The sequence below is a fragment of the Zea mays genome, chromosome 1, assembly GCF_902167145.1.
Source record: "Zea mays cultivar B73 chromosome 1, Zm-B73-REFERENCE-NAM-5.0, whole genome shotgun sequence".
In the NCBI taxonomy this organism is placed as follows: domain Eukaryota; kingdom Viridiplantae; phylum Streptophyta; class Magnoliopsida; order Poales; family Poaceae; genus Zea; species Zea mays.
The window spans coordinates 277061968-277134056 of NC_050096.1; the positions used below are offsets into that span (position 1 = coordinate 277061968).

Genomic DNA, 72089 nt, shown 5'->3' on the forward strand with positions numbered 1-72089 from the left:
AAAATTCAGCTAGAGCAATTTGACTTGGACTCCCTGGTAACATGTTGCACGGGGGTTGGGTCTCTCCGAAGATCAATTCCAACGGACTCTGGACCAACTTATCTTCATCTTTGTCAACCCTCACGTAGAACCACTCAGATTTCCATCCAGCTGGCCATTTGCTTCGGTAACTGATCACTGGGAACTTTGTAGTCTTACGGTAAGCAAAGTTGTAGCAGCCAAAATTTTCATGAAGACCATCTCCTCTAGCCTTGGTCTGGTAGTGCAGTTCGTGCACTCGGCAGAAACCTTCAGCAAATGGTTCCACACCCTGGCTTCGGAGAGCCCAGATATAAACATTTAGCCTAACGATAGCGTTAGGGGTTAGCTGATGAAGGTAGATCCCAAATTTTTTCAGCACTTCAGCAATCATCTTGTTCAAAGGGAATCTTAGACCAGCTTTAAAAAGGCTTTTGAAAACCACTACTTCATTCTTTCCCGGCTTCGGGATGGTTTCTTTTCCACCAAAACGAATCAACTCCTTCTTCGCTTCATTAAGATAGCCCAACTTCATCATCTTAGGAAAATCAGCTTCGGAGATGGTGGATTTTCCGAAGTCCAGGTGGCTGGGTTTGCTCGGCACTGCACTGCTATAATCATCTTCGGAATCAGTTTCTTCAGCATCAACTTGTCCTGCTTCGGCGGCAGGAATATCCTCCGATGTTACCAGCCCAGACCGCCTCATTGGTTCGGAAATTGGAACAGTTCCAGTAGCTTCGGCTTCATCTCCTTCACGGTCAATCCTGGAAGTAGAACGCAATCTCGCCATCTGATTATGATTTTTTTGATTTTTTTTGAAGTTGTTGACTTTCTCAATTTCTCCGAAGTTCTTTCTCTTGTGACGAAGCAGAAACGAAAGCAGTGCTTCGCTTGAGCACAATGATCAAGCTTCGGCTATGGTTAAATTTTTGACAGCACAACAGTACAATAGCAATGAATGCTGTGGTAACTTCACACCTACCCGTCTATTTATATAGTGCCGTAGGTGGGAAGGTAAATCGCCAAGGTCTTCCGCACCAGAAAAACAGCCACCCACACTCATTGATCGGTGGGCCACAAGGTTCGCAAAGGTGAATCGCCAGGGCGCGCGCAATTGCTGCAAGATGGGGCCATCTCGCGCACGGATTATTTTAATCGTTTCTCGTCAACGAGCTCAGGGAAGGTGTTTTTTCGGATCTTCGGCATCCCGAAGCCTAGAAGATTTTTCATGGATCAAGCTCATTACGAAAAACGATCTAGCACCGCAAAGGGGCTACTGTTGGGGGTATGCTTCGTAGCCAAAGATCCTAAAAGAGGAAAACACCTTCGGCAAGATCCTTTCAAAAACAGCGCCGAAGTTACTACCGATAGAGCTTCGGCATAGTGACAAGTCTCAAGACGAAGGGGGCGAACCGACTTAAAGATCAAATGACTCAAAGACCCATGATGTTTTGTGTCAGTATTGTAATTGATTATAAAGGGGATAAATGTAATTTCACATAGGCTGTGTCCTGTGCCTATAAATAGATGAACAGTGCCCATGTACTGTTCACGCAATCTTGTAATTGTTGACGCATCATACTGGAATTATTGTATTCCATCAAGGAGAAGGTATAAACGTACTCAAATGTCATGTTTTAATATTCAAATCGATATAATGAAATATAAGAATAATGTTATCTGCTCCTGACATATGTTTTATACGTTATGCTTCATTTTACATTGTTCTATAAACCTGATCACGAAGGTATGACCTTCGTGGCATTTAACCTGTGACCTTCGTCCGAAGTTCATTAAATCCTTGGGGAGATAATGCTTCAGCGGACGAAGGGCATTAACATTTAACATTTTTATGTTGCCTTGTTCTTAATTCATAGCATTTGAGAGCAAGTCCCCAACAGGGGTGAATAGGTGATCCTGTAAAATCAAACACTAAATAGCCACAAGACTTAGTTATTAAAAATGTTAGTGTGACTAAGTAGCTTTGAGGCAAGTTCTTATGAACAACAAAATCACAGAGAAAGCAACACAAGAGACACGCGATTTTATCCCGTGGTTCGGCCAAGTAACACTTGCCTACTTCCACATTGTGGTGTCCCAATGGACGAGGGTTGCACTCAACCCCTTTCAAGTGATCCGATGATCAACTTGAATACCACAGTCTTTTCCTTTAGAGTCTTATCCCGTTTGCGAGGAATCTCCACAACTTGGAGTCTCTTGCCCTTACAATAGAGATCACAAAGAAAACATAGAGTAATGTTGGGAGAAGCAACACATGTAAGACTCAAATACGCAGCACAACCACGCACACAAGTGACGACTTGAGCTTGAAACACAACACACAGAGTTCACAACTCAAATGGAGCTCAAATCACTAAAACAATGAAGCGAATGCGCGAGAGCGGAGTCTGGATGCTTTTGAGTACTTAGAGAATGCTTGGTGTGCTCCTTCATGCACCTAGGGGTCCCTTTTATAGCCCCAAGGCAGCTAGGAGCCGTTAGAGACCAACTTGGAAGGCCAATCTTGCCTTCTGTCGAGTGGCGCACCGGACAGTCTGGTGCGCCACTAGACAGGTCCTGTAGACTGTCCGGTGCACGATCTCCTTCCAAATTTGGCATATCCGATCGTTGCTCCTCTGGGCTAATTGGCACACCAGACACTGTCTGGTGCACACCGGACAGTCCGGTGCACCAGCTTACCGTTGGAGCAGTGCACGTGTCGCACGAAGATTACGCGGCCGACCGTTGGCACAGGCGACCATTGGCTCACCGGACAGTCCGGTGCACCACCGGACATTCCGGTGAATTTTAGCTGTACGCCGCTGATTCTTTTCCCGAGAGCGACGAGTTCGCCACGGATGCTCACTGGACAGTCCGGTGCACCACCGGACAGTCCGATGAATTATAGCCGTACACCGCCGTCGATTCCCGAGAGCAGCATTTTCACCGGAGACCATCCTGGCGCACCAGACACTGTCCGGTGCACCACCGGATAGTCCGGTGTGCCAGGCTGAGCTGGACTTTGGCTGCACACAACCAATTCTTTTGCAATTCGATCCTCTTCTTCTCAGCACTGTTTCTAGCACTTAGATAACCATATTAGTATTCAAAAACAATGTACTAAGTCTAGAAACATACCTCATGCCTTGATTTGCACTTTTCCCACATTTAGCACACAAGAAGCCAATCAAGATGTGTTGGACATTTAATCACCAAAATACTTAAAGAAAATGCCTAAGGGCATATTTCCCTTTCAATCTCCCCCTTTTGGTGATTTATGCCAACACATCAAAAAGCAACTAAAAAAGTGCAACATCAAAACAATTGAAGGCCAATTTGTTTTAGCTTATGATTTGGCATATTTGGATCACTCTTTACCACCACTTGGTTTGTTTTGCAAATCAAATTCTTTTTCCTATCTCTAAGTCAAACACACTTGTTTGGGCAAATAGAGAGATATTCCAAGAGTAAAATTGATTAAGTGCCAAAAACTCCCCTTTTTCCCATAATCAAACCCATAATTAAAATTCTCCCCCATAAGAGACCAAATTTTGCAATAAGAGTGTTTTGGACAAATCAAAAATTCTAACTCTATTATTTTTGAAATTCACAAGTGGTAGCTGATCCATTTGCTTTGGCCTTAATTTCTCCCTCTTTGGCATTAAGCACCAAAATGGGATCATTTTTGGCCCTTGAACCCCATTGCCTCACCAAAAATGTCAATTAAGAGCAAAAGGCAAAGAGATTGCAAGTATGAACTTGAAAGTACGTACACCAATACCGGAGTGCAGTGGAAGTCTTTTCATTGTCCAAGTTCACTTTTCCCTTTCAATGCACCTTTGAGACTTCATCAATTGTACTCAAACAAACAGGTTAGTCTCAATAGGTCAAGTTGTAGCACATCTCCCCCTTAATATGTGCATCATTCGCATATGGACTTGTGAGGTCCGGGGATCACTTGTACAACTTGAGCTCCATAAATAACAATAATTGATTGAAATGCATAAAGTAACATGATCAAAGGCATAGAACACATGTATGCTATAGATCAATCCAAGTTACCGAATCTAAGACATTTAGCTCACTACACAATCTGCAAAACCTTTGCTCATCTAAAGGCTTAGTGAAGATATCGGCTAGCTGGTTCTCGGTGCTAATATGGTACACCTTGATATCTCCCTTTTGCTGGTGGCCTCTCAGGAAGTGATGCCGGATGTCTATGTGCTTAGTGCGGCTGTGTTCAACAGGATTATCCGCCATGCGGATTGCACTCTCATTGTCATATAGGAGTGGGACTTTGCTCAGATTGTAGCTAAAGTCCCGGAGGGTTTGCCTCATCCAAAGTAGTTGCACGCAACATTGTACTACGGCTACATACTCGGCTTCAGCGGTGGATAGGGTAACAGATGTCTGTTTCTTTGAACTCCAGGACACTAGGGACCTTCCTAGAAATTGGCACGTCCCCGATGTGCTCTTCCTATCAACCTTGCACCTGGCATAATCGGAGTCTGAGTATCCAATTAAGTCAAAGGTAGACCCCTTTGGATACCAGATCCCGAAGCAAGGCGTAGAAACTAAATATCTAAGAATTCACTTAACGGCCACAAGGTGACATTCCTTGTGGTCGGATTGATATCTAGCACACATGCATACACTTAGCATAATGTCCGGTCTACTAGCACATAAATAAAGCAATGAACCTATCATGGACCGGTATGCCTTTTGATCAATGAACTTACCTCCTTTGTTGAGGTCAGCATGCCCGTCGGTTCCCATAGGTGTCTTCGCAGGCTTGGCGTCCTTCATCCCAAACCGCTTGAGAAGATCTTGTGTGTACTTTGTTTTGGAGATGAAGCTGCCGTCCTTGAGTTGTTTCACTTGGAACCCAAGGAAGTAGGTCAACTCGCCCAGCAGCGACATCTCGAACTTTTGTGTCATCACCCTGCTAAACTCCTCACAACACTTTTGATTAGTAGAACCAAATATTATGTCGTCAACATAAATTTGGCACACGAAGAGATCACCATTGCATGTCTTTGTGAAAAGAGTGGGATCAGCTTTCCCAACCTTGAAAGCATTAGAAATTAAGAAATCTCTAAGGCATTCATACCATGCAATGCGGTATGGATGGGCATCATGCTAGGGAGTGCTTCAAATCTTTGTGGTGCGAGATCTGTCACAAGGAAACGCATAATACCGCTCGGTGCGTTCTCCCCAAACAAAACAAGCCTTGCATGCCTATTATTGGGATGGCGGCGGATGAATTAGGGTTTTACTCTTCCCATTTCTCCAAACCGCTGTCGAATAAACTGAAGCGCAGTTTTATTGGTTTGGTTAAAATTGTTGAGGGTTTGATCTCAGCTGAGGATCTTGAGAAGGATTTTGGTTTTCATTTCCCCTGGGGCCATACTTGGAAAGCCACCAAGTGTCACTCTGGTTTCCTGATGCAATTTCCTTCTCAAGAGAGGCTTGATGAGATGATTAATTTCCCTGAACTGAATATGAAATTGTCTGGTGCAAAAATCTATGTATCTTCTTGGAGTTCTCAGGCTAAGCCAAAATCCAAACTCCACTCTATTTGGATCGTGGCTGAAAATGTGCCTGGAGAACTTCAGAATTACTAGGCTATCTGTGAATTGGGCTCTACAATTGGGGCTGTGGAGGAAGTGGACATTTTATCTTTAAACTCTAAAGATATTGTAAGATTTAAAGTTCATGTTAAGAGTGTGGCCATGATTCCCCCTATCATTGAAGTTAGTGTCAAACCTTTTCTATATGACATCTTCTTTAAAATTGATAATATTACTGACGAAGGGTGGAATGATGAATCTATAAATCTAGGCAAGAGGGCTTCTGTTGATAGACAAGGATTTGGTGACCTCTCTTTTGAGAAATCTGTTAAAAAAGCCAAAAGTGGTGATGAAGAATCTGGCATGGTTGATAAGGGAAAATCCCCCTTAAAGGTTTCTTCAGTTCATGTTAATGTAGCTGGGTCTCAGTCTGAACATTCTGATAGTATGAAGATTGGGAAAAGTTCTGAAGGAGCCAAAGGATACCTTGACAGTCAGGGTAATGAAGATGATGATTACAATGAAAGTGAGGATGATTTGTTGGATTCCCAAGATCTGAAGGAATTCATCAAGGATGAAGAACTTATTCCTTCTCCTCCTCAAGAGAAAAGAAAAATGAATACAAATGTTTCTGTTTCTGAAGATGTTGGTAAGAATGTTGGAGTTAAGAAAGGAGGATCCATGGAAGGGGAACTTGCAGAAGGAGTTAGGAGGAGCAGCAGGTTGGAGTCTAATGATGAAAGGAAGATTGCAGATAAGGCAGCAGCAAGAGTAATGGCTAAAGATGCATTCATTAACAAAGGTACGTCGTACAATCCATTTTTTGTTCTTAATACTGATAATGCTGTTCTTATGGATGTTGCGCATAAAATAGGGGTTGAATTAGGTTCTTCTTTTAATGATGCTGTGGAAAATTTAAACCTGATTAAATCCTTAGAGCTTTCTAGAAAGAATTTGATTGTTCAATCTGTTAAGTTTAATGTTGATAATTCCAAGGCAGGTATTCTTGATTCTGATATGGATAATAATAGCCATAATGAAAGTGTGGATAATGCTTTGACTGATCTTGATGATGTTATGGTTCTCAGAAAAGGTTGTAAAATTCGTCACAGGAAAAAACTGTGAGGAAGAAAAAAAGGATAGTAAATCTCCCAATAATAGGAACATTCCTATTAAGTGGAGAGGTCAGAATGAGGGGCATACCCAAAATTGTTCAGAATGATAGGTTTAATTTGGAACTGTCAGGGTCTGGGTAAAGAAGTGAAAAGTGAGTTCCTTCGAGATATTATTAGGAGAGAGAGAATTGATTTTATTGGTTTGCAAGAAACCAACAAGAAAAACTTTGATGACTCTTGGTTGAACTTCATTGGTGGTAACAGAAATTTTGTTTGGGTCTGGTCTCCCCCTAATGGTAGGTCTGGAGGCTTATTGGTAGGGTTTGATGCTGACATCTTTGATGTTAGAGAGAAAGAATTGGGAGAATTTATGATTCGTATTCTGGTGATTCAAAAGGAATCAGGATTTATTTGGAATTTTATTAATGTTTATGGGGCTGCTCAAAATGATCAAAAACATAAATTCCTGAGTGAGTTATCTACTATTTGCTCCAAATGCTCTCATCCAATGTTGATTGGTGGCGACTTTAACATTCTTAGAAAAGAATCAGATAAAAACAAACCTGGTGGCACCAATAAGTGGAGTTCCTTATTTAAATCTATTATTGATGTACATGATCTGATTGAATTGGAGCTTAGTGGTAGGCTTTTTACCTGGTCTAATAATAGAAATCCCCCCACTTATGAAAAGTTGGACAGATTTCTTGTTAGTCTGGAGTGGGATCTACATTTTAATAATGTGAATGTTTCTAGTCTTAGTAGATCTTTTTTTGATCATGTGCCTTTATGTCTCAAAACTGATTTTACTCCCTCTACTGTGAGAGATTTTAGATATGAGTTGTGTTGGAGGCTTAGACCTGATTTTAGGAATATGGTTGAAAGAAATTGGGCTCTACATGTTAGAGGTAAAAAGAGTATTGAGATTTGGAAAGAAAAAACAAAGTGTCTCAAGAAATTGTTGAAAGGTTGGAATATTAATGTTGAAGGTAGATATTTGAAATTAAAAAAAGAGCTGATGAATAAAATTGACATTTTAGATAAAAAATGTGAAGTTATGGGTATTTCGGATGCTGAAAGAATCGAAAAACTCGATTTGGAGTGGAATTTGAAAAAAAATCATGGAAGAAGAAAGTTGCAAAAAAAACAAACTACGAGAGAGAAATTCATCAACGAGGGTGATAAAAATACTAAATTCTTTCACCTTATAGCGAAAGGTCGGAAGCGACGTGTTAAAATCCCCTTTTTGTGTCATGACAGTGTTTCGGTGAATGATTCTGAAGGTATCAATAAGATTGCGTCTTCTTATTATAAAGATCTTTTTAGCCCTTCTGTCCTATCTAGTATTAATATTTCTAATCTCAATATGAAGCAGTTGTCTAACACTGACAGATCATTTCTAACGGCTCCTTTTACCATTAATGAGATTAAAAAAGTGGTTTTCGAGATGAAACATAATAGTGCTCCTGGTCCGGATGGTTTTCCTGTGGAATTCTTTCAAAACTTTTGGGATTTGATCCAACTGGATGTTTGGAACTTATTCAAGGATTTTTATGTTGGAAATCTTGATATTGAAAGGTTGAATTATGGGATGGTTACTTTGTTACCAAAGTTGATAATGCGGTTGACATGAAGAACTTCAGACCTATTTGTCTTTTGAATATGTGTTATAAAATTATCACCAAAGTTTTGAATAACAGGCTAGCGAGTTGTATCACAAAGGTGATAAGTGACTCATAATACGGCTTCATTAAAAACAGATACATTATGGATGGGGTCGTCTCTCTTAATGAAATTCTTCATGAGGTTAAGAGGAAAAATCAAAGCGGTGTGGTCCTTAAAATTGATTTTGAAAAAGCCTATGACAAAGTGAATTGGCATTTCCTCTATACCATGATGGAAAAAAGGTTTTGGGAGTACTTGGTGTGATTGGGTTATGAGAATTGTGCGAGGTGGCAAAGTAGCCATTAAAACTAATGATATGTTAGGGCCTTACTTCACCACTCATAAAGGGGTTAGACAAGGGGATCCTTTTTCTCCCCTTTTGTTCAATTTGGTTGCCGATGGCTTGGCGTGCATGATTCATAAAGCTCAAGTTGAGGGTCTGTGATTGAGGGTTTTATTCCTCATATCATCCAAAACGGATGTTGCTGCCTACAATATGCTGATGATACCATTTTCCTTATCCAAGATTATTTAGAAGGTGCCAGAAATCTTAAATTCATTTTGTGTTTGTTTGAAAGCATGTCGGGGTTGAAAATAAACTTTCACAAAAGTGAAATTTTGTGTTTTGGAAAAGCTAAGGAAATTGACTATTTGTATGCTGGTATCTTCACCTGTCCTATTGCTTGTCTCCCTATGAAATATCTTGGTGTGCCAATTGATAATAAGAAGATAAATAAAAGTCTATGGGTTCCCATGATTGAAAAATTGTAAAAAAGGCTCGCTGGGTGGCAGGGTAGATTTTTGAGTCTAGGTGGTAGGATAACTCTTTTAAACAGCTGCTTATCCAATGTTCCGTTATACAAGCTTTCGATTTATCCTGCCCCTAAGTCAGTTATCAGAAAGGTTGATATTCTTAGGAGGCGTCTTCTTTGGCAAGGGGGACGCCAGTCCAAAAAATTTCATTTAGTTGATTGGTTGTCTGTGTGCTCTCCCAAAAGTCAGGGAGGTCTGGGTGTTCTGAATCTTGATTTTATTAATGATTCCTTACTGACTAAATGGCTTTGGAATATTGAAACTTCAAATGGCTTATGACAAAAAATTATTGCCAGTAAATATATTAAAGGAAAACCCCTTATTTCGATCAAGCAAAGACAAGGTGATTCGCACTTCTGGAAAAAATACTGAGTCTGTGTGATAATTTTTACAAATTTTGCAAATCTGTGGTGGGAAATGGTTTGAAGACTAGCTTTTGGAAGAGTATCTAGATAGGAAATCTGCCCCTGTCTATTCAGTTTCCTGTTTTATTTGACTTGGCTTATGACAAAGGCATTACGGTTAATGATGTCTTGGCTTCTAATTTTGAGGTTCTTACATTTAGAAGAAGGATTATTGGTAATCTGAGGGTTCTAATGGATGAGATGATGAGTTGTTGCAATCATGTGTTCTTGTCTGATCAGGAGGACAGAATTATGTGGAGTATAGGGAGAAAAGGCTTTTCTGTTAATTCTGTTTACAAAAAGAAAATGATAGACAAAGTTTCGATTTCATATAAGTTCTTGTGGAAATCCAAGTTGCCACAGAAAATCAAGATTTTCATGTCGTTGGTGGTGAGAAATAAAATTCTTACTAAAGACAATCTGAAGAAAAGGAACTGGAATGGTTCTTTGGAATGTTGCTTTTGTGGCGTGGATGAATCCATTGATCATTTATTCTTTCATTGTCCCATTGCGAGATATATGTGGAGAGTAATTCAAGTGGCCTTGAATCTGAGGATGATTTCGAGTAGTATTAGTAACCTTTATGACAACTGGTTATGTAGACCAAAAGGCAAGATCGCTAATCTGGTTTTGTTTGGCTGTAGAGCTATGTTCTGGGCAATTTGGCGCACTAGAAATGATTGGTGCTTTGGGAATAAAACTATGCTTGATCCCTCTAACATCATTTTTCTTTGCTGCTTCTGGCTGGATTCCTGGGCTATTCGACAGAGAAAGAAGGAGCAAAAAATGGTGGTCCAAGGAAGCAAGCTAATCCGAAACAAAGCAAGTGAAGCGTTTGGCCAGGCGTTTGGGTGGTGCCCGATGGACAGGCGAATTTCTGGATGATCATAAACTAGAACTTGAATTATGGTGCTAGAGCTATCCTTTCTTTTGGTGGTTGTCTTGGTTCAGTATCTTTTGTTGCGCCTACCTGTCATGTTATGGTTGTAAATAAGAAAGTCTTATGATGCTAGTCGTAGGTCAAACTTTATCTGCTATCCTAGGCCCTCCACTGATCTAGTTTGATAGTGTTAGGAGTCTAGATAGAGATCTGACCTTGTTCGATCCTTTTGGATTGTTGGTTCGCGTGGGTGTCGTTGTTACAAACTTTCCTATTTCCTAATGAAATAGGGGGCTTCGCCCCTTTGTCAAAAAATTCATACCATGCTCTTGGGGCTTGCTTAAGTCCATAGAGCGCCTTAGAGAGCTTATACACGTGGTCAGGAAACCTGTCATCCTCAAAGCCAGTGGTTGTTCTACGTATATCTCCTCCTTGATTGGCCCGTTGAGGAAAGCACTCTTTACATCCATTTGAAACAACCTGAAAGAGTGGTGAACGGCATAGGCTAATAAAATTCGAATAGACTCTAGCCTAGCCACAGGAGCAAAAGTCTCCTCGAAATCCAAACCTACGAATTGGGCATAACCTTTTGCCATAAGTCGAGCCTTGTTTCTAGTCACCACCCCGTGCTCGTCTTGCATATTGCGGAACACCCACTTGGTTCCCACAATATTTTGCTTTGGACGTGGCACCAGGCTCCAAACTTCATTTCTCTTGAAGTTGTTGAGCTCTTCCTGCATGGCCAACACCTAATCCGGATCCTGCAAGGCCTCTTCTACCCTGAAAAGCTCAATAGAAGAGACAAACAAGTAATGCTCACAAAAGGTAGCTCATCTTGAGCGAGTAGTTACTCCCTTGCTGATGTCACCCAGAATTTGGTCGACGGGGTGATGTCGTTGGATCGTTGCTCGGACTTGAGTTGGAGGGACCCGTGGTGCTTCTTCCTCCATCACTTGATCTTCTTGTGCTCCCCCTTGATCATGCCCTTCTTCTTGAGGTACCTGTTCATCATCTTGAGTTGAAGGATGCACCATTGTGGAGGAAGATGGCTGATCTTGCTCCTGTTGTTCCTGTGGTCGCACATCACCGATCGCCATTGTGCGTATTGCAGCCGTCGAAACATCAGCTATAGTTGACTTAATAATGATTGAAACCCCCTCAAGATAAGTTTGTTGATATGTAATGTATTTTGATTTATCTGAGCATATTCTTTTGAGAAGTTCTAGATTGATCCATACTTGAGTGATCAGTCTATAGTTGTTTGAGCTCCTGAATTGTAGTGAAATCTACTTCCACTTAATATAACGGATAGACAAATAAGGTAGCACAGATTTGTTGGAGTACTCCCTCCAATTATAATTTATAACAGCGCATCAGTGTGGACATTGACATGGTCAGGAACATACTATTTTGGCTGCTAATTACTAGTACGACATAATGGATAGACAAACATGTTGTGTGATGACTCCATATAATTCATCATGCTATCAGGGTCTCAGTGGGAATCTCTGTTGGTTGTGATATAAGAACTCCACATGGTCTCTACCACTGTTCGAACCGGTTTTGAGCCGGCGGACAGTCTGGCCCTGAGGCCGGACGGTCCGCGGTCCGGACGGTCCGCGCCTGTGGGCCGGACGGTCCGCGCGTGCGCAGAACAGATTAGGGTTCCGAGTTTTGTGCTACGGTTGTTAGCTATATTCGCGGGATTAGCTCGGAATCAGTTGTGTAAAGGGTCCAGCCCCCCTCCTCTATAAATAGAGAGGTCTACGGCCGATTTGTAATCATCAACAATCGAATCAATACAACTTTTATTCGCATTTTATCCTAGGAGTAGTTCTAGTCTAGTTTAGGTTTAGCTATCCAATCCCCAAATTCTTCGTCTCTCTTCGGCTCTACGTCGATTAGAGGAGTCTAGGTCGGCCAGCCCGAGCCTAGACACCACCTAGGATCTCTACTCCCCGACGGGGTCCCTCCCGGGAGCGAGATCCAGGCGCCGTCGGCGATCTTCCGCCGTCCCTGCGTACGTGCGGACCGTCCGGCCCCAGGGCGCGGACCGTCCGGCCGTCAGGCAGAAGCCCCAGCCGCGCACCAGGCCGCGGACCGTCCGGCCCCAGGCCGCGGACCGTCCGCCCCTGTGCAGAGGGCACCGCCACGGTTCTTCTTGAGTATTTGGCGCTCCGAAAAGGCGTCAACATACTTTTTGGCGACTCCGCTGGGGAAGACATATCTAAGCTCATCAAATCGGCCCTCAATGGCCGGTTCAAGGGATAGCTCTGATATTTCTCCAAGCAACATCATAGAGCCGACTTGGGAAACCTTGCCGGCTGACGAGCAGCTCCAGTTCGAGGAGCACAAGGAGCGGATGATCCAGGAGGCGAAAGCAAAGTTCTTGGCCAACTTCAAAGTGGACAGGAACAACAAGGTCGTCCGACATCGGGCGACGGATCCGGCTTCGCTCGAACCCACGCCAGATATCCCCAATGTAAGTAATACCAACGATCTGCAATATCTTAGAAATTATGTAGAAGATCAGCGTGAACAAATGCATAACATCATAGGGGGTATGCAAAGCGATCTTAAGAGACTAGTACGTGCATTTGATAAATCTAGTACCGCAAATTTTCCTTCGCACGAGGTTGAGTTAGGAGATAACGCGTGTAACACATCGGCTACAGGTTGTCACGACCAGTCACAACCCCTTTATGGGATGCCGATGGACACATACCCTAAGCAACCACAAATCGGCAGCAAACCAGCCGATCTGCACATGCCCGGACCGTCCGCACGTGAGCACGGACCGTCCGGGCCAGCAACAGTCGGGCCTATTTTTAATGAGTTACCTAGATATGCGCCCGAGCCACCACATACGGCACAGAACCCAAACTACCCAGTCGGACAGTCCGCATACAACGACGGACGGTCCGCATATAACCACGGACGGTCCGGGTACGTATCCGGACAGTCCGCGCATGAGTCTTTTGAGGAAGATTACATGAACCCTCGCCCGTCCCAGCAACACTTCCCATCACACTATGCAATGCACCAGCCCATTAATTCAGGATCCAGAGCCCAGGAAAGCTTTCCGGCCCCACCTAGAAGGCCGGAAAGAAACGATCAAACCTATGAGCCATATAGGGCAAATGGAAATGCACCACGTAGCTCAAACCAGTGGGAGGAACGACAACATACCAACATGCAACCAACCCCACCTATGTTTGACCAGAGAGCCGGTGGTCTCGCACCGGCTGCCATTGATATAGTAAGGGAAGAAATAGCCGGGGCGTTCCGAGATAAGCTCGGAGTAAGCATGGTCCCTGGGGGGCAATCATATCGGAAACCTTATGACAGCCGATTTGATCACCACCCATACCCACAGGGAACCAGGATACCCGAATTCACAAAATTTTCGGGTGATCAAGGAAAGAACACACGTGAACACATAGGCCAATTTTTAGCACAATTAGGAGAGTTGGCCGACACAGAGGCGTTTCGCGTACGTTTATTCTCATTATCTTTAACAGGAACTGCGTTTGCATGGTACGCCACTTTACCTCCTAATTCCATTTCATCATGGGGGGATTTAGAACAAAAATTTCATGATCATTTTTTCTCCGGTGACTATGAGTTGGATTTGGTAGATTTAGCGTCGTTGCGACAGACAAAAGATGAATCGGTTAATGATTACATCCGGAGATTCCGAGATACAAGAAACCGATGCTTTCAAATTCATTTAGCAGAGAAACAGCTAGTAGGATTAGCCTTTAATGGTCTGCGATATTATTTAAAAGAAAGATTAGAAGGCATCCAATTTTTTACACTAGCACAGTTACACCAGAGAGCTTTGGCTTGCGAAAGCCGGAGCAAAGAAACTGCTAAAACAATGTGTCACAACGTACACATAGTAGAATGCGACCAAAGTAGCTCAGATGACGAATCAGCAGAAGTGTACGCTGCTGAAATGGTTTGGCCAAAGCAGGCTAAATCTTCGGCTTGTGCTTCCTTACAGCCGGTTCAAAAGAAACGGCAAGAGGAGGTAAAGTTTACATTTAATGTTGGTAAATGTGATAAAATATTTGATGAGTTACTTAAAAATGGCAATATTAAAATAAATCACACTGTTCCATCCGCCGACGAGCTAAAACGTCGTGCGTACTGCAAGTGGCATAACTCATTTTCTCATGCCACTAATGATTGTAATGTATTTCGGCGACAGATTCAATCGGCCATTAACGAAGGACGATTGAAATTTCAGGAAATGTAGGTGGATACAGAGCCCTTTCCGATGAACATGATTGACTTCGAGGGCAAGAAAGTCTTGGTTCGGCCAAATACAGCCGATAAAGGCAAAGGCAAGGAAACAATCATCGGCAATGCTAAAAGGGCCGATGGAGATTGTAAAGTTGCTTGCAGGAAGGTGGTGGCCGAGAAGACTCCCGATGGAGGGGAGACACTGAAGGTGACCATCACAGCCTCTAACACTGGGGGGCAAGCGCAGACAGGGAGACAGTTGCAGGAACCCGTGCTGCGCATCACGGACAGTCCGCCATCCCGACGCGGACGGTCCGACGCTTCCCCGGACGGTCCGGACGACTCTGGCGGACGGTCCGGCCATGCTCAGGACTCGCAGCGACCACGTACCTTCAAACCACGACGACCAGAGATAGGTACGTGGAAAACAAATACATTTAAAGCAGCTGGTCGGCTGATCAAGCCTGGCCCGACTTTCGATCAATTGTTGTCTAAATATGTGAAAAAGAAGGCCGGCCCCAGTGACCGGCCACCGAAGCGACCCCGCTCACCCATTCATGAGCAACGTCAGGTCAGGCCGATTGGACCACCTCACCAATCGGAAGAAATGAAAGGTCCTATTGTACAATTGAGACCTAACATGCCGACATGGACCCCTCCACCCCCTTATCCATCTATGCCATATCCATACACATACTTACCTCCACCATATGTCCCAAATCAAATGTGGGGCATGCCACCATATCCATTTGGGATGTCACAGTACCCCGCCTGGGGGGCACCCCAAACATCCGTTTTTGATAGGTTGGCGCCGCCAGTGCAAGACCGATTGAGCGCTGCTGAATCTGGTCACCAGGCACAGGCCCAACAAGATTGCCGGACTACTCGGCCTCCTAGGCCGACCAATCCGGCAGGGGGGCATATGCCTGCAACAAAAAAGGACATCATCAAAATAGGCACTGCAGATGTTGTCATACAAGAAGATAATAAAGGGCCGATGATTTTCGGCAAATCGGCCAACACAACCGAAAAAGATACGGCTACCATCAAAACAGTCGATCCAAAATACTCCATGCCTCGATGGTGCCCAGCGGGATTGACACGATCCCAAAAGAGAAAATTACAGCGCCTAAGAGCAAAGGAGAGCCAGGAGAAGGAGGCGGAAAAGACATTTAATGACACACATCCACTATACCCGCCACCGCAAAAGAAATGGAGACCGAAGGCCGTTGAGAAAAACCAAACGGCCACAGAAATAGAAAGTCAATCTGCACCAGGCGCGGACCGTCCGGCCCCTGCGCACGGACCGTCCGCCGTTCACCAGGAAGTCTCTGGACGATCTGCACCAGGCGCGGACCGTCCGGCCCCCGCACGCGGACCGTCCGCCGTTCACCAGGAAGCCTCCAACGACACGACAACATCAATGGAAGAGGACGATCTGCTGGGAGAAGACCTGGTCGACTACGAGGCTTCTCCAGAACGCCCAGGTATGGATGTAAATATTATTACATTTTCTGCCGATTGTACTATTATCGGCGACGATGAACCTGTTGTTGCCCAGTTTGATTTTGGTCCTAAAGAAGCCGCCTTTACTAAACCAAAAGAATCGGTAAATCATTTAAAGCCGCTCTTCGTGCGCGGCCACATTGATGGGATACCGATTGCTAAGATGTTGGTAGATGGAGGGGCGGCTGTAAATCTGATGCCTTATTCATTATACAGAAAATTAGGTAAACAAGATGACGAACTTGTCAAGACCAACATGACCCTCAGCGGTGTTGGAACTGATAGTTCGATCAAAGCCAGGGGAGTCACGTCCGTTGAATTAACCATCGGGACTAAGACCCTTGCTGCTGCATTCTTCGTCGCTGATGTAGAAGGAAATTACAGTTTAATCCTAGGCAGAGATTGGATTCACGCCAATCAATGTATACCTTCTACATTACATCAAATGCTGATACAATGGGTAGGCGATGACATAGAACAAGTACATGCTGATGTATCGGCCTGCATCGCTGTGGCCGATGCCCCTGTACTCTGGACTTATGAGACTGCTACATGTCTCACAGGAGTAGACTTTTCTGATTATCAATTCATAAGTATAGATAAGAAAGGTTTCATTCCTGTAATGCTAGAGCCGATGGAGAATCGGCTAAATCCTAAATAAAGTTAAAATGATGAATACACACAAAGTTCATGAGTCTTTGGTCACAGACAGTTCGGCCGCCAAGGCCGGATGGTCTGGTCTTTCACAAAAGAGTTCGGACTTTAAGACCGAGCATCTACCACAGCGAAAAGACAGTATTACGGATGACCCGGTCCCCGAGACCGGAAATTCCGCCATCACACAAAGATCATCTGATTCCTCTGTAGGAGACATGATAGAGGAATTCAGAGATCTTGATAAACTAGGACAGGGGTTTACATCGGTCGATCCTTTGGAGGAGATTGACATAGGAGATGGTAAAACTCCAAGGCCGACTTTTGTAAACAAGACCCTGGAGACCGATTCTAGAAATGAGATGATCGGTCTATTGAAGGAATATTCAGATTGTTTTGCTTGGAATTACACTGAAATGCCTGGACTAAGCCGAGAAATTGTCGAACATCGGCTGCCTATTAAGCCTGGTTTCAGACCTTTCAAGCAGAAAGCTAGAACATTTCGTCCAGATCTTCTCCCACGAATCAAGGACGAAATCCACCGGCTGCTAGAAGCTAATTTTATTAGACCTTGCAGATACGCAGAGTGGGTCTCCAATATTGTGCCGGTGGAGAAGAAGGAGTCAGGTAAGCTTAGAGTATGCATTGATTTTCGTAATTTAAATAAAGCAACTCCTAAGGATGAATATCCCATGCCCATAGCCGATACATTAATCAATAATGCATCAGGAAATAGGATTATTAGCTTCCTTGATGGTAATGCCGGATATAATCAGATTTTCATGGCCGAAGAAGATGCGTCTAAAACGGCCTTTATATGTCCAGGCTTCATTGGTTTATTTGAATGGGTTGTCATGACATTCGGTCTTAAAAATGCTGGTGCTACTTATCAGAGGGCTATGAATCTGATCTTCCATGAGTTGTTAGGAAACACTGTGGAAGTCTACATTGATGATATTGTAGTCAAATCGGCTGAGTTTAGTTCTCATATAGCTGATTTGCGCAAAGCCTTTGATAAAATGCGTTGGTATGGTTTAAAAATGAACCCACGTAAATGTGCTTTTGGAGTGTCGGCTGGTAAGTTTTTAGGATTTGTCATCCATGAACATGGTATAGAAATAGACCCTGACCGAATCAAGTCTATTCGGAATGTGGGGCCTCCGACGTGTAAGGTCGAAGTGCAGAGGTTTCTTGGCAAGGTGAATTATTTACGAAGGTTTATTTCTAACTTAGCCGGGAAGATTGATGCCTTCACCCCTGTCCTTCGGCTTAAGAATGATGCTGAATTCACTTGGGGGGCAGAGCAGCAGAAAGCATTTGATCTCATTAAAAATACTTGTCTTCGGCTCCCGTGTTAAAAGCACCACAAGTAGGAGCACCATTCAGATTATACATTGCAGCTGAAGACAAGGTTATTGGGGCTGTTCTGACACAAGAAACTGAGGGGAAGGAGCATGTGGTGACATATCTAAGCCGAAGGTTGGTGGATGCTGAAACAAGGTACACTTTTATTGAAAAGTTATGCTTATGCTTGTTTTATGCATGCACCAAATGTAGATGTTATTTACTGTCTAGTCGTTGCACTGTTTCTGGTCAAGCCGATGTAATCAAGTACATGTTGCATAACCCAATTATGAGTGGTAGAATTGGTAAGTGGGCTTATGCACTTATAGAATATGACTTGGCTTATGAACCATTGAAATCTATGAAAGGCCAAGTCATAGCAGATTTTATTGTAGAACATCGGGTTAATGATATTCATGAACTAGACATATCATACCTCACTATTACTCCTTGGACTTTATATTTTGATGGATCGGTTTGCAATGAAGGGCAAGGAATTGGCATTGTGCTTGTTTCACCAAGTAATGTCTCCTTTGACTTCTCTAGCCGATTGGAAACGTATTGCACTAATAATCAAGCTGAATATGAGGCCCTCCTATTCGGTTTAGAACTGTTAAATGGTATGGGAGTAAAACATGTGAAGGTATTTGGTGATTCTCAGCTGGTTGTCCAACAAGTGTTAGAAGAATATCAATGTCTTGATGGTACTCTAAATAGTTATCTTGAGAAATGTTGGAGCATAATCCATTCTTTTGATGAATTCAGTATTCAGCATATCTCTAGAGTTGAGAATCATAGAGCTAACAACTTGGCACAAGATGCATCGGGTTATCGGATAAAGAGAGGGAAATTTCACAAAACTGAAAATCTGATAACTAGTGCAGAGCCAAATTCCCAGGCCGCGGACCGTCCGCGTGTTGACGCCGGACCGTCCGCGGTTACCAGAAAGGTTCTCTTAATCGATTCGGCTGACAATGAAGCCGATACAAATGATTGGAGGACACCTATACTTAATTATTTGCAAAATCCCAATATCAGGACAGATAAGAACATTCGGCGAACAGCTTTCAAGTATGTTTTGATGAGTGATGAACTTTACCGCCGAACGGTTAATGATGTCCTGCTTAAGTGCTTGGGCCCAGATGATGCTATATTAGCCATGGCCGAGGTACATGAAGGGATTTGTGGTACCCATCAATCAGCTCCAAAGATGAAGTGGTTGTTGCGAAGGTCTGGTTTTTATTGGCCTAGTATGACAGCTGATTGTTTCAAGTACTACAAGGGGTGCCAAGTGTGTCAAAAATTTGGCGACCTACAGTTGGTCCCTACAGCCGAATTACATCCTATCATCAAGCCTTGGCCATTCAGAGGATGGGGATTAGACTTTATTGGAGAAATTCATCCTTCATCATCAAAGGGGCATCGGTTTGTGTTAGTTGCCACTGACTATTTCACCAAATGGACTGAAGTCGTTGCTCTAAAGAACATGACGCACAAGGAGGTAATTGAGTTCATAACTGAGCATATTATTCATAGATTCGGCATTCTCCAGACCTTGACTACAGATCAAGGTACTTCTTTTATGTCAAAGGAGGTACGTGAATTTGCTGAATTATACAGAATTAAGCTGCTTAATTCGTCTCCATATTATGCTCAGGCCAATGGACAGGCCGAGTCTAGTAATAGGACGTTGATTAATTTGATAAAGAAAAAGGTATCTGATAATCCTAGACATTGGCATAAGATTTTGTCTGAAGCTTTATGGGCTCATAGAATATCTAAGCATAGTGCTACTAAAGTATCTCCTTTTGAGCTTGTCTATGGGCAGGAAGCAGTGTTACCTGTGGAAATAAGTTTGAATGATGTCAGGTTTGCCAGACAAAATGATCTAACTACTACTGATTATTATAATTCAATGATGGATAATATTGATGAGGTGACCGACAAGAGGATGATAGCTTTGGGAGCAATAGAAAAGGACAAGATCATGATAGCTAGGGCCTACAACAAGAAGGTCAAAGCAAAATCATTCCAAGTAGGAGACTTGGTGTGGAAGACCATTCTGCCTCTAAGGAATAAAGACCGAAAGTTCGGGAAATGGTCGCCAAGCTGGGAGGGTCCTTATAAAGTGAAACAGGTGATGTTTGGTAACGCTTATTTACTACAAACATTACAAGGCAAGGATTTACCTAAGGCTTTAAATGGGCGTTTCCTCAAACAGTACCATCCTAGTATGTGGCAAGATGCCTAAGAAAACCGATGTGATCACATCGAGTTAGTTGCTTTTGGTTCGCCCAGCTCCACCAAAAGGCAGGGGGGCATATGTTCGAACCGGTTTTGAGCCGGCGGACAGTCCGGCCCTGAGGCCGGACGGTCCGCGGTCCGGACGGTCCGCGCCTGTGGGCCGGACGGTCCGCGCGTGCGCAGAACAGATTAGGGTTCCGAGTTTTGTGCTACGGTTGTTAGCTATATTCGCGGGATTAGCTCGGAATCAGTTGTGTAAAGGGTCCAGCCCCCCTCCTCTATAAATAGAGAGGTCTACGGCCGATTTGTAATCATCAACAATCGAATCAATACAACTTTTATTCGCATTTTATCCTAGGAGTAGTTCTAGTCTAGTTTAGGTTTAGCTATCCAATCCCCAAATTCTTCGTCTCTCTTCGGCTCTACGTCGATTAGAGGAGTCTAGGTCGGCCAGCCCGAGCCTAGACACCACCTAGGATCTCTACTCCCCGACGGGGTCCCTCCCGGGAGCGAGATCCAGGCGCCGTCGGCGATCTTCCGCCGTCCCTGCGTACGTGCGGACCGTCCGGCCCCAGGGCGCGGACCGTCCGGCCGTCAGGCAGAAGCCCCAGCCGCGCACCAGGCCGCGGACCGTCCGGCCCCAGGCCGCGGACCGTCCGGCCCCAGGCCGCGGACCGTCCGCCCCTATGCAGAGGGCACCGCCACGGTTCTTCTTGAGTATTTGGCGCTCCGAAAAGGCGTCAACAACCACATTGTTTGGTAATTAGGATTTGTAGTGTTGATACCTAAATCAGATTTTTCTGAGGTGTTTGGTAGTGTATCAAATAAAAAAAACTCGATCTGCGAGGGTAAGACAACCCAGGTCGTTACATTAAGAAGAACTCACGCAGGTCGAAAAAACCCTCGAACCATTGCCCCACCCATACACAGTAGCACTGTAGCCCATGTGAGAACGACCGTGACCAGGGCCAGATCTTAGACCTGTGCTTTGGCGTGGGACAAATGATGGGATTTTTTAACTCTAGACCGAAATTCATTCCCACGGGAAGTCGAACTTAGGATGTGAGGAGTGCTACTTAGGCCATATAATCAACTCAACTAGTGGTCCTTTTGTGGTAGTGTATCAATCACAGAGCAAAACTGCCTTTTATGAGTATATATTGCCATATCGATTAGCTTGTGCCTTATTTATGTGCATTAATCAGATTAATAGGCTGTGAACAATATTAATCAGTGACAGGTTGGACTGATGAAAGAGTTAATTCTTAAAGAGTGATCTATGTTTGACGTGAGTTTGAGTGCTAAGCTAAGAGCTGATTTCAGAGATAAGAAGGTCAGAATTGTTGAATACTTTAATAATTTATTGCTTTACTTAAGGAATCTTATGAGAAAAACAAGCCAATTATATTTGGTTCAGTAGAGTTGGTCTAAAAACATTTGGTCACATTGTGGGCTAACTATTAAAGGTTAGGCCTGATACAGCGGTGATAGCTGTCTCATTGAGTCATCAGGTCATGGGTTAGAAGCAGCCTCTTCGCATTTGTGGATAAAGGCTTGTCTTGGTTTATCCCTTTTCTAGACCTCACTCATGTGGGAGCCTCTGGCACTAGGTCTGCCCTTTTGTGTTATGGCGTGGCTGAGTGTCTAGGGCTGGTAGCAGTGGTGGCGCGCCCAAAGCTGCGCAGGGCGTAGCCGCTGGTAGAGGCGAGGCGAGGTTTTTCCCCTCGGCTCCCTATGTTGTTGGTAGAGAAAAGGAATAGGAGTAAGGGTGGTAATGGATTGTGATCCATATGGTTCTTCACAAAATGTCAAGGCCCTAAATAAATTATAGTTCAAAAATGACTAGAAATAAAGCCCGATCCTAATCCGACTTGACCCTTAAATCTTATAGTGCAAAATTTACAGCCCATTGTCAGCCCTAAATAGGAGATAGTTGAATTACTGCTTGATTCCATTACATACGCCATGCGGCTTATATAGTCCTTAATCTAACAAACTTTCCTAAAAACTCTCCTTGATCTAACAAACTTTTCTAAAATCTCTTCTAAAAACTCTCCTTATCTTATTTGCTAACAATTATATCCTTATCTATTTGCTAAAAACTCTCAACGAACTCGATTTGGCCGATTACATCTTGACCACGCCCCCTATTTTGGCGCTGGTCTGGCTGGCATCGTGCAAACGTCCGGCCCACATGACATTTTGTGAGCCAACTATTAGTGCTTTCTTGTGTGAGCCCTTGGTCACCTTGTCTGCTCATTCGCCTCTTATTCAATTGCTTATTCTAAAAATGTGAGGTTGGTTAATCTTTTTTATTCTCCTTTTGGAGTTCCCTATGTTTCTACTAATAGAAATAGTTCAGACCTTGCTCATACAATCCTCGGGACTGCTGTTGCTTAATCTTTGTCCTTCCTAGAGAAAGTAAACAAGACGATACAACTGAATAAAATCGGGCTGAATATTTTTGCTAGGTTGGCCAAACAAACTAAAACACTCAGATTTGCTTTCAGATTTGTCTGCAAGGCTACATCACTGCCAATCTTTAAAATGAAACTCCACCACTGTCTTTGTCGTCATAAAACCTAATCGTTGCATGAAGGCCCCAAACAAATTATATCCAACGACATGCTTGCTTTCTAATTTTTAAGCAACTTGATGGTCTTTCCCAACAAAATGTTTTCCCATAATTATGCACTCTTCAATTCTACATCATATGTGCCAGTAAACGAAACGTTATGTACCTGCAGGTTATAGTGTTTAGTTTGATGAAGAGGCTACTCATAGGTTTCTTCAGAAAATGCTCATTATACGCTTTGTTAACATTGCAGAGTTTGTAATTGGTTTTCAGGAAGGCACATAATCTTTCTTTATGAATAACTAAGGAGTCTCTGATTACTGTTACTAGTACTATATGCTAAAGGTGACAGTTCAGATTGTCAAACTGTATCTTGATGTATTTGGCACTTCGTGCTCCAGTAAGTAGCCTCCTGCCTGTGGATTGTTTATTTGTTTCGGTGAAGCACAAGTCTTTCAATTGGCTACATGACTACATCCCTGTTTCTTGTGCTATTATCATGCACATGCACTGATGATCATTTGTTTCCTTCGCTCGTTCATCCACTCTTTATGGTTGTCTCTGTGGGCCTTTTGGTCCTGGCGTAAATGTTGGAATGCCTCTAAAGCTGAAGCTCTGATACGCTTTATGTGGTATATATAGGTCTCATGGTTCGCTGAATCTATACTGTTTATACTTAATAGAAAATTCTCTTTCCAGTTCTCGTTCCGTCTGTGCATCTGCGGTTTATGTATCTACCGATCGGTGTTTCCTTTGAGCAATGCGGCAGGCTTGTACTTTGGTATCATATTTGTTGACGCTTTTTTGGAGCGCCAAATACTCAAGAAGAACCGGCGGCGGTGCTCTCTGGTCAGGCGCGGACGGTCCGCGGCCTGGGGCCAGACGGTCCGCGACCTGGCGCAGGGGCTAGGTTTTCCTGCCTGACGGCCGGACGGTCCGCGCCCTGGGGCCGGACGGTCCGCGCGTGTGCAGGGGCGGCGGAAGATCGCCGGCGGCGCCTGGATCTCGCTCCCGGGAGGGACCCCGTCGGGGAGGAGAGATCCTAGGGGTTGTCTAGGCTCGGGCCGGCCGACCTAGACTCCTCTAATCGACGTAGAGTCGAGGAGAGGCAGAGAATTTGGGGATTGGAATACTAAACTAGGGCTAAACTAGAACTAGACTAGAACTACTCCTAATTGTGCTGAAAATAAATGCGAGATAGAAGTTGTATTGGTTTGATTGTTGGGGGTTCAATCGGCCGTAGCCCTTCATCTATATAAAGGGGGAGGTCTGGATCCGTTTCCAACTGTTTCCCGAGTTAATCCCGCGGTTTTAGGTAACAAATCCCGCGAGAAACTAGGAACCCTAACTGACTCTGCGCGCGCGCGGACCGTCCGCGCCACCACCGCGGACAGTCCGGACCGCGGACCGTCCGGCCTCAGGGCCGGACCGTCCGCCAGGCTCATTTTAGCCTCCAACATATGCCCCCCTGCCTTTTGGTGCAGTTTGACGAACCAAAAGCATATGAACTAAACCTGATGTAAGTCATCGGCTTTTCAAAATAGAGATCATTCAATAAAGCACCAATGTATAAAGGCCGTTTTGGATTGTATCTTTCTCGGCCATGACCATTTGATCAATGGATCAAAATGAATAGAATGGAGGTGCCCCCCAGCCTGGATAGACAAAGGGACTATACATGTACCATGGATTCATCGTCATGTCATTCCATGTTTGAACAGGATAATATACCGACGATGAGTAAATAGGTGGAAAGTACCTTGGTCTCATAGAATGAATAGGCGATGCTTGTTGTGTCGCCTTTCGGGTCGTTTTGTTTGACCGTTTTGTTTTAGCAGGTGACCGGGGTTTCTTTGTTGACCGATCACGTGGAACAGTCTTTTTGCTAGTATTTTTGGAGAGCAACTGATCAAAAGTAGGATCGGCTTTGATCAGCCGATTATATGTGCTTTGACCTTGCGTCTTTTTCCTTGCTTTGTGTAGAGGTTGACGCCTTTGGTCATAGGTGGACTGTCCGGCTGAGTTAGCCGGACCGTTTGTCTGAGCACCGGATTGTCCGCACGTAGGTGCCGGACCATCTACGATGCTGGGGCTATGCTGGAGCAATCTCCTTTTGTGATATATCTGACATGCGAGAATTGCTGATGACGATGCCCTTACCTTTGCCTTTATCAGCCATTTCGGGCCGAACCAAGACCTTTTTGCATGTGAGTTCTATTGTATTAACAGGAAAGGGTTGTGTGTCTACTTGCATCTCCTGAAAAGCCAATCGACCCTCATTTATGGCCGATTGTATCTGTCGACGAAAAACATTACAATCATTGGTGGCATGAGAAAAGGAATTATGCCACTTACAATAAGCACGCCTCTTTAATTCATCAGGAGGAGGAATAGTATGAGTTAATTTAATGTTGCCGTTTTTCAGTAACTCGTCAAATATTTTATCGCATTTGGCAACATTAAAAGTAAACTTAACTTCCTCTTGTCGATTCTTTCGAATCGACTGTAAAGCAGAACACGCTGAAGGTTTAGCCTGTCCTGGCCAAACCAGTTCGGCGGTGTATACATCCGTGGATTCATCGTCCGAATTATCGTATCCCACTAAATGCATCTTATGGCTAGCCGATTTTGATGTTTCCTTACTTCGGCTTTCACAGGTCATAGCCCGCTGGTGTAAGTGCACTAATGAAAAGAATTGGGTGCCATCTAATTTTTCTTTTAAGTAGGGTCGCAACCCATTGAAAGCTAGCCCTGTCAGTTGTTTTTCTGCGACATGAATCTGAAAGCATCGGTTTCTAGTGTCCCGGAATCTCCGGATATAGTCATTAACCGATTCTTCAGGCCCCTGTCGGACTGAAGCTAAGTCAGCCAATTCTAACTCATGTTCTCCTGAGAAGAAGTGTTCATGAAATTTCTGTTCTAATTCTTCCCAAGAGTTAATAGAGTTTGGTGGCAAAGCTGCGTACCATGCAAATGCAGTATCAGTAAGGGACAACGAGAATAAACGAACGCGGTAGGCTTCCCCATCAGCCAATTCTCCCAAGTGTGCTATGAATTGGCTTATATGTTCGTGTGTGCTTTTCCCACTTTCACCAGAAAACTTAGAGAAGTCTGGTATTCTAGTTCCCTGTGGGTATGGCACGGTGTCGAATCGGTGGCTATAAGGCTTCCGATACGATTGCCCTGTACCTGACACACTAACACCGAGTTTGTCCCTGAACATCCCGGCTACCTCATCTCTGACCCTCTCTGCCATGTCTGGCGACCATCCATTGAGTTTGTGGGTGGAGATTTCAGGTTGCCTGACATTACTTTGTCGGCTTTCCTCCCAGGTATGTTTGAGGTATGTGTTAGGTGTCCTATTAATGTCACCAGCTCCTGCCCTATACCCCTCAGGCTCTCTTGTGGCCGAATAGTATTCAGCCCTATGTCCATGAGGTGGTATGGCATGATTATAATGTGTTGCTAGTGGGGCACCATAATGTTGTTGCGATGAATGTGGGAATTGTGCGTATTGCGCAGCTCTCGGCTCTGCGTATGCATATCCGGATGGTCCGGCGTAAGAGGCCGAATGGTCTGCGACCTGGCCAAATGGTCTGAAGGTATATCCGGATTGTCCAGCCGTATTTGGTGCTACGTGGGTAGTCTCGTACCCAGACCGTCTGTCGTAAAGAACTGGACGGTCCGCGATCGGGCCGAATGGTCCAGGGCTGTACCCGGATGGATCGGCCATATAAGGCGTGACTTGGGCAGTCTGCGCATGGATTCGTGTAGAGTCGGATGGTCCAGCGTAATACGTCGGCCGGTTCATGCCATATCCGGACGGTCCGGCGTAAGATGGCGGACGGTCCGCAACATATCCGGACGGTCCGGCGTGATGCACCGGACGGTCCGTGATGGGGCCGAAGTGTTCAGGGTTGTATCCTGATGGTCCGGCCATGTACGGTGCGACCTGAGTGTTTTGTGTGCGGGCCTGCATCTGGTCGGACGGTCCGGCGAAATACGCCGGACGGTCCGCGGTATAACCGGACTGTCTGAGATGATGCTCGGACGGTCCGGTCGCGTCCAGTACCTGCCGCGTGCCTAGTGGTTGCGGCTGTGATGGTGGCACGAAAACGTGCATCGGCATACCATATGATGGCTGGGTCAAAGGTGACCCGTTTATAGCCGATGTGTTTGACGTGGGTGGCACTGTATTAGACTCTCGCGATGGAAAATTAGGAGCAGCTGATTTCTCGTATGCACGTAAATGCATTTTAATAGATTCATCTACATATTGCTTTAACTGATCTCCTCGTTGATCCATGAAAGTCGTAAGAGATAGATCTGGAGTACTTACAGCGGGACCCTGCAGTGGAGGTAGGAGAGATTCCATATCGATCTCCCCTTGACGGACGATCTTCTGGTGGCGATCCACCGTGAAGTGTGACAAGTACTTGTCCGCCGCCTCCTTGCGCCGTTCGGAGAGTTTATGCAGCAGTTCCGCCTCTTCCTTGTCGCGTTGTTCGTTCCATTGCCGCATCACCTCCTTCTCATCGCGCATTACGAGGTCTTCAAAGGGCCTTTGGTCATCAGCCGGGAGCGCCTCCATGGCCGGCTTGATGATGTTGGTAGTGGAGATCTTGGTGTGATCCTTCGAACCGGCCATTTATGGGCCGATTTTAGCAGATCTAGACACCTATTCCCCAGCGGAGTCGCCAAAAAGTATGTTGACGCTTTTTTGGAGCGCCAAATACTCAAGAAGAACCGGCGGCGGTGCTCTCTGGTCAGGCGCGGACGGTCCGCGGCCTGGGGCCGGACGGTCCGCGACCTGGCGCAGGGGCTAGGTTTTCCTGCCTGACGGCCGGACGGTCCGCGCCCTGGGGCCGGACGGTCCGCGCGTGTGCAGGGGCGGCGGAAGATCGCCGGCGGCGCCTGGATCTCGCTCCCGGGAGGGACCCCGTCGGGGAGGAGAGATCCTAGGGGTTGTCTAGGCTCGGGCCGGCCGACCTAGACTCCTCTAATCGACGTAGAGTCGAGGAGAGGCAGAGAATTTGGGGATTGGAATACTAAACTAGGGCTAAACTAGAACTAGACTAGAACTACTCCTAATTGTGCTGAAAATAAATGCGAGATAGAAGTTGTATTGGTTCGATTGTTGGGGGTTCAATCGGCCGTAGCCCTTCATCTATATAAAGGGGAGGTCTGGATCCGTTTCCAACTGTTTCCCGAGTTAATCCCGCGGTTTTAGGTAACAAATCCTGCGAGAAACTAGGAACCCTAACTGACTCTGCGCGCGCGCGGACCGTCCGCGCCACCACCGCGGACAGTCCGGACCGCGGACCGTCCGGCCTCAGGGCCGGACCGTCCGCCAGGCTCATTTTAGCCTCCAACAATATTCTTCTCAAACGGAACCTGCTACCTCAATTTTTCGGTTGCATCTGAATGTTGCAGGCTCCTGATGACACCTTATGAAGTTGTGTTTCTCTGTGTATCTGAAATGTTCTACATGTCCTTTCATCAGGTGAGGATGATGCTCGTCAGAAGCTGGCTCCCTGTCCTAAACGTCTGCCGGGACATTATTCAACCAATGCACTTCCAGAAATCGACCAATTGCCAAGACCTGGAGGAGGCGTTTCTTCAGAACATCTCCACCTTGCTTGTCCTAGAAGCCCAGGAGCTGTTGCAGCAATGCCTGGGGTTCTCGACCCGCAATGTCGATGACTGCCCACATCTGGTCGCCGCGTTCAAGACATGGTTCCGGCGCGCTTGCCGGGCTCCTTCAGCTTCAGGCGGGGAAAACTTAGACATGAGCGGATGTACATTATCCCCCAATCAGTGCGTGGTCGCTGTGTATTCTCGCATGTAGTCTGCTGTAGGCCTACCTTACATCTCTGTATTTAAGCCCTTTTGGTTGTGCTTTTTAACCTGTTTTTTTTTTCTTTTTGCAAAAACTAAAAGCCAGCTCAAGCGACGAAAAGCAACAACTATTGCAAAGCTGCTTTTGCATTATTTTAAAACTTACAACATTTTTACCTGCATTTGATAGAATTATTTTCCTATAATCGGTTATGAAAAATAACGATTCATTTTCTTATGTTCATGTCATGTAAAAGAGGTGTCATGAAGAGAGGCGTGTCCCTCTTACACGTGGCTCTGCCCTGACGCGCTTACCGTCATTACCGTCATTAGTGTGTTTGGTTGAACAGTGTAGGAGAAGGAAACGCTCTATTTATTTCTATTCCCTGGATGTTTTGGTTTCTAATAAAATAGGAATGTCTGCTCTATCAAACGATCGGATGCTGACTATGCAAACGCTCTCTCAAACGTTATCATTCCCTCTATTTCCCACTACACTCAGCGCTCTTTTAGATGTGATCCCTCTATTTCCCACTACACTCAGCGCTCTCTTAGAGGTGATCGTTCCCTCTACTTTCCACTACACTTATATGGTTCTCTAACTAAACAAAGAACGGAGTGACTTCGCTCTATTCTACTTTTTAACTAAATAAAAATGGAGCAACTATGTTCTGCTTGTCACAAAATATAATTGTTTCATTATTAGAAACTGGAATGAAGCCGCTCCATTCTAGTTAACTCTCCAATCAAATGTACGCTTAGTGGCGAAGATATATGGTAAATTGTAAGGTGCATTGGCACCGAGTAGGCCCTGTTTGGAAGCTTTGAGATAATACTATGATATTTTATGATAATGTGGTGTTAGAAGGTAAAAGGTGTTTGGTTGCTACATGTAAAACATAGTTTTAAATATATGATTTATTTAAAACTGTGATATTTTTAAAGTTTTCGAAACTTTATTTGGGACCTCGGTTTTCTTTTGTTCTCTTTATAAATACTTCAGTTTGTAATAAAACAACACATCTCAGTTTTCAACAATACTCTGATTTTACTGTGAGGTGCCGTATTATTTATGATATGTACAATTACAAACTATGGCATTTTAAAACTGTAGGATTTCAAAACTGCATATCAAACAAGTCCTACATTCAGCGCAAAAGCATGCCGGGTTTGTCCTCCTCATTTATGTCCGTGCATTGACATTGCAAACCCACACGGAAAAATGATAAACTATGAAAAGAAGAGACTGAAGCAACCAAACCAACGCATGAGTCAGAGGCGTAACACGGTTTTACTAGACTGCGAAGACGATGAACGCGCTAACAGAATCCCTGCACCGGCCACCGGCGGTCGGGGTCCGGCAGCCAGGACGACCGCTTCTTCTTCTTATCTTTCTTCCCTTCGCCGCCCCCGTCCTCGCCGTCCTCGGAGCTCTTGGAGTCGCCGTCAGACCAGGCGCCGCACCCACCGACCCCCGGCCCTGCGCCGCCCGACCTGTTCCTTGACCTCACGTACTCGATCAGCCTCCACGCCGCCGGCTTCTGCTGCCGCTGTGGCAGTGGCAGGGGCGGAGGCTGTGGCGGGGACGCCTTCCCCTGCTTGGCCGGCGCCTTCTGCTGCTGCTCCTCCTCTGCAACCAGCAGCGCCGGAGGCGGATTCTTGGCGTCGTCGTGGAGGCGGGCGGACTGGGACAAGAGCTCGTAGTCTGGCAGCGGCACGGTGTCCTCCAACGCGCGGTCCCCGTTGCCGCCGACGCAGTCCATGAGCAGCAGGTTCTGGCGGCTGCCGCCTGACCTCCGCTTCTGCCGCCGCGCCCGCGCGCCGAGCCTGGAGCCTGATCTGCCGCTGCTGGTGCCGCACCGGTCCTGCTGCTCCTCCTCATCGTCCGAGTGATCCAGGACGTCCATATTTAACGAGCTCTTTGACGCCGCAAACCAATGAACCATGCAAAAGCAAAATCTCTCTCTCTCTCGTTGCTCGTTGGGAGGGATAAATCCTTTGCAAGTGCCCTGGCCTGGGGATCTCCCTCACTCTCTGCCTCTATCTCTCTCTGCTCGTTGGGAGCATAAAATCCTCTGCAAGCGCGGTGGCCTACTCCCTACTCCCCAAATGAACGCAGAAACTAGCAACGGGGGAATGGGTATTCAGCGGAAAAGTTTGACGAGAAGTGCTCCAGTCCGGCCCGGCTGATCGCGTCGATCTGAGCTGGTGGTTGACCTGGAAAAAAAAATTCTGTGCACCTTTGCACCACCACGTGAAGGTCAAAAAAAAAAACAAATCAAAATTTGTAACTTAACTTCTCAGTAATTTATTTTTCTTCTATTTATAAGGGTCTTTCCACGATGGATGTGAGAGACGGTAGAGTAGTGCGTTTGCATCCTAGATGCACAATTTTTTTCCGGTTGACCTGCCCTCGAGGAAGGTGCGCTGGCGGCGTCGTGGCTGCATGGGTCCGCTCGGTTATGTGTCGCCCAGGATGACGTGTGGGTCCCGCCATGCAGTGAGAGAATATGTGTGGTTCGATGTTTCTTCTTGTTCGCGAGAAGAAAACACCGTACCGGTCGACGCCTGACGCCGCCGGGTCCATGGATTGTGACAATTTCATTTGAGGCACGTTACAATTATGCGAAGTTTTCTCGGCTAAGACTATGAGGTCCGTCATCGAAATAGGCTCCAATCTGGAATTTGCATGGATCCATGCAAGAGAATCGAATCCTCCTATCCATGCAATTTAAATACCTTGAGCAACTTCAACAGCCTTTGTAAATTAATTTGACTAGATAAAAAAAGAAAAGGTCACTGAAAACCACATCCAACATATTCGCTTTCTTCGTCTCTTATCTATTTCACTCGGCATTTTCTCTGTCATCGCTCGGCATCTTTGCCTAACTGCTCTTTGCATGCGACTCATGCAATGGCCTGACGCAACTATGCAAGCGGTGGCTGTTTGCATGTGTGGATAAGAAAAGTTAACTAATAGCTAGTCTCTTGGTTAACCCTAGCCAAAATAAGTTTTCTATTATAAAAACTCCACCACAAAACTCTATATTTGCCTAGAATTTTATATAAGCTGTTGGAGTTCCTCAAGGTTTACTAAACTGTTTTGCTGACCAAAACCGCTGGAGGGCATGCCTTTTAAGAGACTAAATATGTGTCTTTTAAGAGACTAAATAAGTTTTAGGCATGACTCGTGCTACCAACACCATTGTAGGGGTTACCAGCGAATAAATATGTCCATCCGTAAAATTTAAGAGACTAAGGTTGATTTGGTGACAAGGGGATCCCAGGAGGATTGGATGGGATTAAGAGGGAAATGAACTAATTTCCCCCTCAATCCCCTCCGATCCTCCCGGGATCCCGGGTCACTAAATCAACTCTAAATATGTCCATCCGTAAAAGTGGCAAAAATTTAAAAGCCCCACTCAACCATGACGATTGTTTTTTACTTTTTAATCGGTGGCCATTTGTTGCATAGGGTGATAGGGTTATATAAATTAGTAGATTAATGTATGTGCATTGCAATGACAACAAAATTAATATCACAATAACTTAAATATTGTCACATCCGGTTTTAGAAGGCAAACCGAATGCGAACCATGTACGTGCCAGGATCAGTAATTCACGTACACAGCAGTTACATAACATGGACATCATCACACAGTGCTCAAAATAGTATTAAAAGGGAAATAATAGTCGATTACATCATACGTCTGAGACGTCCATATAGTCCTTACAATAAATCAAAGTGCGGAAAAGAAACGTAGATAACCGCGGCCTTCACAGGCAGCCGACTGGGGGTTGCCGCTAACCCACGCCTAGAACTCGCCGTAGTCTTGGAACTCCTGGAAGTCTCCTTCCACAGCTTCATCTTCGCCTGAGCAGTGGTTGCAATGCTGACAACCTGGGGATGGGGGAGTTTGGTGTGTAGAGCAAGGCTGAGTACACATCAACATACTCAGCAAGTATCCTGTTTGGCTGTAGTGGACTGGCTTTATGTGGGGATAAGTCAAGCAGTTGCTTTTAGTTGGTCAGATTATTATTTACTAATAGAAAGCCAGGTTTTAGCATTAACCCAAGTTATTAGCCCGATGTACCCTTTCCAAACGGAAAGAATACCACTTACCAGCACCATAAACATAACCAGAACCAGCAGTCTCATCGCCACCTGTAAACCAAAGTGTCTCTGAGTCGAGTACCACTAATCACTGGAGCTCCCTTGGCCGCTCATAACCGCGAGCATGACTGATATATCAGTTTTCAAAACACTCTGCAGAGGTTGTGCACTTTACCCACAAGCCGTGATTCCCATTCTGCCCGGAGAGAGCTACTCCCCATTAACCACTACCTAGGTGGCCTAGCAGGGCATCACTACGTAGCCTTTATAAAGATTCCCCGGGGCTGTAGCCACCCGTTAGGTTTCCTAAATGCACCGCACTCCTCCCCAAGGGGCGAACCCAAACTTGGCAGAGCGAGCCGCATACACCGAGCCCCATTGACGGCACGACGGCTAAGTGAACTACACCCCGGATCCTCTAATTATTCAGCTAAGGGCATCCCATTCCACCCTCACGGTTGCACTGTTTTCTCGGGCGGTCATCCATAGAACAGGTCCTTACGGAGAGGCACTCGAGAAACCGCTCGAGCCCCCTTGAAGACCACAAGTATAACATCATCATAGAGAGGGGAAAACAGCGTATCATAGATAATCTCATCATGTTCATTGATTAGAGTTAAGCAATAGCATAAAGCTAGACAATAATAATCCAACCCAAATAGGTAAACAAGGACATGGATAACAAATCTAGTCAATCCTTAGGCATAAATGTGTAAAGCGGGAGGTGAATTAAAGAATGGATAGGACAGAGATAGGTCAAGGGACACTTGCCTCCACCAACCGACTGCTGCTCAGGGGCTTCTCCTGCGAGTTCCTCGGGCTCTTCAACCGGATCGTTCTCTATGCGATTGCAAGCATACATACATCCATCCATTCAAATTAGGGAACAAACAGTACATCATACAAGAGAACGAATGAAGTGAATATGCATAGAATATCACATACGATAATGAACTTACCATGGTTAGAAAGAAATGGGAAAAGGTCTCGCGAGAGTTAAAGCTTATGCCCGAGACGCACTACGGGTAAACAAATGATTAAACGTCACGTGCTCTAGTTCCAATCAGTTCTAACAAAAGAATTAGCTACATGCACTAATGTAAACGTGACCACTTTTAGTAGATTATCATTGAATGCGATAGATGATTAGCTATACAAATTAACTAACGTAACCAATTTCTAAATTGAGACTCCTATCTTATTAATATAAACACGTGATTAGCGCACATAGGACGAGGGAGGGGGGTAGACGGGGCACGATGGGTCGTGCCAAGGCACGCGCACTACGCGAGCACGCGCGCGAGGCCGCACGCACACGCCACGAACTAGCCGTGCGCACGTCGGGGCCGGGCGCTAGCCGAGCTCAAAGCCGCGCGCTAAAGGCACGCTAGGCCGAGCTCGAGGCTACGCCGGGGCCGTCACGACGCGAGCAAGGCACGACGGGGCGAGCGGGCAAGCGCGCCGGGGCAAGCGAGCATGGGCGAGCGAGGACGCGGCCGGGTGATAGTCGCCTAGAGGGGGGTGAATAGGGCGAAACTGAAATTTTCAAATATAAACACAACTACAAGCCGGGTTAGCGTTAGAAATGTAAACGAGTCCGCGAGAGAGGGCGCAAAACAAATCGCAAGCAAATGGAGAGTGTGACACGTGGATTTGTTTTACCGAGGTTCGGTTCTCGCAAACCTACTCTTCGTTGAGGAGTCCACAAAGGCCGGGTCTCTTTCAACCCTTCCCTCTCTCAAACGGTCCCTCGGACTGAGTGAGCTTCTCTTCTCAAATCAAAGCCGAGAATAAAACTTCCCCGCAAGGGCCACCACACAATTGGTGCCTCTTGCCTTGATTACAATTGAGTGTTGATCACAAGAGTAAGTGAGAAAGAAAAGAAGCAATCCAAGCGCAAGAGCTCAAAAGAACACGGCAAATCTCTCTCGCTAATCACTAAAGCCTTTTGTGGAATTGGAGAGGATTTGATCTCTTTGGTGTGTCTAGAATTGAATGCCTAGCTCTTGTAAGTGGTTGAGAAGTGGAAAACTTGGATGCCATGAATGGTGGGGTGGCTGGGGTATTTATAGCCCCAACCACCAAAAGTGGCCGTTGGGAGGCTGTCTGTTCGATGGCGCACCGGACAGTCCGGTGCACACCGGACATGTCCGGTGCCCCCGCCACGTCATCACTGCCGTTGGATTCTGACCGTTGGAGCTTCTGACTTGTGGGCCCTCCTGGATGTCTGGTGCACATACTCTCTCCCCCTTTGGCATGAATCGCCAAAAACGGAATCATTAGAGCCCGCGAAGTGCTATCTTCCCCTTTGGTCATAAATAAATGAGTTAAGATTATACCAAAGACGAAGTCCTTTTGCTCTCTCCCCCAAAGATGGAGAGTCTCTTGGAGCGACGACGAAGGATGAGTTATGGAGTGGAAGCCTTTGTCTTCGCCGAAGACTCCAATTCCCTTTCAATACACCTATGACTTGGTTTGAAATAGACTTGAAAAACACATTAGTCATAGCATATGAAAGAGACATGATTAAATGTATATAGAAGAGCAATGTGTGCAATTTAACAAAAGAAGTTCCTAGAATCAAGAATATTGAGCTCATGCCTAAGTTCATCAAGAGGCTTGGTAAAGATATCGGCTAATTGATCTTTAGTATTAATGTATGAAATCTCGATATCTCCCTTTTGTTGGTGATCCCTGAGAAAATGATACCGAATGGCTATGTGTTTAGTGCGACTATGCTCGACGGGATTATCCGCCATCTTGATTGCACTCTCATTATCACATAGCAAAGGGACTTTGGTTAATTTGTAACCGTAGTCCCGCAGGGTTTGCCTCATCCAAAGCAATTGCGCGCAACAATGGCCTGCGGCAATATACGCGGCTTCGGCGGTGGAAAGAGCGACCGAATTTTGCTTCTTTGAAGCCCAAGACACCAAGGATCTTCCCAAGAACTGGCAAGTCCCCGATGTGCTCTTCCTATTGATTTTGCACCCTGCCCAATCGACATCCGAATATCCAATTAAATCAAATGTGGATCCCCTAGGATACCAAAGCCCAAACTTAGGAGTATAAGCCAAATATCTCAAGATTCGTTTCACGGCCGTAAGGTGAGCTTCCTTAGGGTCGGCTTGGAATCTTGCACACATGCATACAGAAAGCATAATATCCGGTCGAGATGCACATAAATAGAGTAAAGAACCTATCATCGACCGGTATACCTTTTGATCCACGGACTTACCTCCCGTGTCGAGGTCGAGATGCCCATTTATTCCCATGGGTGTCTTGATGGGCTTGGCATCCTTCATTCCAAACTTGCTTAGAATATCTTGAGTATACTTTGTTTGACTAATGAAGGTGCCCTCTTGGAGTTGTTTCACTTGGAATCCTAAGAAATACTTCAACTCTCCCATCATAGACATCTCGAATTTTTGTGTCATAATCCTACTAAACTCTTCACATGTAGACTCGTTAGTAGACCCAAATATAATATCATCAACATAAATTTGGCATACAAACAAGTCATTTTCAAGAGTTTTAGTAAAGAGTGTAGGATCGGCCTTTCCGACTTTGAAACCATTAGCAATAAGGAAATCTCTAAGGCATTCATACCATGCTCTTGGGGCTTGCTTGAGCCCATAAAGCGCCTTAGAGAGCTTATAGACATGGTTAGGGTACTCACTGTCTTCAAAGCCGGGAGGTTGCTCAACGTAGACCTCTTCCTTGATTGGTCCATTGAGGAATGCACTTTTCACGTCCATTTGATAAAGCTTAAAGCCATGGTAAGTAGCATAGGCCAATAATATGCGAATTGACTCAAGCCTAGCTACGGGTGCATAGGTTTCACCGAAATCCAAACCTTCGACTTGGGAGTATCCCTTGGCCACAAGTCGAGCTTTGTTCCTTGTCACCACACCATGCTCATCTTGCTTGTTGCGGAAGACCCATTTGGTTCCTACAACATTTTGGTTAGGACGTGGAACTAAATGCCATACCTCATTTCTAGTGAAGTTGTCGAGCTCCTCTTGCATCGCCACCGCCCAATCTGAATCTTGAAGTGCTTCCTCTACCTTGTGTGGCTCAATAGAGGAAACAAAAGAGTAATGTTCACAAAAATGTGCAACACGAGATCTAGTGGTTACCCCCTTATGAATGTCGCCGAGGATGGTGTCGACGGGGTGATCTCGTTGGATTGCTTGGTGGACTCTTGGGTGTGGCGGCCTTAGTTCTTGCTCATCCTCCTTTTCTTGATCATTTGTATCTCCCCCTTGATTATTGCCATCATCTTGAGGTGGCTCATCTTCTTGATCTTGCCCTTCATCAACTTGAGCCTTATCCTCAGTTTGAGTTGGTGGAGATGCTTGCGTGGAGGAGGATGGTTGATCTTGTGCATGTGGAGGCTCTTCGGATTCCTTAGGACACACATCCCCAATGGACATGTTCCTTAGCGCTATGCATGGAGTCTGTTCTTCACCTATCTCATCAAGATCAACTTGCTCTACTTGAGAGCTGTTAGTCTCATCAAACACAACGTCACAAGAAACTTCAACAAGTCCTGAGGACTTGTTAAAGACTCTATATGCCCTTGTGTTTGAGTCATATCCTAGTAAAAAGCCTTCTACAGTTTTAGGAGCAAATTTAGATTTTCTACCTCTTTTAACAAGAATAAAACATTTGCTACCAAAAACTCTAAAGTATGAAATATTTGGCTTTTTACCGGTTAGGAGTTCATAGGATGTCTTCTTGAGGATTCGGTGAAGATATAACCGGTTGATGGCATAGCAAGCGGTGTTGACCGCCTCGGCCCAAAAACGATCCGAAGTCTTGTACTCATCAAGCATGGTCCTAGCCATGTCCAATAGAGTTCGATTCTTCCTCTCCACTACACCATTTTGTTGTGGCGTGTAGGGAGAAGAGAACTCATGCTTGATGCCCTCTTCCTCATGAAAGCCTTCGATTTGAGAGTTCTTGAACTCCGTCCCATTGTCGCTTCTAATTTTCTTGATCCTTAAGCCGAACTCATTTTGAGCCCGTCTCAAGAATCCCTTTAAGGTCTCTTGGGTATGAGATTTGTCCTGCAAAAAGAACACCCAAGTGAAGCGAGAATAATCATCCACAATAACTAGACAGTACTTACTCCCGCCGATGCTTATGTAAGCGATCGGGCCGAATAGATCCATGTGAAGAAGCTCCAGTGGCCTGTCACTTGTCATAATGTTCTTGTGTGGATGATGAGTCCCAACTTGCTTTCCGGCTTGGCATGCGCTACAAATCCTGTCTTTCTCAAAATGAACATTTGTTAGTCCCAAAATGTGTTCTCCCTTTAGAAGCTTATGAAGATTCTTCATTCCAACATGGGCTAGTCGGCGGTGCCAGAGCCAACCCAAGTTAGTCTTAGCAATTAAGCATGTGTCGAGTTCAGCTCTATCAAAATCTACCAAGTATAGCTGACCCTCTAACACACCCTTAAATGCTATTGAATCATCACTTCTTCTAAAGACAGTGACACCTACATCAGTGAATAGACAGTTGTAGCCCATTTGACATAATTGGGATACAGAAAGCAAATTGTAATCTAAAGAGTCTACAAGAAAAACATTGGAAATAGTATGGTCAGGTGATATAGCAATTTTACCCAAACCTTTGACCAAACCTTGATTTCCATCCCCGAATGTGATAGCTCGTTGGGAATCTTGGTTTTTCTCATATGAGGAGAACATCTTCTTCTCCCCTGTCATGTGGTTTGTGCACCCGCTGTCGAGTATCCAACTTGAGCCTCCGGATGCATAAACCTACAAAACAATTTTAGTTCTTGACTTTAGGTACCCAAACGGTTTTGGGTCCTTTGGCATTAGAAACAAGAACTTTGGGTACCCAAACACAAGTCTTGGAGCCCTTGTGTTTGCCCCCAACAAACTTAGCAACTACCTTGCCGGATTTGTTAGTAAGCACATAAGATGCATCAAAAGTATTAAATGAAATGTCATGATCATTTGATGCATTAGGAGTTTTCTTACTAGGCAACTTAGCACGGGTTGGTTGCCTAGAGCTAGATGTCTCACTCTTATACATAAAAGCATGGTTAGGGCCAGAGTGAGACTTCCTAGAATGAATTTTCTTAATTTTGCTCTCGGGATAACCGGGAGGGTACAAAATCTAGCCCTCGTTATCCTGAGGCATGGGAGCCTTGCCCTTAACAAAGTTAGACAAGTTTTTAGAAGGGGCATTAAGTTTGACATTGTCTCCTCTTTGGAAGCCAATGCCATCCTTGATGCCAGGGCGTCTCCCATTATAGAGCATACTTCTAGCAAATTTAAACTTTTCATTTTCTAAGTTATGCTCGGCAATTTTTGCATCTAATATTGCTATATGATCATTTTGTTGTTTAATCAAAGTCATGTGATCATGAATAGCATCAATATCAACATCTCTACATCTAGTACAAATGGAAACATGCTCAACACTAGATGTAGAGGGTTTGCATGAATTAAGTTCAACGATCTTAGCACGCAAGATATCATTATTATCTCTAAGATCGGAAATAGTGACATTGCAAACATCAAAGTTTTTAGCCTTAGCAATCAAATTTTCATTTTCTACTTTAAGGCTAGCAAGAGAAATGTTTAATTCTTCAATCCTAGCAAGCAAATCATCATCATTATCTCTAGGATTGGGAATTGAAACATCACAAACATGAGAATCAACCTTAGCATTTAATCTAGCATTTTCATTTCTAAGGTTGTCAATGGTCTCATGGCAAGTGCTTAGCTCACTAGACAATTTTTCACATTTTTCTACCTCTAGAGCATAAGCATTCTTAACCTTAACATGCTTTTTGTTTTCCTTAATAAGGAAGTCCTCTTGTGAGTCCAAGAGATCATCCTTCTCATGGATGGCACTAATTAGCTCATTTAGTTTTTCCTTTTGTTCCATGTTAAGATTGGCAAAAAGAACGCGCAAGTTATCCTCCTCATTGCTAGCATCATCCTCATCACTAGAGGTTTCATATTTAGTGGAGGATCTTGATTTTACCTTCTTCCTTTTGTCGTCCTTTGCCATGAGGCACTTGTGGCCGACGTTTGGGAAGAGGAGTCCCTTGGTGACGGCGATGTTGGCGGCGTCCTCGTCGGAGGAGGAGTCGGTGGAGCTCTCGTCGGAGTCCCATTCACGGCACACGTGGGCATCGCCGCCCCTCTTCTTGTGGTACCTCTTCTTTTCTCTTCTTTTGCCCTTCTTGTCGTTGTCCCTGTCACTGTCACTTGATAATGGACATTTAGCGATAAAGTGACCGGGCTTACCACACTTGTAGCAAACCTTCTTGGAACGGGATTTGTAGTCTTTCCCCTTCCGTTGCTTGAGGATTTGGCGAAAGCTTTTGATGATTAAAGCCATCTCCTCATTGTCGAGCTTGGAGGCGTCAATTGGTTGTCTACTTGGTGTAGACTCCTCCTTCTTCTCCTCCATCGCCTTGAAGGCCACCGGTTGTGCCTCGGACGTGGAGGGTTCGTCAAGCTCGTTGATCTTCTTCGATCCTTTAATCATACATTCAAAGCTCACAAAATTCCCGATAACTTCCTCGGGGGTCATTAGTGGGTATCTAGGATTACCACGAATTAATTGAACTTGAGTGGGGTTAAGGAATATGAGAGCTCTTAGAATAACCTTAACCACCTCGTGGTCGTCCCACTTCTTGCTCCCGAGGTTGCGCACTTGGTTCACCAAAGTCTTGAGCCGGTTGTACATGTCTTGTGGCTCTTCCCCTTGGCGAAGTCGAAAGCGACCGAGCTCCCCCTCGATCGTTTCCCGCTTGGTGATCTTTGTTAGTTCATCACCCTCGTGCGCGGTCTTGAGGAGGTCCCAAATTTCCTTTGCATTCTTCAACCCTTGCACCTTGTTGTATTCCTCTCTATTTAGAGAGGCCAAGAGTATGGTTGTGGCTTGGGAGTTGAAGTGCTCGATTTGGGCCACTTCGTCCTCATCATAATCCTCATCCCCTACGGATGGTACCTGTGCTCCAAACTCAACAACATTCCATATACTTTTGTGGAGTGAGGTTAGATGAAATTTCATTAAATCACTCCACCTAGCATAATCTTCACCGTCAAAGGTTGGCGGTTTGCCTAATGGAACGGAAAGTAATGGAGTATGTCTAGATGTACGAGGATAGTGTAAGGGGATCTTACTAAACTTCTTACGCTCTTGGCGTTTAGAAGTTACGGAGGGCGCATCGGAGTCGGAGGTGGATGTTGATGAAGTGTCGGTCTCGTAGTAGACCACCTTCCTCATCCTCTTGTGCTTGTCGCCTTTCCGATGCGACTTGTGGGAAGAAGATTTTTCCTTCTTCTCCTTGTGGTGTGAGGAAGAAGATCCTTTCTCCTTCCGTTTGGAGGAGTCCTTCTTTTTCTCCTTCCTCTTGGTGCGGGACTCTTCCGATGAAGTGCTCCCTTGGCTCGTAGTGGGCTTGTCGCCGGTCTCCATCTCCCTCTTGGCGTGATCTCCCGACATCACTTCGAGCGGTTAGGCTCTAATGAAGCACCGGGCTCTGATACCAATTGATAGTCGCCTAGAGGGGGGGTGAATAGGGCGAAACTGAAATTTTCAAATATAAACACAACTACAAGCCGGGTTAGCGTTAGAAATGTAAACGAGTCCGCGAGAGAGGGCGCAAAACAAATCGCAAGCAAATGGAGAGTGTGACACGCGGATTTGTTTTACCAAGGTTCGGTTCTCGCAAACCTACTCCCCGTTGAGGAGGCCACAAAGGCCGGGTCTCTTTCAACCCTTCCCTCTCTCAAACGGTCCCTCGGACCGAGTGAGCTTCTCTTCTCAAATCAAAGCCGGGAATAAAACTTCCCCGCAAGGGCCACCACACAATTGGTGCCTCTTGCCTTGATTACAATTGAGTGTTGATCACAAGAGTAAGTGAGAAAGAAAAGAAGCAATCCAAGCGCAAGAGCTCAAAAGAACACGGCAAATCTCTCTCGCTAATCACTAAAGCCTTTTGTGGAATTGGAGAGGATTTGATCTCTTTGGTGTGTCTAGAATTGAATGCCTAGCTCTTGTAAGTGGTTGAGAAGTGGAAAACTTGGATGCCATGAATGGTGGGGTGGTTGGGGTATTTATAGCCCCAACCACCAAAAGTGGCCGTTGGGAGGCTGTCTGTTCGATGGCGCACCGGACAGTCCGGTGCACACCGGACAGTCCGGTGCACACCGGACATGTCCGGTGCCCCCGCCACGTCATCACTGCCGTTGGATTCTGACCGTTGGAGCTTCTGACTTGTGGGCCCTCCTGGATGTCCGGTGCACACCGGACATGCACTGTTCCTTGTCCGGTGCGCCAGTATGGGCGCGCCTGCCTTCTGCGCGCGCAGAGCGCGCATTAATTGCGTCGCAGGTAGCCGTTGGCGCCGAATAGCCGTTGCTCCGGAGTTGCACCGGACAGTCCGGTGCACACCGGACATGTCCGGTGATTTATAGCGGACTAGCCGTTGGAGATTCCCGAAGCCGGCGAGTTCCTGAGGCCGCTCTTCCTTGGCGCACCGGACACTGTCCGGTGTACACCGGACAGTCCGGTGAATTATAGCGGAGTCGCCTCTGGAAATTCCCGAAGGTGACGAGTTTGCGTTGGAGTCCTCTGGTGCACCGGACATGTCCGGTGGTGCACCGGACACTGTCCGGTGCGCCAGACCAGAGGTGCCTTCGGTTGACCCCTTTGCTCTTTTGTTGAATCCAACTCTTGGTCTTTTTATTGGCTAAGTGTGAACCTTTAACACCTGTATAACTTATACACTGGAGCAAACTAGTTAGTCCAATTATTTGTGTTGGGCAATTCAACCACCAAAATTAATTAGGGACTAGGTGTAAGCCTAATTCCCTTTCACTGGGCGAGGACACGGCCAGGCGAGGCCGGGCACGGGGGCGGGCGGAGCTCGCCGGAGCGGGGCCGGGCGCGAGCCCGGCACGGGGCCGAGCGCGGCTCGCCGGGGGCGGCCGGGCACGGGGCGGCGTGGGTCGCCGGGGCGGCCACGGCGGGGCGGGGCGGGCTCGCCGGAGCAAGGCCGGGCGAGGGCGGAGAAGGGGCGGGGAAGGGGCGGGCTCGCCGGAGCGGACCGAGCTCGCCGGGGGCGGGCGCGGCGAGGCGGGGCCGGCCGAGGTCGGGGGCGGGCTCGCCGGAGCGCCGAGCGGACGGGGCGGGGTGGGGCGCGGGCGGCCGAAGGGCGGCACGCCGGGGCCGGGCGGGGAACGCCGGGGGGCGGCCGAGGCGGGGCGGCCGGGGCGCGGCGAGGGGCGGGCGCGGGGCGCCGGGGAGCGGCGCCGGCGGGCGGGGTCGGGGCCGGGGCCGAGCTCGCCGGGGCCGGGGCCGGGCGCGACGGGGCGCGGGGAGGGCGCCGGAGGGAGGGGAGGGAGGAGGGAGGGGGAGGGAGGAGGGAGGGCCTCACCGGAGGGGAGGACGACGGCGGCGGCGCGGGGGAGGGGCGGCGGCGGCTAGGGTTAGGGTTAGGGTGAGGGAGAGAGAGAGAGAGGGATGACGGGTGGGGCCCGCGGGGAGGATTTTTGGAAAAAAGAAAAGGGGAGGGGGGCGGTTGGGCCGGCTGGGCCCAAAGGGGGGAGGGGGCGTGCGGCTGGGCCGCCAGGCCGGCCCACGGCGGGGGAGGGGCGGCTGGGCCGCCGCGAGGCCCACGCGGGAAGGGGAGGGGGGCGGCTGGGCCAAAAGGGGAGAAGGGGGGAGAGAGAAAAAGAAAAGGCTTTTCTTTTTCTAATTTCCTCAATTTCTTATATGCCTAATTCTCCACTTCACTCAACCACAAACAAAAGAGTGCATAATCCGGCATGATGCAACAAACAAAAATAGTTCTAGGTTTTGCTTACACAAGATGTCGAGCTAATTCTCGCTATAACTTTTGAAAAATAACAAGGCTTAGCGAGAAGAAAAGGGAAAAAGGAAAGAGTAACGCCTGAATTTGGTGAGAGAAAAGAAGAAAAAATTCTACCCCCAAATTAAGGGCGTTACAAACCTATCCCCCTTAAAAGAATCTCGCCCTCGAGATTCAGGGTTGGCTAGCAAAGAGCTCAGGGTATTTAGCCATCAGATCGTCTTCACGCTCCCAGGTTGCTTCTTCCTCAGAATGGTGATTCCATCTGACCTTGCACATTCGGATGGTCTTCCTTCGGGTGACTCTATCTGCAACATCAAGGATCTGCACTGGCTTCTCAACGTAGGTCAAGTCCTCCTGGACTTCAAGACCTTCCACTGACAACTGCTCTTCTGGCACACGCAAGCACTTCTTCAACTGAGACACATGAAAGACATCATGCACAGCGGACAAATTCTCTGGCAGACTGAGCTGATAGGCCACTTCTCCACGCCTTGAGAGAATTTGGTACGGACCAATGTAGCGGGGTGCTAGCTTGCCTTTGACTCCGAACCTTCTGACTCCTCTGATCGGTGACACTTTCAGATAGACAAAGTCTCCGACCTCGAAACTCAGCTCTCTTCTTCTTGTGTCTGCATAGCTTCACTGCCTCGATTGCGCTATCTTCAGATTCTCTCAAACCATCCTGATGTTCTCTTCGGCTTCAAGCAAAATGTCTGGCCCAAACACCTGCTTTTCTCCAGGCTGATCCCATTGCAACGGAGTTCTACAACTCCTTCCATAGAGCGCCTGAAATGGTGACATCTTCAAACTGGCCTGGTAACTGTTGTTATAGGAAAACTCTGCATAAGGCAATCTCTTGTCCCATCCGGACTGATCTTGCAACGCACAGGCTCTCAACATGTCTTCAAGAATTTGATTGGTCCTTTCGGTCTGGCCATCTGTCTGCGGATGATAAGCTGAACTGAAATTCAGATGTGTGCCCAAGGCTTCATGCAACTGCTGCCAGAAATGAGAGGTGAACTGCGTTCCTCTGTCTGACACTATCTTCTTTGGCACACCATGAAGACAAACGATCCGAGACATGTACAATTCTACCAATACTGCACTGATGTAGTTGGTCTTGACTGGTATGAAGTGGGCTGACTTGGTCAAGCGGTCCACTACTACCCAAATGGAATCGTAGTCGGCTCGAGTGCGAGGCAATCCGACTATGAAATCCATACCGATTTCATCCCATTTCCACTGAGGGATTTGCAACGGTTGCAACAATCCAGCTGGTCTTTGGTGCTCTGCCTTAATTCTTCGACAACTATCGCACATAGCCACATGCTCGGTGATTTCCCTCTTCATTCCGTACCACCAAAATTTCTTCTTCAGGTCCTGATACATCTTCTCACTGCCAGGGTGAATTGAATAGGCTGTCTCATGAGCTTCCTTGAGAATCAACTCCCGAATGGATTGGACATTGGGAACACACAAGCGGTCTTTGAACCATATCACACCTTCTGCATCTTCTCGAAAATCTTTGCCTTTGCCATCTAGAATCAGTCGCCGGATCTCACTGATCTTCTCATCATTCTTCTGCGCTTCTTTGATTTCACGCTCCAAGGTAGGTTCCAACTCAACTGTGACTCCTCGCGAATTATTCAGAAATCCGAGACTCAACCTGTCAAACTCCTTGGCCAACTCATAAGGCATCGGACGAGCGACCATCAGATTGACTTGACTCTTCCTACTCAAAGCATCTGCCACTACGTTTGCTTTGCCTGGATGGTAATGGATCTCCAGCTCATAGTCTTTGATCAACTCTAACCATCTTCGCTGCCTCATATTCAACTCTGACTGAGTGAATATGTACTTCAGACTCTTGTGGTCTGTGTAAACATCGCATTTCTGTCCATACAGATAGTGCCTCCATGTCTTCAGTGCGTGAACCACTGCTGCCAACTCTAGGTCATGGATTGGGTAATTCTTCTCATGAACCTTCAACTGTCGGGACGAGTAAGCCACAACTCTTCCCTCTTGCATCAACACGCATCCCAAACCTGTGTAACAAGCATCACAGTACACCGAGAAGGGCTTGTGCACATCAGGCAAGACTAGGATAGGCGCTGTTGTCAACTTCTCTTTCAGCGCTTCAAAGGCCTCTTAGCATTTCTGGGTCCACTTGAACTCAACTTTGTTGCCTAGCAACGCTGTCATTGGTTTCGCAATCTTCGAAAACCCTTCAATGAATCGCCGATAATATCCGGCCATTCCAATGAAACTCTTGATTCCTCAAGCATCTGTTGGCGCTTTCCAGTTCAGAATGTCTGCCACTTTCTTCGGATCCACAGCCAATCCTTCTTTGTTGATTATGTGACCCAAGAACAGGACTTCACTGATCCAGAACTCACACTTGCTTAACTTTGCATACAGCTGGTGCTCTCGCAATCTCTGCAATACCATCCTCAAATGATCTGCATGCTCTTCTTCGCTTTGAGAATAAATCAGAATGTCATCAATGAATACCACCACAAACTTATCGAGATAATCCATGAATACATTGTTCATTAAGTTCATGAAGAACGCTGGTGCATTGGTCAAACCAAAAGACATCACTGTGAACTCATACAAACCATACTTGGTAATGAACGTTGTCTTCGGAATGTCCGAAGGTTGGATTCTGAGCTGATGATAACCTGACCTCAGATCAATCTTGGAGAACACACTGGCTCCTCTCAACTGGTCGAACAAATCTTCTATTCTGGGCAAGGGGTACTTGTTCTTGATCGTGACTTCATTCAAAGCTCGGTAATCGATACACATCCTTTTGGTGCCATCTTTCTTCTCCACAAATAGGACAGGGGCGGCCCAAGGCAAGGTGCTTGGCCGGATGTAACCTTTCTCTGACAGCTCATCAATATGCTTCTTAAGCTCAATCAACTCTGGTCCAGATATTCTGTAAGCTCTCTTAAAGATAGGGGAGGTTCCAGGAAGAAGCTCTATGGCAAATTCAACTTTCCGCTCTGGTGGCATACCCGGTAAGTCCTTTGGAAACACATCTGGGAATTCGGACACAACCTTGATACTCTCGATTGGGTCTGCTTCACTGCTATCGACAGCTATCTGATAACAACTTCCTTTTTTGGCTCAGGCGGGACTAACTCGGTCACCACTTCCTCTCCTAGTGGGGACACCAACTTGATTGTCCTTTTATCACAACTGATAACTGCCTGATACTTATCTAGCCAATTCATCCCTAGGATGACATCTATTCCCTGAGTACCCATTACTATAAGGTTAGTGGGAAACGCTATCCCCCTTATTTCCACACTTATATTCAAACAAATGCTATCGGCTCGAATTCTACCACCGACTGAGTCAATTTGAATGGGGGTTGACATGGTAGTAATCGGAAGATTATGTGCTTCTACCCATGATGCAGTAATGAAAGAATGCGTTGCTCCAGTATCAAATAGCACTTCTGCAATATGGGAGTCGACTGGGAACATACCTACTATCATGCCGGGGGTCTCCTGAACTGCTTCAGCCTCCAAGTGGTTCAGTCTCCCATGATTGTAACGTGGCTGAGAGCGGTTGCCTGCTCCAGGCTGAGACACATTCTGCTTTGCTGGGGCATTGGGGCCTGACTGCTGCTGGGCTGCCTTCTTCGGACATTGCATCACCCAGTGGCCTTGCTCTCCACAGTGGAAACATGCTCTGTTTCCAACCTGAGCTGGTGCTGCCTAATTGTTCTGCTAGTTTGCTGGGGCAGGAAGGCGAGATGCCTGCTGATTCTGCCTCTGAAACTGACCTCCTCCTGACTGATTGCTCTGACGGTTCTGATACTGATGCTGAGGATACTGTATCTGGAACTGCTGATGCTGCTGAGGTGGACGCTGGTTCTGCCTGAACTGCTGAGGTTGATTGCCGGAGAAACGAGGACGATTGCTGCTTCCAGGCTGGGGTCCACTGATCTTGCGCTTGCGATCCTCCATCTCCTTACGCTTCCTCTCTGTCATGATTGCTCTGTCAATCAGGTGCTGGAATGTCGGGAAGGTGTGATTCATCAGTTGGTACTGCAGAGGGTCAACCAAGCCTATCAGGAAACGGTACTGTCGCTTGGCATCAGTGTTGACATCTTCAGGAGCATAGCGAGACAACTGCAGAAACATGTCCCGGTACTCACTGACAGACAATGGCCCTTGCTTGAGGTCCAGGAACTCCTCCTTCTTCACTGTCATCAGACCTGCAGGCACATGGTACTGACGAAAGCTTCCTCTGAACCCTTCCCAGGTGATGGCGTCAGGGTGGGCATGGGTGGCGAGGTAAGACTCCCACCATGACTGAGCTGCTCCTCTCAACAGACGGGGACCATACAGGACTTTCTCCCTGTCATCGCACTGAGCGGTGTGCAACTCCCGCTCCACAGTGCGCAGCCAGTCTTCAGCATCCATGGGGTCAGAAGAATGAGCGAACGTTGGTGGATGACCTCTCATGAATTCAGCACGCTTGTCTCTGGGCATCTGAGGTATCTGAGGCTGAGGTGGGGCCTGCTGCTGTTGTTGTTGCTGCTGCTAAATGGCGGCCAGAGTCTGACCGATGGCTTGAACTGCCTGAGTCTGCATCAGAAACATCTGCTCGATCGACATCGGGGGCGGGGGCGGCAGGTGCTGTTGCTGGGGCACCTCCTCCTGCTGAGCGGCTCGCTCCTGCTGAGCATGCCTTCCTCCTCTGCGCCTGTTCTCTGACATCTGCAGAATGCAACCACACATCAGAACTGGTCTTGCAAATCTTGCAGCATAAGAAAAGAGTATAGAATCCTTCAACAGCACTGAACAGATGAGCATCTTCACTGATCTCCAACACAGACCACACAACTTCTCAGATAAAGAGGAAAGTGGAATAAAAGGTTTCCCAACTATATAACTAACTCCATTAACATATAACAGGTAAACCAAAATGCATGGGATACCCACACTCTAGTGACAGTCATTACAAAGATCCAAACCAAACATAGTTCATCACGACAAACATAAATGCACAGGATATAGCAAACTACCCTGTCTAACTAAGACTAACTAAGAGCGAGACTAACGCTAAGACTGTAGCTTCTATGTATGTATATTTTGTATTAATTACAAGATCCAACTCTAACGATCTATGGTTCTAGATTTATCTTGGTCTTGCAGTCGGGATTGCCATAAGACTGGCGTCCACGCCGAGGTGAGCGGTACGGGTGCTGAGTCCCGACGGGAGCGGGGGAACCGTCATCCAGGTGACGACGTTCCGCGCGCTCAGCCCGCAGCATGGCGATCTCAGCACGAGCCCTACTCAGCTCGTCTAATGCATGGTCCAGCTCCGTGTTTAGCACGACGGCTAGGTTGACTGTGCTGCTCAACCTAGGATTGTCCTCATCAACAGGTGAGACAATCACGCCTCCTGTGCTGCCAGATGGACGGTGGGGGTGATACTTCAGGTTGAGATCGTCAGCTACCCCACCGAGAACTGAGCAGTAGTGCGAAAGCGCACGCCGTGCAGCATCTTGCATGGCCGCCTCAGCTGAGTCCCGCTCAGAGATAGAATAGTGCTCTGAGCAGGCCTCCGCACCCTGGAGACTGTTCTCCGGACGGCGCACCAAGCAAGTCGCCTCCCAGCGGTCCGGGTAGATCCCGCGACTATGCTGGTAGACCACACATCGATACTCGATGGACCAAGTACGCCGGTTAAGTGCCCGACGTAGCAGGGTGTCGAGCGCATCGTGGAAGTGACACCCGCGAGCAGCGTCGCGAGTGATGGGTCGAGCAACCCATCCTTCCGGCTCCTGGTCAGTAGAGAAGTCGGTGTCATGGCTCGAGCTGTCGTCGCCACCTCCGTCGTCTGGGTCTCCTCCAGCAGCTACTCCAGAGGCTGGGGCGCCCAGTGGTGGTGCAGGGGGGTGCCTCCAGGGGAAGCACAGGGGAGCAGCTCCTCACAGACTCTATCTCCTGCTGGAGCGAGAAGGAAGAGCCCTGCTGCTCCTGTCGTCGACGTTCCTGCTCCTCATGTAGGCGGTGGTGCAGTCTCTCCAAATGGCTGGACTGTTCGGCCACGGGACGGCGAAGCGGACGCTCAGCAAGGCGGGAGGGTAAGAAGGGGATGACGGACTTTCGTGCAGTGTGTCTAAGTCGAGCCATCTACAAAAGACACCGCAAGCAAAAGAGTGAGAACAGAATTAATATGACCAGCAAGTAATGAACCATAAATAAATGAAGGATTAGAATAAAACACAATTTTCAGCAAGGTATAATATACAATAGAACATAGGTTTGGTCGGTATGACCAACTTTTGAAGGGATATCAAAGTCAAGGCAGGGACAAAGGTCTATAGTCCTTAGAACGACCATTCTATTCTAGGTTAGCGGTCCTACAGTCAGCACGGCTTTGATACCACTTATGTCACACCCGGTTTTAGAAGGCAAACCGAATGTGAACCATGTACGTGCCAGGATAAGTTATTCACGTACACAGCAGTTACATAACATGGACATCATCACACAGTGCTCAAAATAGTATTAAAAGGGAAATAATAGTCGATTACATCATACGTCTGAGACGTCCATATAGTCCTTACAATAAATCAAAGTGCGGAAAAGAAACGTAGATAACCGCGGCGTTCACAGGCAGCCGACTGGGGGTTGCCGCTAACCCACGCCTAGAACTCGTCGTAGTCTTGGAACTCCTGGAAGTCTCCTTCCACAGCTTCATCTTCGCCTGAGCAGTGGTTACAATACTGACAACCTAGGGATGGGGGGGTTTGGTGTGTAGAGCAAGGGTGAGTACACATCAACATACTCAGCAAGTATCCTGTTAGGCTGTAGTGGACTGGCTTTATGTGGGGATAAGTCAAGCAGTTGCTTTTAGTTGGTCAGATTATTATTTACTAATAGAAAGCCAGGTTTTAGCATTAACCCAAGTTATTAGCCCGATGTACCCTTTCCAAACGGAAAGAATACCACTTACCAGCACCATAAACATAACCAGAACCAGCAGTCCCATCGCCACCTGTAAACCAAAGTGTCTCTGAGTCGAGTACCACTAATCACTGGAGCTCCCTTGGCCGCTCATAACCGCGAGCACGACTGATATATCAGTTTTCAAAACACTCTGCAGACGTTGTGCACTTTACCCACAAGCTGTGATTCCCATTCTGCCCGGAGAGAGCTACTCCCCATTAACCACTACCTAGGTGGCCTAGCAGGGCATCACTACGTAGCCTTTACAAAGATTCCCCGGGGCTGTAGCCACCCGTTAGGTTTCCTAAATGCACCGCACTCCTCCCCAAGGGGCGAACCCAAACTTGGCAGAGCGAGCCGCATACACCGAGCCCCATTGACGGCACGACGGCTAAGTGAACTACACCCCGGATCCTCTAATTATTCAGCTAAGTGCATCCCATTCCACCCTCATGGTTGCACTGTTTTCCCGGGCGGTCATCCATAGAACAGGTCCTTACGGAGAGGCACTCGAGAAACCGCTCGAGCCCCCTTGAAGACCACAAGTATAACATCATCATAGAGAGGGGAAAACAGCGTATCATAGATAATCTCATCATGTTCATTGATTAGAGTTAAGCAATAGCATAAAGCTAGACAATAATAATCCAACCCAAATAGGTAAACAAGGACATGGATAACAAAGCTAGTCAATCCTTAGGCATAAATGTGTAAAGCGGGAGGTGAATTAAAGAATGGATAGGACAGAGATAGGTCAAGGGACACTTGCCTCCACCAACCGACTGCTGCTCAGGGGCTTCTCCTGCGAGTTCCTCGGGCTCTTCAACCGGATCGTTCTCTATGCGATTGCAAGCATACATACATCCATCCATTCAAATTAGGGAACAAACAGTACATCATACAAGAGAACGAATGAAGTGAATATGCATAGAATATCACATACGATAATGAACTTACCATGGTTAGAAAGAAATGGGAAAAGGTCTCGCGAGAGTTAAAGCTTATGCCCGAGACGCACTACGGGTAAACAAATGATTAAACGTCACGTGCTCTAGTTCCAATCAGTTCTAACAAAAGAATTAGCTACATGCACTAATGTAAACGTGACCACTTTTAGTAGATTATCATTGAATGAGATAGATGATTAGCTATACAAATTAACTAACGTAACCAATTTCCAAATTAAGACTCCTATCTTATTAATATAAACACGTGATTAGCGCACATAGGACGAGAGAGGGGGTAGACGGGGCGTCTGGGGGTAGACGGGGCACGACGGGTCGTGCCAAGGCACGCGCACTACGCGAGCACGCGCGCGAGGCCGCACGCACACGCCACGAACTATCCGTACGCACGTCGGGGCCGGGCGCTAGCCGAGCTCAAAGCCGCGCGCTAAAGGCACGTTGGGCCGAGCTCGAGGCAACGCCGGGGCCATCACGACGCGAGCAAGGCACGGCGGGGCGAGCGGGCAAGCGCGCCGGGGCAAGCGAGCACGGGCGAGCGAGGACGCGGCCGAGCGAGGACACGACCTGGCGAGGCCGGGCACGGGGGCGGGCGGAGCTCGCCGGAGCGGGGACGGGCGCGAGCCCGGGGCGGGGCCGAGCGCGGCTCGCTGGGGGCGATCGGGCACGAGGCGACGTGGGTCGCCGGGGCGGGCTCGCCGGAGCGAGGCCGGGCGAGGGCGGGGAAGGGGCGGGCTCGCCGGAGCGGACCGAGCACGGGGCGGGGCCGAGCTCGCCGGGGGCGGGCGCGGCGAGGCGGGGGCGGCCGAGGTCGGGGGCGGGCTCGCCGGAGCGCCGAGCGGACGGGGCGGGGTGGGGTGGGGCGCGGGCGGCCATGGCGCGGGCGGCCGAAGGGCGGCGCGCCGGGGCCGGGCGGGGAACGCCGGGGGGCGGCCGAGGCGGGGCGGCCGGGGCGCGGCGAGGGGCGGGCGCGGGGCGCCGGGGAGCGGCGCCGGCGGGCGGGGTCGGGGCCGGGGCCGGGCGCGACGGGGCGCGGGGAGGGCGCCGGAGGGAGGAGAGGGAGGAGGGAGGGGGAGGGAGGAGGCAGGGCCTCACCGGAGGGGAGGACGGCGGCGGCGGCGCCGGGGAGGGGCGGCGACGGCGGCGCGGGGGAGGGGCGGCGGCGGCTAGGGTTAGGGTTAGGGTGAGGGAGAGAGAGAGAGGGATGACGGGCGGGGCCCGCGGAGAGGATTTTTGGAAAAAAGAAAAGGGGAGGGGGCGGTTGGGCCGGCTGGGCCCAAAGGGAGGGAGAGGGCGCGCGGCTGGGCCGCCAGGCCGGCCCACGGCGGGGGAGGGGCGGCTGGGCCGCCGCGGGGCCCACGCGGGAAGGGGAGGGGGCGGCTGGGCCAAAAGGGGAGAAGGGGGGAGAGAGAAAAAGAAAAGGCTTTTCTTTTTCTAATTTTCTCAATTTCTTATATGCCTAATTCTCCACTTCACTCAACCACAAACAAAAGAGTGCATAATCCGGCATGATGCAACAAACAAAAATAGTTCTAGGTTTTGCTTACACAAGATGTCGAGCTAATTCTCGCTATAACTTTTGAAAAATAACAAGGCTTAGCGAGAAGAAAAGGGAAAAAGGAAAGAGTAACGCCTGAATTTGGTGAGAGAAAAGAAGAAAAAATTCTACCCCCAAATTCAGGGCGTTACAAATATGAATGTGTTCAATGGTAGAACTAGATTTGGCTAAAGTCATGAGTAGGGAACTAGGGATGACAATCGGTTGATAGGACACGAGTATATGGTTCGCGAATCTATATCCGCAAGACCAAATTGGACCATATCCGTACCCATATATGCTCGTGTGTATAGATCTGTACCTGTACCCACCAGGTATTCGCTACCCGACAAATACTCGTTACCCGTCCACTCACTATAATTTCAATATTCAACATCAAACAATAATTTTGACACAATTCTACAATTTCATCATTCTAGCAACATCAAACAACAATTTATTGAATGATAATATAAAAATATAAAACAATATTCATGGATTGATAATATACAACATTCTAGCGACAATATAATTTACCAGCGGGCAATGGGTATGCATAAAGGTTCATTATAAAGCTATATCTTTATTATTCTTTATCTTTCCTAATACAATGATGAAAACGTATATTAAATACTTAAAACATGTAAGAAATATAATGTAAATCAAGATTTAGAACACGAACTATGTAAACACTAATAAAATAAGGTATATTAATTATATAAGTTTTAATATTTTAAGAAGAATAAAAAATCTAGGCCATGCCTAAGCCCGAGTGGCCCATGGCCTATCTGCATCCGTGCATGATGACTCTTGAGCTTCTCACAGGATTATCTTAGATAGCCTTAATTGGCACACCTGAAAGGATCACGATGCTTAAGAGGGAGGATAAATTGGGATTCTCTAAAATTATTATGGAAGATTAAACCCTAAACACGAGCTCAAATTCACCCAATCTACTAACTAGAATGTAAAGGCTATAAAATGGAGAAAAACCTTAAGTCATTATGTCAAATACTAGCAAATCAAATTGATAGGGAATTAGGCTTACACCTAGTTCCTAAATAATTTTGGTGGTTGAATTGCCCAACACAAATAATTGGACTGACTAGTTTGCCCAAGTGTATAGATTATACAGGTGTAAAAGGTTCACACTCAGCCGATAAAAAGACCAAGTTTTGGATTCAACAAAGGAGCAAAGGGGCAACCGAAGGCACCCCTGGTCTGGCGCACCGGACTGTCCGGTGCACCACCGGACATGTCCGGTGCACCAGGGGGACTCAGACTCAAACTCGCCACCTTCGGGAATTTCCAGAGGCACTCGCGCTATAATTCACCGGACTGTCCGGTGTACACCGGACAGTGTCCGGTGCGCCATGGAGAAGCGGCCTCAGGAACTCGCCAGCTTCGGGAAACTCCAACGGCTAGTCCGCTAAAATTCACCGGACTGTCCGGTGCGACTCCAGTGCAACGGCTATCTCCGCGCCAACGGCTCTCTGCCGCGCATTTAATGCGCGCTCTGCGCGCGCAGAAGTCAGGCGCGCCCATACTGGCACACCGGACAGCAAACAGTACCTGTCCGGTGTGCACCGGACACCCAGGCGGGCCCACAAGTCAGAAGCTCCAACGGTCAGAATCCAACGGCAATGATGACGTGGCAGGGGGCACCGGACTGTCCGGTGTGCACCGGACTGTCCGGTGCGCCATCGAGCAGACAGCCTCCCAACGGCCACTTTTGGTGGTTGGGGCTATAAATACCCCAACCACCCCACCATTCATTGCATCCAAGTTTTCACCTTCCAACCACCTTACAAGAGCTAGCTTTTATTGCAAGGCACACCAAAAGAGATCAAATCCTCTCCCAACTTCATTCAAAGCTCTAGTGACTAGAGAGAGAGTGATTTGTAGTGTTCATTTGAGCTCTTGCGCTTAGATCGCTTCTTTTCTTTCGCATTCTTTCTTGTGATCAAACACTCACTTGTAATTGAGGCAAGAGACACCAATTGTGTGGTGGTCCTTGCGGGAAGTTTGATTCCCAAGTGATTTGAGAAGAGAAGCTCACTCGGTCCGAGGGACCGTTTGAGAGAGGGAAGGGTTGAAAGAGACCCGGCCTGTGTGGACTCCTCAACGGGGAGTAGGTTTGAGAGAACCGAACCTCGGTAAAACAAATCCGCGTGTCTCACCTCTTTATTCGCTTGCGATTTATTTTGCACCCTCTCTCGCGGACTCAATTATATTTCTAACGCTAACCCGGCTTGTAGTTGTGATTATTTTTGAGAATTTCAGTTTCGCCCTATTCACCCCCCCCCCCTCTAGGCGACTTTCAATTGGTATCAGAGCCCGGTGCTTCATTAGAGCCTAACCGCTCGAAGTGATGTCGGGAGATCACGCCAAGAAGGAGATGGAGACCGGCGAAAAGCCCACTACAAGCCACGGGAGCACTTCATCGGAAGAGTCCCACACCAAGAGGAAGGAGAAGAAGAAGATCTCCTCCAACAAAGGGAAGGAGAAGAAATCTTCTTCTCACCACAAAGAGAAGAAGGAAAAATCTTCTTCCCACAAGCCGCGTCGGAGTGGGGACAAGCACAAGAGGATGAGGAAAGTGGTCTACTACGAGACCGACACTTCATCAACATCGACCTCCGACTCCGATGCGCCCTCCGTCACTTCTAAGCGCCAAGAGCGCAAGAAGTATAGTAAGATCCCCCTACGCTACCCTCGCATTTCCAAACATACACCTTTACTTTCTGTCCCATTAGGCAAACCACCAACTTTTGATGGTGAAGATTACGCTAGGTGGAGCGATTTAATGCGATTTCATCTAACCTCGCTCCACAAAGGTATATGGGATGTTGTTGAGTTTGGTGCACAGGTACCGTCGGTAGGGGATGAGAACTATGATGAGGATGAGGTGGCCCAAATCGAGCACTTCAACTCTCAAGCAACAACAATACTCCTCGCCTCTCTAAGTAGAGAGGAGTATAACAAAGTACAAGGGTTGAAGAGCGCCAAGGAGATTTGGGATGTGCTCAAAACCGCGCACGAGGGAGACGAGCTCACTAAGATCACCAAGCGGGAAACGATCGAGGGGGAGCTCGGTCGGTTCCGGCTTCGCAAAGGGGAGGAGCCACAACACATGTACAACCGGCTCAAGACCTTGGTGAATCAAGTGCGCAACCTCGGGAGCGTAAAGTGGGATGACCACGAGATGGTTAAGGTTATTCTAAGATCTCTTATTTTCCTTAATCCTACTCAAGTTCAACTGATCCGTGGTAATCCTAGATATACTAAAATGACCCCCGAGGAAGTTATCGGGAATTTTGTGAGTTTTGAGTGCATGATCGAAGGCTCGAGGAAGATCAACGAGCTTGATGATGCCACCACATCCGAAGCTCAACCCGTTGCATTCAAGGCAACGGAGGAGAAGAAGGAGGAATCTACACCAAGTCGACAACCAATAGACGCCTCCAAGCTCGACAATGAGGAAATGGCGCTCGTCATCAAGAGCTTCCGCCAAATCCTCAAGCAAAGGAGAGGGAAAGACTACAAGTCCCGCTCCAAGAAGGTTTGCTACAAATGTGGTAAGCCCGGTCACTTTATTTCTAAATGTCCATTATCAAGTGATAGTGACAGGGGCGACGACAAGAAGGGGAGAAGAAAGGAGAAGAAGAGGTACTACAAGAAGAAAGGCGGCGATGCCCATGTTTGTCGGGAGTGGGACTCCGACGAAAGCTCTAGCGACTCCTCCGACGACGAGGACGCCGCCAACATCGCCGTCACCAAGGGACTCCTCTTCCCCAACGTCGGCCACAAGTGCCTCATGGCAAAGGACGGCAAAAGGAAGAAGGTTAAATCCAACTCCTCCACCAAATATGAATCGTCTAGTGATGATAATGCTAGTGGTGAGGAAGATAATTTGCGTATCCTTTTTGCCAATCTTAACATGGAACAAAAAGAAAAATTAAATGAGCTAATTAGTGCCATCCATGAAAAGGATGATCTCTTGGATTCCCAAGAGGACTTCCTAATCAAGGAAAATAAGAAACATGTTAAGGTTAAAAATGCTTACGCTCTACAAGTTGAAAAATGTGAAAAATTGTCTAGTGAGCTAAGCACTTGCCGTGAGATGATTGACAACCTTAGAAATGAAAATGCTAGTTTAAATGCTAAGGTTGATTCTCATGTTTGTAATGTTTCAATTCCCAATCCTAGAAATAATAATGATGATTTGCTTGCTAAGATTGAAGAATTAAACATTTCTCTTGCTAGCCTTAGATTAGAGAATGAAAATTTGATTGCTAAGGTTAAAGATTTTGATGTTTGCAAAGTTACAATTGCCGATCTTAGAGATAAAAATGATATACTTCGTGCTAAGATTGTTGAACTTAATTCTTGCAAACCATCTACATCTACCATTGAGCATGTCACTATTTGTACTAGATGTAGAAATGTTGATATTGATGCTATTCATGATCATATGGCTTTAATTAAACAACAAAATGATCATATAGCAAAATTAGATGCTAAAATTGCCGAGCATAACTTAGAGAATGAAAAATTTAAATTTGCTAGAAGTATGCTCTATAATGGGAGACGCCCGGGCATCAAGGATGGCATTGGCTTCCAAAGGAGAGACAATGTCAAACTTAATGCCCCCCCCCCCTAAGAACTTGTCTAACTTTGTTAAGGGCAAGGCTCCCATGCCTCAAGATAACGAGGGTTACATTTTATACCCTGCCGGTTATCCTGAGAGCAAGATTAGGAAAATTCATTCTAGGAAGTCTCACTCTGACCCTAATCATGCTTTTATGTATAAGGGTGAGACATCTAGCTCTAGGCAACCAATCCGTGCTAAGTTGCCTAGAAAGAAAACTCCAAATGCATCAAATGAACATAGCACTTCATTTAAAACTTTTGATGCATCCTATGTTTTGACTAACAAATCCGGCAAGGTAGTTGCCAAGTTTGTTGGGGGCAAACACAAGGGCTCCAAGACTTGTGTTTGGGTACCCAAAGTTTTTGTTTCTAATGCCAAAGGACCCAAAACCGTTTGGGTACCTAAAGTCAAGAACTAAACTTGTGTTGTAGGTTTATGCATCCGGGGGCTCAAGTTGGATACTCGACAGCGGGTGCACAAACCACATGACAGGGGAGAAGAAGATGTTCTCCTCCTACGAGAAAAACCAAGATCCCCAACGAGCTATCACATTCGGGGATGGAAAACAAGGTTTGGTCAAAGGATTGGGTAAAATTGCTATATCACCTGACCATACTATTTCCAATGTTTTTCTTGTAGATTCTTTAGATTACAATTTGCTTTCCGTTTCACAATTATGTCAAATAGGCTACAACTGTCTATTTACTGATGTAGGTGTCACTGTCTTTAGAAGAAGTGATGATTCAATAGCATTTAAGGGTGTGTTGGAGGGTCAGCTATACTTGGTAGATTTTGATAGAGCTGAACTCGACACTTGCTTAATCGCTAAGACTAACATGGGTTGGCTCTGGCACCGCCGACTAGCCCATGTTGGAATGAAGAATCTTCATAAGCTTCTAAAGGGAGAACACATTTTAGGATTAACAAATGTTCATTTTGAGAAAGACAGGATTTGTAGCGCATGCCAGGCAGGGAAGCAAGTTGGTACCCATCATCCACACAAAAACATCATGACGACCGACAGGCCACTGGAGCTCCTACACATGGACCTATTCGGCCCGATTGCTTACATAAGCATCGGCGGGAGTAAGTACTGTCTAGTTATTGTGGATGATTATTCTCGCTTCACTTGGGTGTTCTTTTTGCAGGAAAAATCTCATACCCAAGAAACCTTAAAGGGATTCTTGAGACGGGCTCAAAATGAGTTCGGCTTAAGAATCAAGAAAATTAGAAGCGACAATGGGACGGAGTTCAAGAACTCTCAAATTGAAGGCTTCCTTGAGGAGGAGGGAATCAAGCATGAGTTCTCTTCTCCCTACACCCCTCAACAAAATGGTGTAGTGGAGAGGAAGAATCGAACTCTTTTGGACATGGCAAGGACCATGCTTGATGAGTACAAGACTTCAGATCGGTTTTGGGCCGAGGCGGTCAACACCGCTTGCTACGCCATCAACCGGTTATATCTTCACCGAATCCTCAAGAAGACATCCTATGAACTCCTAACCGGTAAAAAGCCCAATATTTCTTATTTTAGAGTCTTTGGTAGCAAATGTTTTATTCTGGTTAAAAGAGGTAGAAAATCTAAATTTGCTCCTAAGACTGTAGAAGGTTTTTTACTTGGTTATGACTCAAACACAAGGGCATATAGAGTCTTTAACAAGTCCACTGGACTAGTTGAAGTCTCATGTGACGTTGTGTTTGATGAGACTAACGGCTCTCAAGTAGAGCAAGTTGATCTTGATGAGATAGGTGAAGAACAGGCTCCATGCATAGCTCTAAGGAACATGTCTATTGGAGATGTGTGCCCTAAGGAATCCGAAGAGCCTCCACATGCACAAGATCAACCATCGTCCTCCACTCAAGCATCTCCACCAACTCAAAATGAGGATGAAGCTCAAGTTGATGAAGTAGAAGATCGAGGAAATGAGCCACCTCAAGATGACGGTAATGATCAAGGGGGAGATGCAAATGATCAAGACAAGGAGGATGAAGAGCAAAGGCCGCCACACCCAAGAGTCCACCAAGCAATCCAACGAGATCACCCCGTCGACACCATTCTCGGCGACATTCATAAGGGGGTAACCACTCGATCTCGTGTTGCACATTTTTGTGAACATTACTCGTTTGTTTCCTCTATTGAGCCACACAGGGTGGAGGAAGCACTACAAGATTCGGATTGGGTGGTGGCGATGCAAGAGGAGCTCAACAATTTCACAAGGAACGAGGTATGGCACTTAGTTCCACGTCCTAACCAAAATGTTGTAGGAACCAAATGGGTCTTCCGCAACAAGCAAGATGAGCATGGTGTGGTGACAAGGAACAAAGCTCGACTTGTGGCCAAAGGATACTCCCAAGTCGAAGGTTTGGATTTCGGTGAAACCTATGCACCCGTAGCTAGGCTTGAGTCAATTCGCATATTATTAGCCTATGCTACTTACCATGGCTTTAAGCTTTATCAAATGGACGTGAAAAGTGCTTTCCTCAATGGACCAATCAAGGAAGAGGTCTATGTTGAGCAACCTCCCGGCTTTGAAGATAGTAAGTACCCTAACCATGTCTATAAGCTCTCTAAGGCGCTTTATGGGCTCAAGCAAGCCCCAAGAGCATGGTATGAATGCCTTAGAGATTTCCTTATCGCTAATGGCTTCAAAGTCGGCAAGGCGGATCCTACTCTATTCACTAAAACTCTTGACAATGATTTGTTTGTATGCCAAATTTATGTTGATGATATCATATTTGGGTCTACTAACGAATCTACTTGTGAGGAATTTAGTAGGATCATGACACAGAAATTCGAGATGTCGATGATGGGGGAGTTGAAGTATTTCTTGGGATTTCAAGTGAAGCAACTCCAAGAGGGCACCTTCCTTAGCCAAACGAAGTATACTCAAGATATTCTAAGCAAGTTTGGGATGAAGGATGCCAAGCCCATCAAGACACCCATGGGAACCAATGGGCATCTCGACCTCGACACGGGAGGTAAGTCCGTGGATCAAAAGGTATACCGGTCGATGATTGGTTCATTGCTTTATTTATGTGCGTCTCGACCGGACATTATGCTTTCCGTTTGCATGTGTGCAAGATTCCAATCCGACCCTAAGGAATCCCACCTTACGGCCGTAAAACGAATCTTGAGATATTTGGCTTATACTCCTAAGTTTGGGCTTTGGTACCCTCGGGGATCCACTTTTGATTTAATTGGTTATTCGGATGCTGATTGGGCGGGGTGTAAGATTAATAGGAAGAGCACATCGGGGACTTGCCAGTTCTTGGGAAGATCCTTGGTGTCTTGGGCTTCAAAGAAGCAAAATTCGGTCGCTCTTTCCACCGCCGAAGCCGAGTACATTGTCGCAGGTCATTGTTGCGCGCAACTACTTTGGATGAGGCAAACCCTGCGGGACTACGGTTACAAATTAACCAAAGTCCCTTTGCTATGTGATAATGAGAGTGCAATCAAAATGGCCGACAATCCTGTCGAGCATAGCCGCACTAAACACATAGCCATCTGGTATCATTTTCTTAGGGATCACCAACAAAAGGGGGATATCGAGATTTCTTACATCAACACTAAAGATCAATTAGCCGATATCTTTACCAAGCCTCTTGATGAACAAACTTTTACCAAACTTAGGCATGAGCTCAATATTCTTGATTCACGCAACTTCTTTTGCTAGATTGCACACATAGCTCATTTATATACTTTTGATCATATCTCTTTTATATGCTATGACTAATGTGTTTTCAAGTCTATTTCAAACCAAGTCATAGGTATATTGAAAGGGAATTGGAGTCTTCGGCGAAGACAAGGCTTCCACTCCACTCTACTACTCATCCTTCGCCATCGCTCCAAGAAAAGGACCTTGTCTTTGGGGGAGAGAGTAAAAGCCCAAAGCAAAAGGATCGGACTTCGTCTTTGGTATAATCTTAACTCATTTACTTATGACCAAAGGGGAAGATAGTACTTAATGGGCTCTAATGATTCCGTTTTTGGCGATTCATGCCAAAGGGGGAGAAAGTATGAGCCCAAAGCAAAAGGACCGCACCACCACCAATTTCAAAAAACTTAGTGCTTTCCAAGAGTATTTATCAATTGGTATCTTATTTGTTCAAAAGGAGAAGAAAATTAGTTTTTCAAAAATGTATATCAAAACCCTCTTGAACACTAAGAGGTGGATCTCCTTTAGGGGGAGTTTTGTTAAGTCAAAGGAAAAGCATTTGAAACAGGGGGAGAAAATTTCAAATCTTGAAAATGCTTTGCAAAATCTTACTCATTTACCCTTGACTATTTGCAAAAGAACTTTGAAAAAGATTTACAAAAGAATTTGCAAAACATGTGGTGCAAGCGTGGTCCAAAATGTTATATAAGAAAGAAACAATCCATGCATATCTAGTAAGTATTTATATTGGCTCAATTCCAAGCGACCATTGCACTTACATTGTACAAACTAGTTCAATTATGCATCTCTATACTTGCTTTGGTTTATGTTGGCATCAATCACCAAAAAGGGGGAGATTGAAAGGGAATTAGGCTTACACCTAGTTCCTAAATAATTTTGGTGGTTGAATTGCCCAACACAAATAATTGGACTGACTAGTTTGCCCAAGTGTATAGATTATACAGGTGTAAAAGGTTCACACTCAGCCGATAAAAAGACCAAGTTTTGGATTCAACAAAGGAGCAAAGGGGCAACCGAAGGCACCCCTGGTCTGGCGCACCGGACTGTCCGGTGCACCACCGGACATGTCCGGTGCACCAGGGGGACTCAGACTCAAACTCGCCACCTTCGGGAATTTCCAGAGGCACTCGCGCTATAATTCACCGGACTGTCCGGTGTACACCGGACAGTGTCCGGTGCGCCATGGAGAAGCGGCCTCAGGAACTCGCCAGCTTCGGGAAACTCCAACGGCTAGTCCGCTAAAATTCACCGGACTGTCCGGTGTGCACCGGACTATCCGGTGCGACTCCAGTGCAACGACTATCTCCGCGCCAACGGCTCTCTGCCGCGCATTTAATGCGCGTTCTGCGCGCGCAGAAGTCAGGCGCGCCCATACTGGCACACCGGACAGCAAACAGTACTTGTCCGGTGTGCACCGGACACCCAGGCGGGCCCACAAGTCAGAAGCTCCAACGGTCAGAATCCAACGGCAATGATGACGTGGCAGGGGGCACCGGACTGTCCGGTGTGCACCGGACTGTCCGGCGCGCCATCGAGCAGACAACCTCCCAACGACCACTTTTGGTGGTTGGGGCTATAAATACCCCAACCACCCCACCATTCATTGCATCCAAGTTTTCACCTTCCAACCACCTTACAAGAGCTAGCTTTTATTGCAAGGCACACCAAAAGAGATCAAATCCTCTCCCAACTTCATTCAAAGCTCTAGTGACTAGAGAGAGAGTGATTTGTAGTGTTCATTTGAGCTCTTGCGCTTGGATCGCTTCTTTTCTTTCGCATTCTTTCTTGTGATCAAACACTCACTTGTAATTGAGGCAAGAGACACCAATTGTGTGGTGGTCCTTGCGGGAAGTTTGATTCCCAAGTGATTTGAGAAGAGAAGCTCACTCGGTCCGAGGGACCGTTTGAGAGAGGGAAGGGTTGAAAGAGACCCGGCCTGTGTGGCCTCCTCAACGGGGAGTAGGTTTGAGAGAACCGAACCTCGGTAAAACAAATCCGCGTGTCTCACCTCTTTATTCGCTTGCGATTTATTTTGCACCCTCTCTCGCGGACTCAATTATATTTCTAACGCTAACCGGGCTTGTAGTTGTGATTATTTTTGAGAATTTCAGTTTCGCCCTATTCACCCCCCTCTAGGCGACTTTCACAAATACACAAAGTAAATTGCTCAAAGTAAATCCGGAAAGTAAAATAGGGACAAGAAAACTCCTCCAATTTCTCCCGAGTTACCGAAGAGTCGACATTCTCCACTAGTACTCGTTGGAGCACCCGCGCAAGGGTATCACTCCCTCTAGGTCCTCGTAAGAACCAAGTGCTCACTATAAGATGATCCTTTGCCTCTCTGGCACGGTGGATCCCTCACCACCGCGTACAATCACTGAGTCGGGTCACCAACTAATCCTCCGGGGTGATCACTGAGCTCCAATCGTCACCAAGTCGTTTAGGTGATGCCGATCACCAAGAGTAATAAGTTGTAGACTTTCACTTGACCAAGAGAAGCCTAATACTTACGGTGTGTGCTCTAGGTGTATAGATCTTGCTTAAAAGACACATATTTAGTCTCTTGAATTTTGAACCCCCAAAACCCCATACTTCTTACACATAGAAATTATTGTGTCCCAATTAACCAGGTGGTATTTGTTACTACTCTCCAAATCACTTCAAAAGGAAGCAAGCCATACATGACCTTAATGGCTCATAGAGGAAAATTAGTGAAATATAGTAAGTACGGAAATATCGTAAGTACACCGGAATACTTGCTAAGCAAGATCTAAGCAATGTTAAACCACTAGTCGAAAAGAGAAGTTTGCCTCTCTAGCCAGCTAACCGTTTCAAAACCGTATTCACCGGATGCTGAATATCTCCCCTATTAATGCCTAGAGTTGGAGCCTTGAAATCATGGTTTTATTCGTTTTGCTGACACTTACGGTTTGACAACAATGTGTATTTTCAAGTCTGTAAAAGCTAGACTAGGAATATACTATACTACTTTCTTATCAATTACTGTTTAAAAATAGAAAATGCTATCCAAATTTATTTTAGAAACACCGTATTTAAAAAATAGAAAATGTTCGGTGGAAACTAAACAAAAATAATAAAAAATTTCAAATGCTCGATTTTCTAGAACCAGCCACTTTCCATTTTCTAATGGTTGTATCTACTGTTAATTGAATCCTACAAGTTTACTTTGTTAAAATGTCAATTTATAGGACGTACAAATCTATATATAAATATAACTTTCCTATATTTAAAAAACACATGTGTCAAGTGGTGAATATAGATAATTAGTATAATTATTAAAAAATTAATTATTAAAAATTATTTACTATGTGATGCTAAACTATTGGTTTTCACACGTATTTGCTATTGTATATTTTTTTTATAGAAATATAGAATTCAAGCATATTTTTTATATGTTTGTGCATCTTCAACATAAAACTTGTTTGAAGTTTCATTTTCTGATATGGTTTTCAAGAATATATTTAACATTCAAGATATGATTCAAAATTGCAGCTAGTTCTTATATATTTTTGATTGATACGTTTTTAACGGTTATATGAATGAATTTAAACGACTGCCATATTAATTATACTAGTTGGTTGACCGTGCGTTGCGACAACTTGCAACAATACCTATATAAACTATCCATCAAAAAAATTTCAAGGTTTTTTATTGATTGTCTACGCTCTTCGTATAATATTTTTTTTGATTTGGCTAACTGATGCTATTGTTTACTCCATCCAATATGTATTGGTATAACACGACCAATGAAGTGAGTGATTAGAATAAAGTTCACAACGACTGACCGAACGAACAGAGATTATAAAATGACATAATTCCACAACACAAAGACCAAATAAGAGAAAGTTTGTGAGCTCAAGTTTCTAAAATAAGTCAAATGAACTCAAACTTATAAAAAATAGATCGAAATATGGAGTGATTGCTAAAGTAAGGCATAAATAAAAACTGGATGCGCTCTATATAAATTATGCTACTTCGTAGCAATTACTAACATTTAAAACCAACAAATAACCTTTCATTTTACTGTTAGTGTGACAAATCATTGTTGTTCCATCTAATTCAGCAACCCCAAACACCATGGAGTATATTGCGCCAATATGGTCTCAGAAACGACCTAATGCTTGCAAGAGCCAAGAACGCTGTGCCGTGCTTGGGCTGTAGCCTCGGCCCGTAGTGTTGGCCTGGCCCGACACGATTATGTATATTTTTATTTTACAAAAAAACGTATATATATACAATATATATTCAATATTAAAAATATTTGAGCATAATGTTTTACTGGTTATACAGTTTCACCCAGTGTCTCCCGCCCTTCTTTTATCAGGGCATGGGTTCGAACCCCACCTCATACACCGTTTTTAACATTTTATGCTAATCAAATGGGTCGACAGATTAACGGGCTGACCCGACACAGTCAGCAGACCGGCATGACGTGCCTGGGCCAAAGTTGTGACCCTCGGGACCCTCGGGTGTCTAGCCCGTGCCGGACCGTCGTTTGACATCTATGGGCGTGTACTGGACCGTCGTTTCACATCTATAGGTGTGCAGCGGGTTAATTTGAAATAACTGTGAGGCATTAAATCGGTGTTTTAAGTATAATATAGATTAGAAAACCAGTATATCAATGAATATATCAATGAATTTAATATCATATAGGTATATATTCTATATGTAATTATTTTTATCACGCGCGTGTCGGGTATGCACTTTCACTGTTTAAATATAAAAACAAGTTTATGTATCTTATCGGTAAAACTGAATACTTGAGAACAAATCATTGAATAGTCTATTGTATGTATACGGTTTCTAGAACAAATCAATATTTGAGGAACCAGGTTGAGGCTAGAACTGTTGTCCTCAAAGTCGAACCGTACGATACGTAATTTAATTCTACCGCTGACTTCACCTGGCATCGCAGTCGCACCGCACCGTCCGTTCCGGTAGAACAAGTCATCAATATCCGCGAAAGCAGCCCGTGGAAATGGAAAGGAATGCTACAGAACCAATCAACAAGCCAAGCCAACTGACCCCTTCCGTCCCGGTGAAGTGCCAAACGCGTGATTCCATTCGGGAGGCAGGTTGGTGTGCGTTGAGCCGTTGATTCCTGCGCACTGCGCTGCGCCTCAAGGCCAACGCCCGGCGAGGACAGGATGAGGGGACAGCGGGCGACGAGAGGGAGGAAAATCCCAGTCCAACTCTAGGCGCTTCCCTTCTCCCTTTTCCTTTCTTCTTCCCTGAGGCGCCGGCCCCGCTCAGGTCGGGACCTGCCGCCATTTCAGAACTCCTAGCTTCTTCTAGTTCGTGGTTGCTGCGCGCCTTGCGTACCCTGGTACGGACCTCGATGCGTTTTTCTTTCTGCCCCCTCCTCCTGCCATCTCGGTTGATGGATTGCTGTAAGGTGTGGTGGATCTCGGTGGATTGCTGCGAGGCGTGGCGGATTCGTTGCCGGCTCGTGTTCCGATGACACGCAGTAGCTAGAGTTTCTGTTCTGCTACATTCCTGGCTTTCTTGTTATCTGTTTATTGCTAGTTCACCGCTTGAATTTGATCGGACGTCTCCACCATTGAGCATGTGGAGAATACGCCAATTCGGAGATCTTGCCTACCTTTTCCGTTCAACGGATGTTCGTCTGTGTACCTATCATATTCATCTGTCAGATCTATTATTCTTCTCCCATCCCATATGATTAATTGGGACATCATCGAATGTGTCATTTTCGCCGTTTATGTACGTTATCCTGAGAGAATTCAATGGGCCCTTCCCAGCTTATCGAGTTTCTCTAGTATAATTGAGTTTTTTATCTTCTCTTTCCTTCTACGTTGTTAACAGTACATAGAACATGTAACTATATAATTAGTTGCTGCCGGCACCTGTACCTGCTCATTTTCATATTCCAATTTTATATGTCCAACTGGAGCCAGATGGTAAATCATCTGTTGCCTTTCCTGACATGGCAGGGCTCTGGCCCACATAACAATAGAATATTGAATATTTAATACTTAATCTAAATTATAGTTTTTTAACCTACTTTTTTTCACATTCAAATGATAATGAATATAAACATATATGAAAACTACATTTATATGTTACTTAATAAATATATAATTAGTCTAAAACGAATTATATTTTAGAATGGAGGGAGTAGAAGATTGTTTCTTTCCTGGATAGCAACAACTGAACACGTCGGTGTTATTTGCAAATCCAGAGCTGGGCCCAAATCTGGGCATGGTCTATTCCTCATCTTAACTCAATCAGACTCCACATATTTATGTAAATATTCTGAAAGCGAAAGCAAGTATTACTCTGCAGTGTCTCACTTTGCATACTATCACCAGTGTTGTGTAAAATACCTTTGAATTATGTTGTGAGATTGAATTGGTGGTGTGTTATTATTTTGTATTGTTTAATATTTTCTTATGTGTCATACATCATAGGGTTGAGCATCATTGGAGTGGAAGAAAGGAATCATGTTCAGGAGAAAGCATGCTTCTCATTCCAACTCAAGTGATGCTGAGCAGCAAGAAGCAAAGGTAACTGTGATAATCGTCTTCTCATCATAGCTCATAAGTTTTTGTTCACGTGAAGATTTTAGAGCCTCCTGTGAATTCTTATTTACTTGGAAGCCCATAGTAAATCATGCTACGAGTATGCCCCATAGTCCATAGATGAGTGCTTTGTTCATATACTTGTTTTATGACTATGATCCACTTATTTTGCAATGAAACACCAGAGCCTCAAGGGGCTTATCTATAGCATGTTATGTTTGTGTGTCAGTACTAGTTCACACAAGCCTGGATTTAACTATCCAACTGTATACATACATAGCTGTGTGTTATTGTTGCAGACTTGCCCTTGGGCCTTTATAAGCTTGACAAACAGTTTTACTATCTGTATTTTCCTGGTTGATTTCTCACATAATGTGGCCTACGAACAGATAAATGAATTAAAATCTGCACTTGGTCCTTTGTCTGCCCATGGCGAGAAGTACTGCAGTGACACATGTTTCAGAAGATATCTTGAAGCCCGGAACTGGAATGTCACTAAGTCGAGAAAAATGCTTGAAGAAAGTCTCAAATGGAGGGCAACTTATAAGCCAGAGGATATTCGCTGGGTAAATGTGCTCAAGTTACTTTGCTCTCTGAATCCTGGTCAAGTGACCAAACACCATGCTAACTGCCTTTCAGCCTGATGTTTCTGTTGAAGCGGAAACGGGAAAAATGTACAAGGCAAATTTTCGAGATAGAGAGGGGAGAACTGTAATCATTATGAGGCCTACAAAGGAGGTAAGACTTTCTCTTTTGAACTGACATCCTTGCGTTTTTTTATTTCTTCTCCATAAAGATCATCAGTCTTCTTTACTTCTATAAAATTTCACGTGTATGTTTGTATAAAATTCCAGAATTCAACGTCCCATGACGGTCAGATTCGGTTTCTTGTGTATGTTTTGGAGAATGCGATCCTGGACCAACGTGAAGGTCAAGAGAAAATGGTATGGCTGATAGACTTCACGGGATGGACAATGGCCCATGCCACACCCATAAAGACTGCAAGAGAATGTACAAGCATCCTGCAAAATCATTACCCTGAGAGGCTGGCCATTGCATTTCTGTTGAATCCCCCAAAAGTATTCGAAGCCTTTTACAGGGTAAAGGCTTTTAAACCTCCTGCTTTTGTAAATGTTATATTTGTGTTTGATTTACTTCACAAAGATTCAAAATCTATTTGTAGAATCGATGCATAAAATTATGCTCCTGTTTTGATATCCCTATCCTTACTCAAGTTTTCCAAATTCTTACAGGCTGTTAAATATTTCCTTGACCCAAGATCGATCGAGAAACTGAACTTCGTGTACCTGAAGGATGAGGAGAGCATGAAGGTCCTGTACAAGTGCATTGATCCCGTGGTCCTTCCTGTGGAGTTCGGGGGAAAGAACAGTGTTGTGTACAACCATGAGGACTACTCCAAGTTGATGCTGCAAGAAGATATCGAAACATCAAGCTTCTGGGAGGATGATGCGAAAACTGTTAACCATGCTATCAATGGGACCTTGGTTCCTGATGTTGCATCTCAGCTGTCACGGATTGCTGCTAAAGCCAGTTAATGAGCTACTACGATGGGAGCTATTCAGAATGCTTTAATGGAGTAACTAGAAAGTCGAGCGCCAATAAAATGTTCATAGTAAACAGAAATAGAGCAAATAACAGATGAGATATCACTTGTCCATAGTCGAAATAGTTGCACTTATCGAACACTTTATTCAGTACACGATGAGTTACAGGAGACTATCGTAATGATGTAAGAGGTAGAAGTGCTACCTGCTTAATGTACCTCAAAAGCCCTTAAGGCTTTACTTGTTTTAGCCGTGGCTACGGAGAAGCTAATTCTGGGTTATGGCTTTTAAAATGCTGGTTCTATATTTGGATTTGATTATGGCTGAAGTAGCTCACCATCTTATGGATTCTAGTAGTAGTGGCACTCCGTCGCAAATTATAGTGTACTTTAGATGTATCGTCGCAAACATTATCATGCTGTGATTTCAACGGCCTTATGATATACACCCTGTTGAACATCTGGAAGGAGAGAAATCTGAGGATATTTAAAAACAGCGCCCTCACCCCTATCCAATTAGTCCTGAGGATTAAAGAGGACGTGTTCATTTTCAAGAGAGCTATATTCCCCAGTATTAGGGCTGCTGCAGTGGTTTAGCTTTAGCTGCTTTGTGCGGGTCTATTGGAAACGTTCCTTACGTTGTGTTTGCTAGTTTGTCTTGTCTCGGTCCTCAGATCTATACAGTGTGTTTTCTGAACTCTCTCCTTTTATTGATTAGGCAGAGTTCCTGTCATTTCTTTCAAGAAAAAACAACCGTATATATCACTAAATCAACGTGGAGTTATTTTTTGAGGGAGATAGTGATGAAGATATTACTATGAAAAAAGCTAAGAGATAATAAGATCTGCAAAAACAACCTCACGTTGATTTAGTGATGTATGCTTAGACGTGGTACTGAAAAGTTTGCCTTAAATTAGGAAAGGCAGACCATGCACATCAGTCTTGTGTTACATTTTTTAACTTTAATTAAGTTTTTTAAAATGTATTATCTCCAAGTTAAAAAATGCACTATTAAGACATATTTTATAGAGAATTTATGAAACTAAATTGATGTTGTAAATATCGATGTATTTTTCTATAGAATAGACTTAGTCCAAGTCCAAGAATCAAGAAAGATTAATCTAAAATAAACTTAAAGTGAACTATAATTTCCCTGTAATCGAGCTTGATTGGTAGGACTGCATCAGCACCATAGATCATTAAGAAGGGAGTGACTCGAGTTGATCTATTAGGTGTCGTCCGAAGACTTCATAGGACTGTTGGTAGTTCTTTCACTCCATCTGCCTACAAATGGATTTAACTCGCAGATTTGAGGCTTTAGGCCTTACAAGATACACTCATTCGCCCTCTCAACTTATTCATTGGTATGTGAACGCACATTGATATGCATTTCGTTGCAAAACTCAATGAAATCACTTCCTATGAACTAATCGTCGTTGTCCGTGATAATGGTGTTCATGACACAATATCGATTGATGATCTCGTTGATAAACTCGACAACATTGGTTGTTGTGATTGTCGTAGCGAGCTTAGTCTCAACCCACTTGGTGAACTTTTTTATAGCAACAAAAAGGTGGTTATATCCTCCTAGTGTAGACTCTAACTTCTCGACTAAATCAAGGCCACATACCATGAAGGGCCATAAAATTGCAATTGCTTGTATCTCTTCAGTTAGCACATGCTTCTGCTTTGCATATAATTAGTTGAGCATCACCGACAGCCGACAACAGTCGACCAGTAGAAATCTTATTGAAAGCATTTGACTACCAACGCATTGGGGCGAATACATAATCCTTTATGGACCTAGGATGGCAATAGAGAATTCCTTGCCAGGAGTGGCTCTCAATCCCCGTCTCTGTGGGAAGAAAAATTCTACATCTCCACCCTAGCGAAAGCTCGTAGGAGAGTTTTTTCTCCCATCCTCGCTCACGTCGTGGAATTTATCCCCATAGGGATTCTGTCCCCATTAGGAAATACAATGTTTAGACATAAATTTAAACTGATCAAATCAATATAAATTGAACAAACAAGATTTAAAATTACAAGTGATACCTACTCTAGAGTTTAGTTCATTATTTTATAATAGGCTTAGTATTGAGTTTTTAGAATGATTTTAATATGTCAATGAACTAATTGAAATCAAGAGAAGTTCATGGGACGGGGATGCGAGGAACGGAGACAGGGGATGGTTCCCCAATGCCATCCTTGCGAACCCGACGAGGACTCATTTTTCACGTAGGGACTAAATTACCCCTATATCTGACCCCTAATAGTGGAATTTCCTGTGGAGA

The 72089-nt window shown here is 45.8% G+C and overlaps 2 protein-coding genes across 3 annotated transcripts; one reads left to right on the plus strand and one right to left on the minus strand.

Annotated features, from left to right (window-relative positions):
• Nucleotides 1-29975: 29975 nt before the first annotated feature.
• Nucleotides 29976-31090, minus strand: LOC100276750 (uncharacterized). The gene has a single exon (NM_001366671.1). The coding sequence runs from the start codon at nt 30815-30817 to the stop codon at nt 30191-30193; it is 627 nt and encodes a 208-aa protein (NP_001353600.1). The 5' UTR covers nt 30818-31090; the 3' UTR covers nt 29976-30190.
• A 35552-nt stretch (nt 31091-66642) lies between these two features.
• On the plus strand, nt 66643-70119 carry LOC100274321 (Sec14p-like phosphatidylinositol transfer family protein). 2 transcript variants are annotated; one of them, XM_008670241.3, is made up of 6 exons: nt 66643-66767; nt 68124-68219; nt 68624-68800; nt 68874-68972; nt 69089-69334; nt 69488-70119. In XM_008670241.3, exons 2-6 carry the CDS (start codon nt 68157-68159, stop codon nt 69788-69790), a joined length of 888 nt encoding a protein of 295 aa, XP_008668463.1. In that variant the 5' UTR covers nt 66643-66767; nt 68124-68156; the 3' UTR covers nt 69791-70119. The 2 variants fall into 2 exon arrangements, with proteins under 2 accessions (XP_008668463.1, NP_001142156.1); NM_001148684.1 differs by having other exon boundaries at nt 66719-67018; nt 69488-70088.
• The last annotated feature ends 1970 nt before the right edge of the window (nt 70120-72089 follow it).

What these genes read in the sequence shown, in the direction of transcription:
- LOC100274321 (XM_008670241.3), top strand. Translation starts at nt 68,157, where the DNA reads ATGTTCAGGAGAAAGCATGCTTCTCATTCCAACTCAAGTGATGCTGAG. An exon ending in CTGAGCAGCAAGAAGCAAAG is followed by an intron (nt 68,220 to 68,623) that starts GTAACTGTGATA and finishes GCCTACGAACAG; the next exon opens with ATAAATGAATTAAAATCTGC. An exon ending in TATTCGAAGCCTTTTACAGG is followed by an intron (nt 69,335 to 69,487) that starts GTAAAGGCTTTT and finishes AAATTCTTACAG; the next exon opens with GCTGTTAAATATTTCCTTGA.
- LOC100276750 (NM_001366671.1), bottom strand. Translation starts at nt 30,817, where the DNA reads ATGGTTCATTGGTTTGCGGCGTCAAAGAGCTCGTTAAATATGGACGTC.